Source organism: Eubalaena glacialis, chromosome 7 (genome assembly GCF_028564815.1).
Source record: "Eubalaena glacialis isolate mEubGla1 chromosome 7, mEubGla1.1.hap2.+ XY, whole genome shotgun sequence".
In the NCBI taxonomy this organism is placed as follows: domain Eukaryota; kingdom Metazoa; phylum Chordata; class Mammalia; order Artiodactyla; family Balaenidae; genus Eubalaena; species Eubalaena glacialis.
Window position 1 is genome coordinate 73,272,417 of NC_083722.1, and position 55,210 is coordinate 73,327,626.

Here is a 55,210-nt window from a genome sequence, read left to right on the forward strand (position 1 = left end):
AGGAGCCAGGACCTAGCCCATCCTATTAGGACTTCTGGAGCGCTTTGGCTCATGGCCATTGGGACAGCCTCTTGGGAGGCAAAATTTGTGACACAGAGATCACTCTGGAAGCCCCCAGAGCCTCCACAGGCTTGGGGGAGCCTCAATCAGAAGGTTCAGGTCATCCACACTGGCTGCTGTCAGAAAAGCTAAATCACAGCCACGCTCTTCCCACCTGCCACCCATCAAGAGTCTGTCATCATTCTCATATACCCGACTCTGCCTTCCAAATTCTCCCTCCCCAACTCCTTGGCTCGCTCCCTTCCCTCCACCCTCTCTTCCAACACCTGGGTCCAGGACTCAGCACCTTGTCCGCACCAGGATGGCACCCCTTCCCTGGTTCCCTCGTCCCTGGCCTCTGGACATCAGAGTGGCCCTCTGGGTCCTCCACTTCATTCTCTAACTATGCTCCACAACTCCCCAACACCCATCACCACCTCAGCCAAGCTGGTGTGCCTCAAGGCCCTCACCCACCTTGCCTCTCCTGGCTGTGCAGCTTGTGCGGGGCCCCCTCCATGTGCCTGGAATCCTCCCCTCCCCAGACCCATTCACTCAAGTGCACACCCTATAGGACCTACCTCACCCCAGAGGGGGACCTAGGACTTCCAAACCCCACAACACCCCTCACCTATACACAGACAAGTCACCTCCTACCCATCAGGAGGGTGAACATCCCAAGTGCAGAGGTCATTTCATCCCACACCCTCCTGGGGAATCCATTACAAAAAGAAAACAATGCCGTGGATAGAGTGACCAAATGATCAAGGGACCAAGGGCTCAGAGGTTCACATCACCCATGGGGCTACTTGGGCCATGCCCACTGCCCAGGCCTGAGCACAGGCTCCCAAGAGGGAGGGCATCTCATGGAAGCACTTCTGGCTCCACAGGCCTCTGCTGTGAGTCAGCTCTGCCCAGCCCACAGAAGCCCCTATCTGCAGACCCTGCACACAACCTCAGTGCACCCTGAAAGGAGGGTGGGTTCTCCAGACCCACAGTGCAAGCCGAGTGCCTCCCCACTGCTCCTGTTTAGTCAAGGACACACAAGGCCACCCATAGCCATTTATCCCAGGAGGTCAAAGGTTGCTGTTCTCCACTGAAAAGGAAGAGGTAAAGGGTTCTCAGGGCAGTCCGCCTCCATGCCCCCCCAACTGTACCTCCCACCTCTGGGAGGTCCCTCCCCATCACTGCCTCACCATTCACACTGCTGGTGGGCTGAGCTCTGCCCACGGCTGTAGAGGTCATCCCTAGGCTGTGTGTGGGACGACACCAGCCCGAGTGGTGCTGCCCAAAGCATTCTCTGCACCAGGGAACCAGACTGGCCGCCAATCCCTGTAACTATGTCCCCAGCAATATTTACCAACCATTCCCCCAATCTCTCTTCCCTGCTCTCCTCTGATCATTCCTCCAGTGTTAGAAACAGGAAGTTTTCCCCAACATGGCAGAGAAAGTGATCCAGAAGAGGGGCAGTAACCATGGTCACCAATGGGTGGGAAGCAGGCTAGGTTTTACTCACTGGAAATCATGGGCCACGTGACACAGGAGGGCTGGGCAAGTGGAGGACAGGCCAGGAAATCCAAAATGAAAATCCAGGCCTCAAGCGGTAAGTACATCCAAAATGGTCCTGAACTGGGGGCAAGACCAAGAGATGAGAGAGGAACTAAAAGGGGGCGATTACCCTACTTCCAGGCCCAACCCTCGAGTCCCAAATCTCAATTTTCAATGGACGAAACTCAGTCTAACAAATTACTTTAAATAAGACAAACTTAAAGACATTTTAATTGGACATTAGCACAAATTTTCGATAGTTAATGTAAATGAGTGTTGCCTAAAAAGCAAAGTATGTCTGCTGGTGAGCCACACAGACTCAGGCTGAGGTTGAGTGCACCCCTGAAGGCTCACTTCATTGCTTCATTCTCTAATTAAATCTACATCCATACCTCCTCCCTCTGGAGGTGGGTCCAGGGGCTAGCTGGCCCTGAACAGCATATACAGCACAGGCAGGATGGCCACAAATGTCACGCAGGTGACCAGTGTGCCATAGATGGTGTTCCTGTTGACCTGGGCTTCTAGCCTCTGCTCCATGTCCGACAGCCCCAAGATCATGCTCCCCTGTTCCAGCAAGGACCCAGACAAGGCCCCATCTGCTGACTCCACCAGGCCTGGGTGCGCTGCAGCCTTTGCAAGCTGAAGCACCCCAGCCACTTGGCTCAAAGTCTCTTCCAGGCCATCAAGCTGCTCTCGTAAACCCTCTAGACATGAATGGACCTGCCTGGAATGGCTGAGCTGCTCTTTCAAGGCAGCTGAATGGACATCTGTGTCTCTGTCTCGGGTGGGGGAAGTACCTGCCTGGGACAAAGAGCTCTGCCCAGGCCCAGCTTGCACTAGGCCCCTCAGGTCTGCCATGAGGTCATGGAGGTCCCTCTGCTGGAGGGAGTAGCTGGACGCCTGTTCTCGGATGGCTTCCTGGAGGCTCACAGGCCCCTTCTGAGCCTCCAGAAGCAAGACCTTCAGCTCCTGTAGCCGCACACGGTTCACATAGGTGGAGCCAGCCACCCCAATCAAGGCCCCCAGGACTGACCCAATGAGGGACCAGTTCTTGGTCCTCTCAGCCCGAGTGCGCTCCTTCTCATGACTTTCCCGCACAGCTGCAGAGAAGAGGGAGAACTTCTCTCGCTCGGAGTCTTCGGCACGCAGATAGGTCATACGAAGCCTCTTCTCCTCCTGCAGAAGCAAAGCTGTCATATAGCAGCAACCTGGCCCAGCAGCCGCCAGCAGATGTCCCACTACCATGTCCCTGGGGCTCAGCTTCACGCCTGGCACAGATTACATGTTCCATAAACACGCTGAATGAGTAAAGGTAGCATAAACCTGGTCAGGAGGGAGGAGCAAAGGAACTGGGGGTGGTCAAGGTGAGTGGCACTATCCTCCCCAAGCAGTCTTGGGTCTGGCCGGACATGCAGTGGTGTCTACAGAATGTGTCTAACAGAAGGGAAGTGTCCGGCGCTCTCTGGGCCAGACTCCTGCATGGTGCTCCCTCCTCAGTAATCTGGGGTCCAGATTATACTGTCCTGGACCACTGATCCCAGTACTCCAGGAGGAAGTGTGTGGAGAAGCTCTGGAAGCCTGGGGCCCAGTCCCTCCACAGGGGCTTCTGGTTTACCTCCTCACCAGGTGTCTGACCCCCTAACTAGTCAGGGCTCCCACCTCGCCCCTCCATGGCCTGCCAGGCTAGGGTCCCTCTCCAGATGAGGAAGGTGCCCACCTGCAACATCCTGTGCTCCAGAGTAGCCAGTTCCAGGTACTGGTTATCGTCTCTGGAGATGCGGTCCAAGCGGTCCCTCACCTCCTTCAGCTTGGCCTGCTGACCTTCCAAGTCCTCCCGAGCCTCCCGGACAAGCCCTCGAGCCACCATGAACACTTTCTCTGCCTGCAGAGAGAACAACAGAGGCCATTTGCCCCTTCTCTCCATGCCCGCACAGCCTCAGCTCCATTCCCAACCAGACTGGGCTGAGAAGAGGTCAGTGGGGTGTCAGTACAAAGGGTGGAAAGAGAGTCCCTCAGACACATAATCCTGGCTCACCCAGTGGTCCTCAAAGTGTAGCCCCGGGCCCCACCCATCAGAATCACCGGATTTGTCTGTTCAAGTGGAAATAACATGCCCCTGAGAAACCTGAAAATAGCTAAAGATGCATATAATCTGTGTCCACCAAACCCAGCTGACTCTAGTCTGACAAACCACAGCAAGGCCCTTATGTTCTTAATCGGCTTCATGTGTGTTACCTTAGCTACACCTCCCAACAATGCCAAACGCCATGACAGGCATTGCCCTGGCCTCCATTCAAGAGACGGAGAAACCCCAGCTCAGCCAAAGTGATGGCCTCCAAGGGGAGAGACAGCACTGTGCCTCAAAACCTCCGGCTAAGCCCCAGGTTCTTCCCACCCCACTACACTGGTCTGCGCCTAGGTGGGAGTGGGAACAGAGATGGCGGAACGCATTTCCACTGCCACAAGGGACTTGACAACCACAGGCAGCTCTTCCCACCTCACAGTCTGATGTTTCCCAGTGCTTCTACTTTCACGAGGGATGCTTCAATCACACATGGGGCTTTGAGGACACTGTAATGCAGCAACCCTCCAGGTAACTCTCACCACCAACCCCCAAGCAGTCAATGAAGGAAGTGTTTGCTGTCCTAACAGAAAGGATGTTAATGGCCCGGGACTCACTGGTACATAGCATACACAACAACTTGTTTTCATGGGAGAGAGGAGGGCCCTTCACCCCGGTAGTATCAAACCCAGGCTGTCATGTGAGAAACGAGTCAGATCCCTCTCCTAGTGGTATGTGTTCAAGAAAAGGCGAATCTGGACGTGGCCTCCCAGCATCTGTGGCTGGTAATTTACTTGTCAGGAGCCTCCAGGCCACACTGCCCAGGTCAGAGGGCAGGGCCAACCACCCCAGCTACCCTCCTCACCTCAGTCACGTTTCCCTGGGCCTCTCGAACCTCACTGAGTCCAACAAACTCTTCATATCTGTCCCACCAAGTCTTGGCCATGGAGGACGCTCGTTGCTGAATGCTGTGCCCCAGGGCTCCTCCCAGCGCTGTGAGGCGGTGGTACAGCCCGAGGGCCACCTCCTCAGGTCTTTTCTCTCTGGGCTGGCTGGGGCCTGGGCTGCAGAGAGTCCTGGTCATAAAGAGGTCCCTTCCAAGGAGGCCTCTCCGCACCAGTACGGGAGACACACCCACGACGTGCCGCATGGCCAACACAGGGCTGCACCCTGTCATCGGGAGATCTGTGGGGGGATGCCAGAGAGATCAGCTCACAGCCGAGAAAGGCTGGGCTTAAGTCAGATCTCAAGTCCTAGGGACAGTTCTGAACTGAACAGTTTCCATTAGAAAGTCCAAACTGCGCACCACTCTGTTGGGCCCAGAGATGGCAGCCACCAGGGTCAGGCTTCACCAGGTGCCCCCGGACAAGGGAGCATGTCAGGGAAGAGCATATTTAGGAGCTCAGGCCTTCCACCTCTCTCCGTGACGCCACATGAACCAGATCCTCCCATTCCACCCACCTTCCCACAACCCCAGGTCTCTGTTGTGATCTGCATGAGAATCCTGGTGTCCAGTTTTCTGATAATCTCAAAGAAAATTCTTAAACCTGCGTTGTGTCCATGCTAACAGAGCCCCCACAAAGATTCACAAAGACTCCTAGGGCAACTGGAACTGACTGAGGGGATTTGGGGGAAAGATTTCTATAAATGACTATCAAAACCCGCTTCCCAGACTCCCTGAGGGCTGCCTCAACCCTGGGGAAGCAATTTCGCTTCTGTTCTAGGACACAGGTCGTTCATGTCCCAAGGCAGAAAACTCTCTCCTCAGCTCTCCTCTGAAAAGACAATTCCGGGGGAAAACAAAGCAAAACAAAACAACCCAGATTTCTTCATAGAGGACAGCTTTTTTAGGTTCACACCAACTTTCCTTCTGCCCTTAAAGCCCAGACATTCCCCGTGACCAACTCCCAGTCTCACATTTCTCACTTTCCATAAGCTTTCTTCCTCCTTTCCAACCTCAGTAACTGCCCAACAGGTTAAGTTTCTTTCATCTTTCCCTTTTCAACCTTGCTTTGATGTTTGGGCCCCAACAGTCCTACTTCTCTGTTACCTGAACAGCACAGGGAGTCTCCCATTATCCAGTCAGGCCTGGCCTGAGCCCAGGAGCGGCAGTGAATTCTGAGGACCCCGAAGAGAGGGCCAGGTGACCCATGCTCCCGGGGCAAACCTGGGCCAGAGCACCCTGGTCTGGCCAAACCACCCCTGCCCCCACGTACTGACTCTGGCTGTCAGAGTGACACCTGGTAGCCAAAAGACCAGGCCAGAGAGAGAGGTAAGCAAAGGGAGCGGGGGACAGGAAGACAGGCTAGAAGAGCTCCAGTTACAAAGAAAGGACCGTCCCTGATGTAAGGCGATGCGCATCCCAGCCTCCTCCCCATGGTGCCATGCTTGGAGAAGCTCAGACCCTCTTGAAAACAAAGTTGCTTGGGTAGGGGCATACCTCCTGGCAAAAGCCTGAGCTGAGCGCCACAGAAGGGGACATCTCTGTGACAGTGGTTCCAAGCTGGTGCTGCACCCAAACCCCTGTGCCCCTTGCCTAAGGCCCAAGGGAGCACACGCCACCCATGGCCCAGCAGTCGGGCCAGCCTCCTAGGCCTCAAGGCCAGTGACCACTGCACACAAGCTGTGGCCTCACAACAATCCTGCAGGTGTACCCCTCATCAAAGCAGAGTACCCACCCTCCTCAGCAACGCTCAGCAGAAAGGTGTCCCCCTTGTCCATCACTACTTCTTCAGCCCTCTTCTCTCTTGATCCCGCTCGACCACCAAGGTTGCTCTCCTGAAGCCCCGCAAAACTTCCACCTTGTCAGATCCAGCAGGTGCTACTCAGATTTCTTCTCCAATACCTCTGCAGCTTTCAACACCCTCTCATTTTGAAATCACCACCCCCTCAGATTCCTCCGACCTTCTCAGCCTCCTCTCCTGGCTCCTCCTCTATCAGCAGCCCAATCTAGGACCCCAGGAAGGTCACTCATCCCTGGTAGAGAAGACAGCTACAGCCTCCTACGCAGTCATGGCTTCCTCCCCTGCCCCTCACAGCCGTTCTTCACGTGGCAAACAGAGGCTCTGTTATCTCGTAAGTCAGATCACATCCCTCGGTGCAAAACCCCCTGACAGCTCCCCGGTCACGTGGCATGCACACCAGTCCTGCCATTGGCCAACAAGCCCCGGTCCTCTCAGCCCTCATCCCCTTCCTTCTCTCCATCCCTGTACATACTCCACTCCAGCATCCTCACCACGCTAAGCACAATCCTGCCACAGGGTCTGTGCCCTGCCACGTCCTCTGCCTGGACCGCTCTTCCTCCACAAGTCCAGTCACCTCATACTTACGTCTTTGTTCATATATCACCTCTTGATAAGGCCTTTCCTGACCACTCCCTCCTTGGCCACCTTACCTGCTTTCTTTTTCTCCATCAGACACATATATTGCCTTCTTCATGTATTGCCTCGCCCCTCACTAGAACATAAGCTTGGAGACAGCAGGGACTTGGCTTCCTGAGGGGACACACCAATGAATCCCAAGTTGTTCCCCCACTCTAGTCCCTCCTCTCAGCCGCCCACCCCAGCCTGTCTCCTGGCTCCTCCCCACTTAGATATCTCACAGGCCCATCAACCAGCAAAGGGAAGATGTTCCTGGCACAGAGACAAAGTGGAACAGTGCTTGAAGTTGTCTAAAATTTGAAGGGTGACCTGTGCAGCAGAGAGGAGAGTGGGTGGAGAGGCTGGACAGGTGGACAGAGGCCCAAATGAGCAGGCCCTGCGCCAAATTCAGGACGCTGCCCCTCCACATCCATTCTCCTACTCCATCCAGATGACTATCTCCTACCAACTGCCCTTTCCTCAAACCTCCATCACCAGTACCTCATCCTCACTTGTATAGCTAATGGTTTGCTTCATTTTTCACCAAGAAAATATTTTAAAATTGGAAGAGAACTTCCATAAACTCCTACCACACCTTCCCACCTGCCAGTGTCTGTCTCATTCCCACCTTCTCTTGTTCCTCAGGATGAATAATTCCTGCTCTAGGAAAGGCCAAGCTGTGCCCCAGGTCCCATATCCTCTCCCCTCCTCAGACACTAATTGATTTGACACTCCCTCCAGCAACTGCCCCACTTCTCTGCTCCTCTTTACTCCTTGGCAAAGTGCCTGCACTAGCTGTCTCCAGTTCCTCTTCTCCCATTCTCATTCAGCCCCCCTCTGATCTGGCCTTCACACCCACCAGGCCACTTGAACTGCTCCTGTCCAGGTCATGTCCACGTGGCTAAACCCAATGATCAGTTCCGTCCTCATCTCGCTTGCCTTGTCAGCAGCCTGAGCCTCGTGATAGCTCCCTCCTTCTCGAACCACCTTCTCCTCTTGCCTTCCAGTCCCCTCTCCCTTCCACAACCTCTCCACACAGTGCCCCAGGGCCCTGTCCTCAGGCTCCTCTCTTATCCAGTCCTGTGGCTTGAAAAATCATCTACAAAAAAGTTCTAAACTTGATTGTAGGGATAGTTGCACAACACTGTAAATATACTAAAACCACTGAATGGTACACATTAAGTAGATGAATTGTGTGATATGTAAATCATATCTCAATAAAGCTATTACTAAAAAAGAGACAGACAGAATTCTCTGGCAGTCCAATGGTTAAGACTTGGTGCTTTCACTGCCAGGGCCGGGTTCAATCCCTGGTAAGGGAACTAAGATCCTGCAAGCCACGTGGCGTGGCCAAAAATAAATAAATAAATAAAAACCAAACAAACTATAATCGGACCTCTCCAGCCCACACCTATCCTCTGAATTTCAGGCTCATTTATCGAACTGCTCACTCCATGTCTCTGCTTGGAAGGCTGATGGGGATCTTATCTTCCTCTCCCAAACTTGCCTTTCCCACAGCCTTCTCCATCTTGGTTGATGGAAACCAATCAGGCCCAAACTCTCATATCATCCCTGACTCTGCTTTCTCTCCCTCCTCACATCCAATCCATTAACAAATGCCACCTCCACCTCTGAAACTAAATCCAGAATCCCTCTTCCTCTTGCCCCTGCCACTGCTATCACCTGGTCCCAACGACTGACATCTTTTGTCTGGATTATCCTAAGAGCCTCTGACAGGTCTCCCTGCTTCTACTCTAGCCCCTACTGTCAATAGAGCAGGCAGTGGTGCTTTCAAAACACGGTCAGACCATGTCTCTCTCTGCTCAAAGCCTGCAACCGTTCCCCATTTCTCTCAAGGTAAAAGCCAAAATCCTTTCCATGACCTACAGGGCATCCACCTCCTGGCTCTCATTCTTCTCTCCTCTCACCAGTCTCCTTTTCCTCACTCTGCTCCAGTCACATGGACCTTTTTCCCCTGGTTTTTTTGAGATAAAATTGACACACAACATTGTAAAAGTTTAAAGTGTACAATGTGATGATTTGACAAATGTATATACTAATAAATGTTTACCATAACAAGGTTAGCTAACATATCTTTCACTTCACATAATTTCCATATAATTCCCAGCTTCTTTCTTTTTTTTTTTTTAAATTAATTTATTTATTTTTGGCTGTGTTGGGTCCTCGTTTCTGTGCGAGGGCTTTCTCTAGTTGCGGCGAGCGGGGGCCACTCTTCATCGCAGTGCGCGGGCCCCTCACTGTCACAGCCTCTCTTGTTGCGGAGCACAGGCTCCAGACGCGCAGGCTCAGTAGTTGTGGCTCACGGGCCCAGTTGCTCCGCGGCATGTGGGATCCTCCCAGACCAGGGCCCAAACCCGTGTCCCCTGCACTGGCAGGCAGATTCTCAACCACTGCGCCACCAGGGAATCCCCCAGCTTCTTTATGTTGCTGGAACATGCTAGGCTATTCCCACCTCAGGGGCTTCACACCACCTGTTATCTGTACTGCTTGCTCCCTTCTCTTTTTCAAGTCCTACTCAAATGTCATAGCTGTCCACTCCCACCCCAGGACTCCTTAACCACTTTCTCTGCTTTATTTTTCCCCAGGCACATATCACATGACCCGTGGTATGCATTTCTCTTATTTACTTATAGTCTGTCTCACCCACCAGAACGGCAGCTCTGCCAGGGCCGGCACTGTTTTGTTCACTGCTGCATCCTCAGTGCCTAAAGTACATACATATAGTACACACTCAACAAAAATGTACTGGATGAATAAACAGAATTTGCAAAATATCGCACCCCGGGCTATATTATAAAACCCCAACTCCTTCCGGTGGCCTCCAAAGCTCTAGAACCAGGTGGTCTAGCCCCCGCCCATTTCTGCTGCCTCCCTCGCATCTCCCACCAGCCACACTGTAAGGAATGCGCCGAGCTTCAAGGCCTTTGCACAAACCCTTCCCTCTACCTGCAGTCCTTTTTCCGTGCACGGTCCCAGGCTTAGCGCTTGCGGTTAAAAACCGTTCGCGGCTTCTGGATCCTCCCCGGGCAGGACACCCCACCTCCCCAGTACCTGGTGGGCTTTGCGCCGGAGCCGCAACCCCAAAGGTGCGCCCGTCACTCAGTTGATCCCTGACCCTTTAGTGCCCGCCTCCGGACCGCTTCCGGCAGCGGGAGCGCAACTTCCGAACCAGGAGCCAATCTGCGGGCCCGCATGGAGGTATAGGCTCAGGGGGTGGGACGGGAAGCTCCGCATCCGGTGGCAGGGTCTGGGGAAGGGGCGGCAGGCGCCATGTCGGGCCGCGAAGGTAAGTGTGCGGGGACGATGGGGTGGGGTGGGGTGGGGTGGGGTGGGGTGGGGTGGGGCGGGGCGGGGCGGAGCGGAGAGGGACGGGACCCGGCGGGGGCCAGGCTGAGCGTGCTCGTGTCGCACGCAGGTGGCAAGAAGAAGCCCCTGAAGCAGCCCAAGAAGCAAGCCAAGGAGATGGACGAGGTGAGGGCTGGCGCAGAGGCGTGGGCGGGCGCGGAGGGTCTGAGAAATCCGCCGGGAGTGAACCCGCTCTCCCTCTCCGTAGGAAGATAAGGCATTCAAGCAGAAACAGAAGGAGGAGCAAAAGAAACTCGAGGAGCTAAAAGCGAAGGCCGCGGGGAAAGGCCCCCTGGGTGAGTGAGGGCGGGGTAGAGCTCAAGCCGGACAAACGCCTGAGCATCAGTCTGCATACGGGCCCGAGCCATGTCCGTGTCCTGCCTCGTTGGTGAGTTGCGAGGTCTCTGTTGCTGGTGTCCGCTGCAGTGGACGGCCCTAGCCAGGCTTGGTTTCGCAGCAGCGGGAGAGGGGGCGGGAGCCAGACCCAGTATGGGCTTCTCTTGCTTAGGGAAGTGGCAGAAATGGAAATAAAGAAATTTATATATCTCAGACACACGTTCGTACAGTTGAGTTTGCAGATATCCTCTACAGCTTCTTGCTCCAAATTCGTATTTCACTGCTTATTTGTTGCTTGTAACATTTCTTAATCTACTAATCGTATTGTTAAAACTAGCAAAATACTTTTGCATCCTGAGTCTTTTCACTGCTGGATGCGCCTAGTCTAATGGATAAAGTCCAAGCCTGTTGGCATATTATTGTGCTATATGTTTTTTAACTTAATTCTCTACCATTCTGCCTTTTTTTTGCCTTTGTGTAAGAGGAATTGATTACATATCAAAAGATTTTTTTTAAACCCGTCAGTCATTGTACTTTGTGCTTCTTAAATCCTGTTTACATTCATCAAAATAGGATTATTTTCTCAACAGTTATCTATACCCTATTGGATCACTGAGTCACCCTAGGGACAATGAAGGCTGGGATGGTGGGAGTGTCATTCAGGGTTTCCCAAGACCTCTGTTCTAGTGGGTTTGAGTCATTTTTGTGTACCCACACAGCGCTGATATTCTAGATATTGAGATTCCTTTTTGGAATGATGTGAGGTATCTTGCACCTTCCCTTAATCTGTGATTATGTATGGGGAGAAGGCCAACCCTTAGTGAAATCCTGTACTACTTGTTTCTTATTGAGCATCATCTACTTTTTTTTTAAGGTTTGTTTTGTCACAGCCCTTTAGGACTTTCATTTCTATATTAGGCATACTTAATTCTATAACTGTTTGTTAAATTACCTACCGTGTGCCAAATACAGTCATTTGTAAATTGGGTAAAATAAAGGTAGTGAGTAAATCAGATCCCGGGATCATAATGTAGAAGGTGATGTGGTGTGACATGGCAAGAATATGGACTTGGAAGTCAGGCTACCCAGGTTGGAATCCTGGCTTTGTCGCATACCAGTTTATAACTTTGAACAACACCTAACACTGAGACTTTGTTATCTGTAAAATGGGTTGATAGGGCATGAGGATTAAGTGAGCCAGTCTGAAATACACAACACACTTGAGATCCAGACCAGTGCACAGCCATTACTCGTGCCCTGCCTTATTCTCATTCTACTTTTGCCCAGAATAGATAATACTGGGGAAGCCCTGTGCATGCTTGTGTCCAAAAAAATGCCCAGTACATAGAGCTGGGCCTTATTAGGATCCTTATCAGGCCCCTGGGGCTTCAACCATGGAGCTGTCTTTTTCCCTGGATGAGACTTTTTTTTTTCCTTTTGCAGCCACAGGTGGAATTAAGAAATCTGGCAAAAAGTAAGCTGTTCCTTGTGCCTGAGGCAATGATGATCCTTAGTTCCATTCCTGTTTAAACATCTGGATTAAACATCTGGATTCCCTGCCATAACATCTGTTGCCACCTATAGCTAGAATGAAGTGTTGTCTTGGAACCTATTGTACATTTAAGAATAAACTTTTGTAAAAAAATAAATAAATCACACAGTGGCTCGTCTTTAGTTCTTCTCAGCCGTTTCTACCTTAGCTATGAGATCCGCATAAACGCAGCCCAGAATCCTGCCAAAGTGTGTTCTTAAGTTCTTGTTCTGTCCTGAATTCTGTACCACCTGGAATTAAACCAACTCATTTGAAATGGCCGTTGTTTTCTGTGTGGTTGTATACCCAACAGAATATATTACATGAGATTAGTGGAAGAATTTGTACTTTGGGAAGAAAATCTATCTTTCTGTTATGACATCCACATTAGTATTTGTTTTAATGGGGTTGTTCATTGTTCATGTAAGGAGTCTTGCTTGTGCAAGCCGGGCATGCACCAGTGAACAATTCCTCTTGTCAAGGAACTTCTCTATTGTTGGAAGGGAGCAGGACAAATACATATGATACGTGTTATGAAGGGATAAAAGACTGGAGAAAGGAGAGATTCCTAAAAGTCTGTAATAACTAAGCTTAACTCGGAAGCCCCCAGGTCTACATTTCCACTAGGGCTTCAGAAAGGTCCTTGCTAGGTTCCCATCTCTTATACTCTACATTCAACCCATCAGCAAAATTAAATCTGAACCCTTCATATTTACTCTTATACCACCAGACCTTCATTCTGACCCTAAAATCCCTCACCTAAATTATTGTAGTCACATCCAAATTTGTCTTCCTGCCCCTACCCTTGCTTCCCTACAGTCTAATCCTTATTCAGGACCCAGAGTGATCTCTAAACCATAAAGTTACATTTTGTCTCTCCCTGGCTGAGAATTCTTCAGTGGCTTCTTAGTGCAAAAAAAACACAAGTCCCTACAATGACCAGTGAGGCACTAAGGGATCTGGATGCCACTCCCTACCCTCTGGTATCTAGCATTCATCCTCCTGATCAATCGTGTGCCACAGTGGCCTACATTCCAATCAAGCTCCTGCCTCACTGTTATCACCAACTGGAAACTCCCTTCCTTTAGAGTACTGAAATGTCACAGTAGTGAGCTCTTTCCTGACTATAGTGGCCGTCCCAGTGTCTCTTAACCCTGTTTTCTTTTTCTCTCCTGACATTTGTTGATTATCTACCACTTTTGACTCCAGGAAGAGTAAATTCCTGGAGGACAGAGACCATAATGTGTGCTAAATGCATATGCATTGAAACAATTTAGAGGCACAAGTCTAGATTTCCTCTCTAGGCCCTTGATACAACTATGGGAATAATGCTAATAACACTTAGCTTTCTCTGAGAATGTGTTTTCAAAAAGGGCTCTAGAACTAGTCTGAGATTTTGCTGAGTCAAAACTGGAAAAGGTTTTGATAGAGTGAAGCCTGTATTATCATTCTAAAGTACTTGATATTAGTAGAAAAAGAAAAACAGCCCACTTTGCTTCTCTCCCGGAAAGTTGCACAGCCAGCAGCATCTTCTTTGGACTTCAGGGATTCCCTGTTGGACCTTGCCAGCTCGCACCCATCCCTGTGCTACTGAGAATAACCCTTCAGAGAGCCAGTGCCAGCACACCACCCTTGAGATTAAGCTACTGCTCTTTTATTTGGTGGAACCTAATCAGCATTAACAAATGGAAGTATAATCCTGTCTCTTTAGGGTACCAGAGTCTTGGAGCAATTAAGACAAGCATTCAACATTTGGGCAGCTGTCTGAGGGAACCTACCAATTACCTCAAAAAACTAAAGCCAGGTATTCAAGACCTTCTAGGCCCTGACAACCATCTCCCTTTCATTTACTGCCTTCACAAACATTCATAGGACACTCACAGGCCAAGTTTGGCAGTGAGCATTCAAGTATGAAAAGTCTTGCCCCAGTTACTCTCCAACACCCTGTTCCTGCTAACTGTCCTGCACATGACTGCTGCCCAGTAAAATCCTGTCAGCCACTCAAGTCCAGCTTGAATCCTTGCTCCTCTCTAAAGCCTTACCTTCTCTCTCTGCCATCGATAATTCCTACCTGGCACTTGTGTGGCGTCCATTTCAGTGTTGTGTTCTTGTCTGAGTAGTCTTGGTGCCATCCTCCTTGGTAACTCTTTTTTTTTAAAATTATTTATTTATTTTTGGCTGCATCGGGTCTGTTGCTGCGCGCGGGCTTTCTCTAGTTGCAGCAAGCGGGGGCTACTCGTCGTTGCAGTGCACGGGCTTCTCATTGCAGTGGCTTCTCTTGTTGTGGAGCACAGGCTCTAGGTGCATGAGCTTCAGTAGTTGTGGCATGCGGGCTCAGTAGTTGTGGCTTGTGGGCTCTATAGAGCGCAGGCTCAGTTGCAGCACACGGGCTTAGTTGCTCCGCGGCATGTGGGATCTTCCCGGACCAGGGCTCGAACCCATGTCCCCTGCATTGGCAGGCGGGTTCTTAACCACTGCGCCACCAGGGAAGCCCTCCTTGGTAACTCTTGATAACTTCCACTCAACCTGTAGGACAGCCCAGACGCTGCTTCCAGGGGGCCTTCCTTAACTTCCTGAGTTTCATTCATTTCTAACCTATGACCGTCGCTTGGGACAAAAACACTCAAGAGCTCTCAGAGAAATGAATGAATATTAACAGCCTGAGCAGTTAGTTCCCACCCCCTCCAACACAGGCACACCATTCTCAGGATCACCCCTTCTCAGACCTTTCTTTCTCCAGACCTACCTCAAAGGTACACATTCAAAACATTTACTGTTCTCAAAGATGTGTGCTCACAACAGCTCTATTCATAACTCCTCGCCCAGTCCCACTCTCCCAGACTCCTCCCCAAGAGAGCCTTGGGGTATATGAGAAGTGGGTCTGGCTGGAGAACAGCGAGCTCACAAAGACCAAACCCCTGAAAGCTCCCTGCCTCGATTCACATGTGCACGTGTGAAAATCAGGGCGAACTCCTCCAAGCACAGCTGTGTACCCTAAGTGATGCCAGAGAGCGGGCGCAGAGCCACCTGCGCAGTGGGGCTGGTGAGTTAGCCCAGGTAACTCGGTTCTCTCCTTTTAGACCACCGCCTACTGGGGTCCCAGCCGTCGGTAAGAAAGCGCCAGGCGGGGTGGTGCCCAGAAGGGCGGGGAGCGACCGAACTCGGCAGGCACCCAGTTGAGCACCGCGGCGCCGTCTGATTACGTCATCCCTCCGCGCCCACCGACTGGCAGGTGATTGGCCCGTTGGCGCGGGGGCGTGGCCCCAGCGGCTGAGGCGAGCTGCGGCGCGCGAGCGGTTGGTCCAGCCCTCCGGCCTCGAGGCTACAGGCCGGACTCGGTGCCTTCGGATACCGGCCGGCGGCAAGCATGGCTGGAATCCCCGCGCCAGGCAGCAGGAGGCGGAGCGGGCCCCCGGCACCCAGTCGTGGCCCGCCGCCCAGCACCCAGCACCCTCCGAGCAAGCGGGCCCGGGGCTTCCTCGCGGCCGGCCCCCCAGACCCAGAAGACCCATTCGGCGCACACGGGGATTTCACCGCCGACGACCTGGAGGAGCTCGACACCCTCGCGTCACAGGCCCTGAGCCAGTGCCCGAACGCGGCTCCGGACGTGTCCAGTGAGTGCGCCTTTTCCCCGAGGGTGGTGCAGACCTCGCTAGACCCACTAGATGACTGTGGCTTAGGAACCCCACGACCGCTGTTCCGCTGTCTTGCACTCACACTGCCACTTCACCTTTTAAAAATATACGAACGGTTTGATTTAAGCAGCGGCGTGTCCCAAAAGGTCCTTTGATTTGGGGGAGAAATGTATCAGGAGTGTCAAACAGCCGATTTGGAATACCGAAAGCTAGGTTAACATTTTACTTTAGTTTCTATACTTTGGACCACTAAAGTTCTTAGTTCTTAGCAGAGATCCTTGCAACACGACTACCACCACCATCAGAATCATCACTACCTACACATGGGGACCCATCCTTATGACAGGTTTGGGACGCTTTAGATCTAATGAAGACCACCTTTTCCCTTGGGCCGCATGAGCATAAGAGGGGCCTGGCAGAGGCAAGAGATAAGAGACTCATTCTTTTATACAACCAATAAATCATACTAGGTGCCCAAACTTTAGAAGCTGCAGACACTTAGCAATAAACAAAAGACAAAAGCCCCCTCCTTCATGGAGCTCACACTCATTCTAATGAAGTCTTGTGGGGCTCCCAGGAAGAGAAATCTCTACTTGGATGTCTTACATGCATCTTATATTCCACACAATCATTTCCTGGAAACCCAGTCATCCACCAGCATCTCCAGCATGGTGCCCGGCAAAGCATTCAGAAAACACTCAGAACATTTGATGACCAAATGTTCTGCATGGCAATGACTAGCACCACTCTCCATCATGTAGCACAAGGCAGGCAACAGCTCCCTTTCCTTGACCATGCATCTGATTCCTTTCCAAATCCTGTAACTTTACCTTCTTCATCCATCTCTGGAATCCAACCTCTCTGCATCATCTCTGCCATCTCCCTGATCTGTGTTACCATCACCCCTCCCCGGACAATAGTCTGCTAAATTGTTCCCACATTTCCAGTTATGACTCAAGTCAGACTTTACACCACAGCCAGAGTGATCTTTTCAAAACTAGAATCTCTGTGTCACACACAGATACACGTGAACATCCCTACTGAAAGCCTTTAATGACTTCACACTACTTCTAGTATAAAGATCAAAATGCTTAACAAGGCCAGCAAGGCCCAGCATGGCCTGTCCCTTTCCCTCTCCTTCTGTGGGTTCTAGCCACACTAACCTTCCTTCATTCCTTGAATTCTCCCTGCTTCCTTACAATACAGAAACTGCACATTGCTGTTTCTTACACACTGAGCGTTCTTTCCATCCATTACCCATCGCCACTCATCTGGTTAGTTCCTGCTTGTTCTTCAGCTCTCCATTCAGTCATCACTTACCTGGGGAAGCCTTCTATTCATCCCGTTGGATCAAATCCCCTATTATAGGCTTTCCTATATTTGCTCTTCTCTGCAGCTCTTATAACAGTTGAAATTTTACATTTATTCTTGTGTTTTTGAGTGCCATGTAAGCTCCATGAGTGAAAGGACTGTATCCATTTTGCTCACCATTGTACCTTTCTTTAGAGGCTAAATTGTGCCTGGCATATTGTAGGTGCTCAGTAAATATCGTTGAATAATAGATCACTGAGTTCTGACCAGTGAGATTCCCACAGCACCTTTCATCCTTTAGATGAGACTCTTAAAACTGGGTGCAGAATGGGGAGAGGGTGGCAGGATCTGTTATTTCCTGAGGATTGATTCATGTTCTTACGTTGGAAAATACTTATAGTGCTTACTAGATCTTTCTCTAATTTGCTCTCAAAAGTGATTGTTTTCAGCATTGTCTGGCGAAAGTGGGAAAATGTTGGGTCCTAAAAAGTATACGGGAACTGTTTTCTACAGATGTTCATAAGGTCCCCAGATCAGATGGGATGTCAAAAAATCCTGCAAGGAAAAAGAGAGAAAGTGTTCCAGTTAAAGATAATTTTGAATTAGAGTTACTTCAGGCACAGTACAAAGAGCTTAAAGAAAAGGTAAGTGAGTTAACTTGTGGCTTTTGTAGTTAATTCATTCACTTATGCATGTGTTATAAAGCATTATACAATAAAATATATAAAAGTTTTAAAACAAGAGTCCAGATTCATCCCCATGAATTGGGGGAAAGAAAGCCAGAAAATTTTGGTTGAAACTAAATCCTGAGATTCCTAACAACCAGGGCAAGAAAGGAAACACTGTAAACCATATACAAAAAGATACAAACTTTCTGTTATAGCACTGAGATAAATTTATAGCCTATGTCTTACATAAGAAACACAACATCATAATGGTTGCTATTTTCATTAGCAGTTTTGCAAAAAAGCAAACATTCTTCATATGACTATCTGTAGGTCCCTAGAAAAACCAAGAACATAATGTAGAATTTTAGTTCTGTGAAGTGTGTGACCCAGATTGTTTAATACCTCTTAGAGCCTATAGAATCTGCATGCAGAAGTGACAAGTGTGTCCTTAAGCTATCTTGCTGAATATCCACTGTCCCAGGAATGGGCCTAGCAGATCATGGTGATGTCTGGTTGGTACAGATATATTCTGAGCACTCATTGGTCTGTTGGACATGTTTTAAATGTGTTTCTTCATCTCCCCAGCTACATGTTGAAACAAGTACATATAAAATTTTCCCTTACAAACTTTTCACAACATCAATTTGGGATTTACAGATGAAGGCAATGGAAGAAGAAGCGCTCATTAAAAATGGAGAAATTAAAATTTTACGGGACTCACTGCATCAGACAGAATCCATTCTAGAGGAACAGAGAAGATCACATTTCCTTCTTGAGCAAGAGAAAACTCAAGCACTCAGTGACAAAGAAAAAGAATTCTCCAAAAAGGTGACCCAGAGCATTTGTTTTGCTTGTACGGACATCAGCTTTGCCTGCTCAATGAGTTCCTTTAGAAGCAATGACTAAAGTTGCTTATAAATCTTCCAGGAAGATTTCAACAGTTGTTTGTCTTAAATACTTTCGCTACCAACTAATTGCATGTACTTTTCTCCAGGCTCTGAGGTTTGGAAAAGGACTTAGATGAAACTCTGCTTTGCTGTGGTAGTCTAAGTTACTAGCTCACACTTTGCAGAAACAGCTAAAATTAGTGGGTTTTTTGTTGGTTTTTTTTTGTTTTTTGGCAGATCAGAAACTCAGTTGACCTAGCTTAGGCCAAAAGAAAATGTATTGGCTTCCATAACTAAGTCTGGGAAAACAGGTGTGCTGGGGCCTCAAAAGACTCAAGATTTGCCACGACTCATCTTTATTCTCTGTACTATTGATAGGCTCCATCCTTATGGTAGAGGATGTGTTCTCCAGGGGCTCCTGGGCTCATATTTCATAGCTCCAGAGCAGACTGAAGACTTAGGGTTCCTTATCTCCAAGTTTTAAAATTCTGGGGAAGGCTCTAATTGGTCTAACCTGAGTCAGGTGCCTGCCTCTGAACTAGTCACTGTAACCAAAGAGATAATAGCTCCCATTCAAATCACATATTCAAAGGTAGGAAAATGATGTTTCTTAAGGGAGGGAGATACTGTTCTGGAGAGAAAAGCAGTGGGTGTCCAGTATATACCACTTCCCTTCACTTCCCAAGGCTTCAAACTCAAGGACATGGGCCTTATTCTGCCATTACTTCATTCAGCAAACTTGGCAATCTTTAAAGAAGCACTGACCTGTGCCCAAGACTAACAGCAGTAGTTGCCTTTCCATATACATGATGAAGAGCAAGAGGTTTGCAATCAGACAAACCAGAGTTTGAATCTAGGCTTTATCACATTCAAGCAGTGACCTCAGGGTGATGACTTATGCTCTATGACTCATTTCCCTTATCTGTTCCAGAAAATAACCAGAAGGGCTGTCGTGAGACTTAAATGGTCCTGCCCTTGTGTCTGGTGCTGTGCCTGGGGAATGGCAGCAGTTACCATTGGCCAGAACAGCAGGTCTCCCCACACTGTACAAGGTTTTGGTAAAACTCTTCTAAATACTCAGCCCAGACCTTCAGGAAGACTTGGATTGTGCACCACTATATTCACTAAAAGGTCTACATGTTACCATGAGATATGGTACCTTGTCAAGCTCTGTGCTGGGCATTTTACATTCACCATTCTTACTTAATCCCCCCAACCAGAAGACAGGTATTTATGTTACAGATAAGCTGGAGTTCAGAGAGGCTGAGTAAATGGTGTTTGAACCCTCACAAACTACCCAGCTATAGTTCAGGTCAAAATATCTTTCTAGAATACCATGCCATCTTTCAGGAAGAAGGTTAAAGCTTGCTATTTTAGGACATTTCTGTCACAGCAGACTTTTATACTATCTCTCATTGCTCGTTTTTCCTTTACTAGCTTGAGATTTTGAAGCCTAGAGCTGTTTCTGTATATGTGATGAGGCCTCTATAAGTATGCTTCTTTTGCCTTCCAGCTCCAGTCATTGCAGTCTGAACTCCAGTTTAAAGATGCAGAGATGAATGAATTGAGGACAAAGCTTCAAAGCAGTGAACGAGCTAATAAACTAGCTGCTCCCTCCATTTCCCATGTCAGGTAATGATGGTGCTAGAGGGAGAATACAGTTTTGTATCGTTTAGTAAAAAGTCTGAATAACAATGTCAGGCTAGTCCTGAACAAAGGTCGTTTAGACTCTGCCACTGGGGCATAGATGCTCTTTCCTGAAGGCCTCAAAGATGGTTTGGATGAGACTAGAATGGTTTGGGGCATCATAGCATAAAGGCCCCGCACTCTAGAAGTGCTTCCTCCCTGTAGACTTTATAAACACAATACAACTCCTCGGGATGAAAAGAGGCTGGAAAGATGCTCTCCAAACTTTTGGAGTGGACCAGTCTTCATTTTTATGTAATTTGTTTCAAATAAATGATTTTGCCCCAACTGTATTTCAGTCCCAACTGCTTGGAATATTTTTTCTCATTTGCTGTCCAGCAGTCCCCACCTTTGCTGCAGATGTGATCAGCTTGTTAATGGTCCGTCCCGTCCCCTGCCTGCTAGAGAAGTCTGGCACACTGTCAGGATCAGCCTTGAAATTTGAACAGTGTGGGTCAGGTCGTCTTTTTCTGGCATTCAACATTCTGCTGCCTTTGCTTATTATGGGCAGGGTGTGAAATAGAACACTTCTTGCCTTGAGTAGCCCAGGTAAGACAGGAGAGCAGAGGGAGTCCATCCTCACCTCTCCATACCAACAGGAGGGCCTCAGCATTATCTGATCCAATCAGAGGGTTAAGACTGCTTCTCTAACATAAAGACCCTGGCACCAAGGCACTGGCTCAATTTCCAAGTTGCAAGACAAAATACACCTTTTACTAGACCCTCTTTCTCCTGAAAATCTTTTCATTCAGTCCCTGACTATTATAAAAGAGGTTGTTCCAAACTAGTGGTTACCAGGGGGGAGAGGAAATGGGAAAGAGGCAATATAGAGGGATAGGGGAGTAAGAGGTATTAAGTATAAAATAAACTACAAGGATATATTGTACAACAAAGGGAATATAGCCAATATTTTATAATAACTATAAATGGAGTATAACCTTTAAAAATTATGAATCACTACAGCATATGCTTATAACTTATATAACATTGTATAGCAACTATATTTCAATTTAAAAAAAAGAGGTTGCAAACTGAAAAGATGTTTTGGTGGAATTGGAAATAGTAATGGAATTATGGCCAATACTTTTGGGTGATTGGAAGAAGGTGGAAGCAAATGAAAGATTTTTTTTTTCAACAATTTGAATCAAAATGCCTTGAATTTTGCATTGCTGTCCTGACAAAGAATAACAAACGTGTAATAGATAAAACTTTTGGTCAAATCACCTAGACAGGAAAAGTTTAAAGTTTGTTAGAAGTTTTATAACCAGGTATTTTACATGGTGTTAGCAGAATCATTACTTTGCTTTCATAGTTAACTTTTTCCAGTCCTAGGAAAAGCCCTTCTGTGGTTATAAAGCCAGAAGCATGTTCTCCACAACTTGGAAAACCATCTTTCCCTACAAAGGAGTCTTTTAGTGCTAACATGTCCCTTCCCCACCCCTGCCAGACCGATCCAGGATATAAGTCCCTGATGGGCAAAGAGGGTAAGTCAGTCTATCCATCATCTATTGCTCTATATCAGACTACTCAGACTTGAGCCTTGAAACATTTGAGTATTTATTGTCTCCTCGTTTCTGTGGGTCAGCAGTTCTGACAGCACAGTGGGGATGGTTTGTCTCTGCGGGCACTGAAGGCTTGTAGGGGGCTGGAGGATCTATTTCAAGGTGGCTCACTCACATGTCTGGCAGTGGAATTCCTTTCCACATGTGGGTCTTTCCACAGGGCTACTTGGCTGATCTCATAACCTGGTAGATGGCTTCCTCTAGAGCTAGCAAACCCAGAGAGATAGGTGGAAGCTATCCTTTTTATGGCCTAGCCTCAAAAGTCACATAGCATCACTTCTGCCACATTCTGTTTGTTAGAAGTGAGTCATTGAGTCTGGGCCACGTTCAAGGGGAAGAAAACTAGGCTGCACCCCTTGAGGAGAAGTGTGTCAAAGAATTTGCAGGCATATTTTAAAACCTCCAGTCAGCATCCTTTGCCATGCCAGAAACACAGCTAGTATGCAGGAACATGTGCTCCTTTCATCGCCCAGCTGAGTCCAGACTGAGGGAATGCTACTGCTTTCTAGAGAGACAGTCTAGCATTAGTAGGTTTTCACTCTGAGACTGTGCTATGCCAGTTTATCTTACAATTCAGATACATTGCCTTTCTCCTACCATCAACCCTTTCAAGTCATTAGCATCACGCCACTCCTGAGAACTACAGCTACTCACATTTTTGACATTTAGCAACTTCAGGAGTGGTTATCGGGTAGTGTTATGAGCCCGCGGTGGAGCCCACCAGCCTGGCCGAGAGTCCCAGTCACATTGCTTACTGGCTTGTATGATTTGAGCAAGTCCCTTAACCTCTGTGCCTCAGTTTTCCCATTTGTAAAACAGAGCCAATGATAACACCTCCTGGTTGGGTTGCTGTGAGGAACAAGAGAGCTAGCATGTATAAAGCTCTTACAACAGTGTCTGGCACATAATAAGAATCATATAAAATGCTTTTATGTTATTGCCTGATTTTGAAGTGGGGCAAACAATTTAATTTTCTTTTCCTTTCCTTTCCTTATGCAAGTTCCTGTTTTATATGAGGAAGGCAAAGATGTGAAGGTTCTTGAGTTGCTTTGGCTCTTGTTTTGATCCAAAGTTGAAGAAGTAGAACAATGTATGTTTTAAACTCATTACATTTAAGAGTTTCTGATACACTTGTGCTTTTGTGTTCCAGTTTTGATTAACATATTATCTGTTATTCAGAGAATAAGACCCACAGTCTGGGAGATGACCCGATAAAGCAAGAACAGTCCCAGAAAAGTCCTGTTGACAGCTGGATGCAGAGATCAAACACTCAAGGTACCAGAATGCCTGCTCCTTCTGCAGGAGGCCTGCCTGGGTCCGATCATCCTCTGTGATGCTGCAGTGGAATTGCCTAGGGAACTGTCCTGGGCTCAATCAGCACCCCAGGCAGCGCTTTAGAGGGTCCAGGGGAGTAGTAGTCTGTGACTTAAGCAGAAGACTATAAAATAGAAGGGACCAAGAGCAAGTATGCCTCCGAGCCTTCAGTACCCACAGGCGTCTCAAGGGAACTTAGTGGCAGTTTAGAGGATAGTTGGCATCATAGAAAAGCACTCTCATGTCAGAACCTTCTACAGTCACCTTGTCTTCTGCAGGCTCCATTTTGATAAACCTTCTCCTGAAGCAACCTTTGATCCCAGGGTCATCCCTAGGTCTGTGTCACCTCCTGAGCAGTTGTTCTGAGGCTCCTACCGGCACCCTGTTCCAGCTACCTGGGCTTGGCAGGTAAGCATAAGACTCCTAAAAAGCTTGTTTGGAAGAAGTTTCCAGGAAGCAAGTCCCTATCTGGTCCTGACCGGCCTAGGAGGTCTGCTCTGGGCAGGAAAACTAGAGAATTTAGCAGGCAGGTTGTTTGGGTCCCTTGACCTTATCTCCCTCTCACACTTGTGTGTTTTCTTTTGTGTCTGTTGCTAGTACCTTGACTGGGATTTCAAGCCTGAGGACCACAGGTTCTTGTGATGGGTCATTTCCCCTCTTGGCCCTGAGAGAAGCACAGAACCTGGCACTTACTGGACTGAATCTGGTGGCCAGGAATGAAGGCTCCTGTGACAGAGACCCAGCAGAGGGAGGCGGAAGGGCCTTCCCACTCTGCCAGCTTCCTGGAGCTGTGCACCTCCTCCCCCTGGTACAGTTCTTTATCGGCTTACACTGCCAGGCTCTGCAGGATTTGGCAGCAACCAAGAGAAGCGGAGCGCCTGCGGACTCACCAACACATCCCTCCTGCGTGAGCTCTGGGGTAGAGGCCAGCCCTGAGGACTCACTTTGCAACCTGGAAGGCTTCTCTGTGGCTTCACTAAGCGTTCTTCAGCACCTGGTGTGCCACAGCGGAGCAGTCATTTGCCTGTTACTATCAGGAGCAGGCGCGGATTCTGCTCCTAGGGAAGGAGACCAGAGCCTGGTTGACGGACATGGTCCTGGGGATGTGACCTCAGCCCCAGCGGGGCTTGCCGGTGACCAAGGCCAGCATCCACTATTGAAGATGCTTCTTCAACTTTTGGCTTTCTCTTCTGCAGCAACAGGTCACCTTAAAGCCAGTGTCCTCAGCCAGTGCCTTAAGGTTTTGGTGAAATTAGCTGAAAATGCTTCCTCTGATTTCCTGCCCAGGTATAACGCAGCATGGGAGTCATGATTCCTTGTGGGTCTTACCCGGCCTCTTGAGGTCTGTCCCGTGGCCCCTCTACTTGTTCCCATCTTGACTCGTCCATACTGCTCAGCTCTAAGCCTTGGTTTAGGTTCTTAGCTAGAGTTCTGAAGTGATGGGAAGTGGGGCCAGCAGTTAGAAGAACCAAGGAAGTGGTTTATTTGGCTTAGTTCTGCCTCTGGATAGTAGGTAAGCAAAAGACACATGTGATAAAAGAAGGCTGCTAGTCACTATGGAAGAGTGTCCTGCCCCCGAAACAGACAAAGGCTGAGCCAAGAGGCCTTTGAACCTGGGACATGGATCAGGTGAAGACCAGATTTCACAGCCACATTGAAGTTTAGTTTGGTGGGGTTCCCTGAAGAAGCAGAGGGTGTGTGGAGGGTCTGCAGCTACAAGCTGACCTTGCTGGGCATCTGCCCATCATCATGGTGTCCACCACTGGCATGAGCCACAGGTTACTTGCTCTTCTTTTAAGGTTTGTTGCAGAACACTGTTGTCATAAATTCCTAGCTTGGGATTCCAGACCCTCAACACTGGGAAGGTAAACACCACCCAGCCAATCCCCTCGTCCTGTAATCCCATCTCCCCCTCAGCATTCCACCAAGAGGCCAATTCCTCTGTTGGATGTATCTTAAGCCTTTTTGTCTCTGAACTCAGAATACCTGTTTGCTAAAAACACTTCTGGATCCTGGTTTCCATATGAATATATTCTGGCTTGTCTGGTGCATCCTAAAGGTGGTGCTCAGAGCTAGACACAGTGTACTGCAGAGTAGTGTGAGCATCAAGGTAGGCACGTTACCATCACCCAGGTGACTGGCAGGGGGCCCAGCTCATGGTGGCTGATTGCTTCTTTTTTTTATTTATTTATTTTTTTTGAGTCTTCTCTTTCCTTTTATTTTTTTTAATTCCATAGTGCTTTACAATTTTCAAAAGTTTCACACACGATTTCGTATAATCCCATAACAATGCTTTTTTTTAATCCCCTACCCCTATATTGCCCTTCCTCCCTTCCCTCTCCCCACTGGTAACCACTAGTTTGTTTTCTGTATCTGTGAGCCTGTTTCTTTTTTGTTTTATTCACTAGTTTGCTGTATTTTTTAGATTCCACATATGATATCATACAGTATTTGCCTTTCTGTCTAACTTATTTCACTTAGCATAATGCCTTCCAAGGCCATCCATATTGCTGCAAATGGCAAAATTTTGTCTTTTTTATGGCTGAGTAGTATTCCATTGTGTGTGTGTGTGTGTGTGTACACGTGTACCACATCTTCTTTATCCATTCATCTGTTGATGGACACTTAGGTTGCTTCCATAACTCGGCAATTGTAGGTGATGCTGCTATGAACATTGGGGTGCATGTTTCTTTTCAAAGTAGTGTTTTCGGTTTTTTTCAGATATATACCCAGGAGTGGAATTGCTGGGTCACATGGTACTTCTACTTTTAATTTTTTGAGAAACCCCTATACTGTTTTCCACAGTGGCTGCACCAATTTACATTCCGCCAACAGTGTAGGATGGTTCCCTTTTCTTCACATTTGTTATTTGTGTTCTTTTTGATGATAGCCATTCTGACTGGTGTGAGGTGATATCTCATTGTGGTTTTGATTTGCATTTCCCTGATGATGAGTGATATTGAGCATCTTTTCATGTGCCTATTGGCCATCTGGATGTCCTCTTTGGAAAAATGTCTTTTCAGTTCTGCCCATTTTTTGATTGGGTTGTTTGTTTGATGTTGAGTTGTATGAGTGTTTGTATATGTTGGATATTAACCCCTTATCGGTCATATCATTTGCAGTTATCTTCTCCCATTCAACAGGTTGTGTTTTCATTTTGTTGACGGTTTCCTTTGTTGTGCAAAAGGTTTTAAATTTAATTAGGTCCCATTTGTTTATTTTTGCTTTTGTTTCCTTTGCTCTAGGAGATGGATCCAAAAAAAAAAAATTGCTGCTATTTATGTCAAAGAGTGTTCTGCCTATGTTTTCCTCTAGGAGTTTGATAGTATCTGGTCTTCCCTTTAGGTCTTTAATCCATTTTGAGTTTATTTCTGTATATGATGTTAGAGAATGTTCTAATTTCATTGTCTTACAAGTAGCTGCCCAGTTTTCCCAGCAGCACTTATTGAAGAGACTGTCTTTTCTCCACTGTATAGTCTTGCCTCCTTTGTTACAGATTAAATGACCTTAGGTATGTAGGTTTATTTCTGGACTCTCTATTCTGTTCCATTGATCTATGTGTCTGTTTTTGCACCAGTACCATACTGTTTTTTTTTAGCTTGAGATTTTAATTTTATTTATTTATTTATGGCTGTGTTGGGTCTTCGTCTCTGTGCGAGGGCTTTCTCTAGTTGCAGCAAGTGGGGGCCACTCTTCATCACGGTGCGTGGGCCTCTCACTATCGCAGCCTCTCTTGTTGCGGAGCACAGGCTCCAGGTGCGCAGGCTCAGTAATTGTGGCTCACGGGCCTAGCTGCTCAGTGGCATGTGGGATCTTCCCAGACCAGGGCTCGAACCCGTGTCCCCTGCATTAGCAGGCAGATTCTCAACCACTGCGCCACCAGGGAAGCCCTACCATACTGTTTTGACTACTGTAGCTTTGTAGTATAGTCTGAAGTCAGAGAGTATGATTCCTCCAGCTCTTTTCTTCTTTTTCAAGATTATTTTGGCTGTTTCAGGGTCTTTAATATTTCCATATAAATTTAAAATTTTATTCTAGGTTCTGTGAAAAATGCCATTGATAACTTGATAACAATTGCACTGAATCTGTAGATTGCCTTGGGTAGTATAGCCATTTTGACAGTATTGATTCTTCCAATCCAAGAACAGTGTATATCTTCCCATTTATGTCGTCTTCAATTTCTTTCATCAGTGTCTTATAGTTTTTGGAGTACAGGCCTTTTGCCTCCTTCGGTAGGTTTATTCTTAGGTGTTTTATTCTTTTTGATGCGATGGTAAATGGGATCGTTTCCTTAATTTCTCTTTCTGATAGCTCATTGCTAGTGTATAGAAACGCAACAGATTTCCGTACATTAATTTTGTATCCTGCAACTTTACCGAATTCATTGATGAGCTCTAGTAGTTTTCTGGTGGCATCTGTAGGATTTATGTATAGTAGTATAATGTCATCTGCAGACAGTGACGTTTTTATTTCTTCCTTGCCAATTTGGATTCCTTTTTATTTCTTTTTCTTCTGATTGCTGTGGTTAGAACTTCCAAAACTATGTTGAATAAAAGTGGTGAGAGTGGTCATCCTTGTCTTCTTCCTGATCTTCGAGGAAATGCTTTCAGCTTTTCACCAATGAGTATGATTTTTTTAAATTTTATTTATTTATTTATTTGGGCTGCGTTGGGTCTTAGTTGTGGTATGTGGGATCTTCGTTGAGGCATGCGAGATCTTTAGTTGCAACGCATGGTCTCTTCATTGTGGCACGCAGGCTTCTCTCTAGTTGTGGCATGTGGGTTTTCTCTTCTCTAGTTGTGCGTGCAGGGTCCAGAGCTTGTGGACTCTGTAGTGTGGCGCGCAGGCTCCAGAGTGTGTGGGCTCTGTAGTTTGCAGCATGTGGGCTCTCTAGCTGAGGCGCACGAGCTTAGTTGCCCTGAGGCACGTGGGATCTTAGTTCCCCGACCAGGGATCGAACCTGCATCCCCTGCTTTGGAAGGCGGATTCTTTACCACTGGACCACAAGGAAAGTCCCTACCAATGAGTATGATGTTAGCTGTGGGTTTTTCATATATGGCCTTCATTATGTTGAGGTATGTTCCCTCTATGCCTACTTTCTGGAGTTTTTCTCATAAATGGATGTTGAACTTTGTCAAAAGCTTTTTCTGCATCTATTGAGAAGATCACATGGTTTTTATTCTTCAGTTTGTTAATGTGGTGTATCACATTGACTGATCTGTGGATATTGAAAAATCTTTGCATCCCTGTTTCTTATTTTTTAAATGAATGAATTCCAGGAACCACATTTTTAGCAGTTCTCTTGGTAGATATATCATCATTCTATTCCTGTTGAGCTTGTCCACAATAACATCAAAAAACAGCCATTTAATGGGTGCTTACTGCAGGCCAGACACAGATGCCTTCTGTTCACTAGCTTGGGTGGCACCCTCAGAGCCCTGTGTCTTCACGCCCAGCACAGAGCCTGGCTCACTGTGAGCACTCAGTGTTTGTTGAATGAATAAACCCCATGTTGGGGTAGGGAAACTTGTCTGAAACCCCAGAGGGAGTGTGCTAGATCAGCCAGTTAGGCTCCTGAATCATTGTTCTTGATCACTGTCTGATGCCACCTCCCACGCAGTGCTTCTCCTCTGAATTCCTTCATGCTTGCAGGCTGAACCCCATTACCACACAGCTTCTTGTTCCCCTTGAAGTAAAAGCCAGGGACAGGTGCTACCAAGGCTCCATAGCAGTATGCGATACAACACGAGCAGCCAGGCAGGCTGTGATCTCCTATGAAAGGCACCACTGCCCACCCAGGCTTGAGGGCACATCATCCCCTCAGACTCTTGTCTTCCCACTGCATCTGTTTTAGGGGTAGGTCCAGCGTAGCTTCCCAGGTACTGGCATGGCAGGCGCTTTTGAACAAAAATTTCTCATCCCCAGCTCAGCCAGGGCAGCATGACTTATTTGTTGTGCATTTAGGGGCTGTGCCAAAAAAAAAAAAATTCATTTAAAAAGAAGGCTCCGATGCTATCAAAAATAATTTGGAAACCACTGTGTTGTATATAAAGATGGATTTTTTTAGTTTCAGGGGGCCACTTCTGGCCTAATAATGAAATTAGGTATTAACCGGTTAAATTCCAGTTTCCCACAAAGTTCCACACTCCCTGGTGACTAGAAACATTCAGCTTGTCTGTCATACAGAATTTGCTCTAAAATGAGTTCGCCCCAAATAGACCTTGCTTCCTAATGGTGTACAAGGAATATTCTTAACCCTCGGTGCCGTGTGCATGAAAAGGGACATACCCGCAGAACTGCCCCTCCCCCCACCCACGAGGCTGTGTGGGTTGAGCAAAAAGCAGTGCTTGTCTTGGGACTCGGTTCCTTGGTAATGAATGCGCCATCCCTTTGCCCACAAGACCAGGGGGAGAGTGCCCAAGCCCCTCACCATGCACACCCTGAGTGCGTACCTTCTCATACGTGGCGGCAGAGGAGCTGGTGTTTCCCGACAAGTGGGGAAAATGAAGTCTTCCTTGCCCAGCGAGTGGTCTCGTAAGATCCAACCATAGCCAAGTCCACATTGTCACTGCTGACACCTGGCCAGTCCTCTGGCGGTGGGCACAGGACATTTCTCTCACACTCAAGGTGAACCTGCCTCCCTGTTTGGGAGCAGAGGCAGGAAGGAGCCCAAGAGCAGTATGGAGGCCGGCACCCGAGGTCCAGGGGGGCACCTCGTATTTGCTGGGTGGCACTGTGCCAGGTAAGGGCCTGTCATCTCTAAGCCACAGCAGTCCCACAGTGAAGGGTAGTACCCACTCGTTCACCTGAAACAAGTATCAGCAAGTAGGGTGGCATTTGAACCCAGGTCTGTCTGAATCGAGTCTCCTTTTTACTGGCCTCTTCAATTTCCTGTTGCCTACCGTGAAAGGTGAGGGTGAGTTATGGGATTGGCTTGGAGGTGTCACGTCTCTCTGGGGCCCTGTGTTTCAGGTTCCAGTGCGTGTTCCGGGTGCTGCCACAGTGCCTGCGCCCAGAGACACCCCTGCCTAGTGTGCTGCTGACTACTGAGCTCCTGTCCCTCCTGGTGGACCATGAGAAGCTTGCACCTCAGCTCTGCTCCCACCCGGGTAAAGCAGGCCAGGGGCGCGCGTCTGGACTACTCCTGCAGCTTGGAGGGAAGGGTGGTGGCAGGGGCAGGTCCGGGGCCTCCTGAGGGCTTCTGCAGCTTGTACCTCAGGCACTGGGTGAGAAGGCGGATCCTGAGTGAGAGGTGGGGTGTCCTTTCCAGAAGGCTGCCTCCTGCTGTTGCTGTACATGTACATCACATCGAGGCCTGACAAAGCTGCCTCAGAGACACAGTGGCTTCAGCTGGAACAAGAGGTAAAGACACCAGAGCCCCTTTTGTGCTGCTCACCACCCCACCCCACTCCACCCCACTCCATCCCACTCCATCCCACTCCATCCCACTCCACCCCACTCCACCCCACTCCATCCCACTCCATCCCACTCCACCCCACTCCATCCCACTCCATCCCACTCCACCCCACTCCACCCCACTCCACCCCACGTAAGAGCCACTCTTCTCCTTCCTCTGGGAATTAAAGGAAGCTTTAATTCATTTTGGTAATGCGTTGAGCCACTAGCAAGGTAAACTCATTTGGGGGGGCTCCATACTCCACAGATACAGTACAGTCGGAGCCCAGGGTATCCTGGGACTTGGCAAGGTTGCCTGGTGGCTGGAGGTGGGCATGGAGGCAGGTGGGTCAGTGGTGAGACACAGGTGTTGGTCCTGAGCGTCTCCTGGGAAGGTCCCAAAACACTACCACCTCTTGGATCCCATTAGTGCAGACAAGCAGTTGCTGAGGCAGCTGGAGCTCTTGTAGAAGCCTGAGAAAGCCCTCGCTGTGACCAGGGCCTCATTGTGCCATGGATGGGACAGTCTGTTCTTGTTCTAGGCTGTGTGGCTCCTGGCTAAGCTTGCTGTGCAGAGCCCCTCCTCCCCAGTCACTGGTTCCAGCTGCCAGTGCAACGTGGAGGTGAGTGCCGGGGGCAGGCAGAGGCCGACAGCGGGCAGCTCTGTTGGCGGATGACAGGGCCCTGTGAAAGCATCCCACGCTCCTTCACCAGGGCTAGACCCTGGTGCCACTGCTCAGAACCTTCCTCACCCGGGTGGCTAGGAAAGATGCTGCCCAGCTAAGCAGGTTGTCAGGGTGCAGGGACCACCTGACCTGACCTCAGCCTGCGCCCTCCCCCAGGTGGTCAGAGCACTCACGGTGATGCTGCACAGACAGTGGCTGACAGTGCGGAGGGCAGGGGGGCCCCCGAGGACTGACCAGCAGAAGCGGACGGTGCGGTGTCTGCGGGATACAGTGCTGCTGCTGCACAGTCTGTCCCAAAAGGACAAGCTTTTCACTGTGCACTGCGTGGAGGTCCTGCATCAGTACGACCAGGTGATGCCAGGGGTCAGCATGCTGATTCGAGGGCTTCCTGACGTGACAGGCTGTGAAGGTGAGCCTGCAGGAGGGCCCCTCCCTGCCCCAGCCCACATGTGGAGTTTGCCCTGAAGTTCGTGGACAAATCAGACTACCTGGCCTTAGGTCAGCAGCGCTCCATCCACACAGCCTTTGCCGGCACTGGAGCCATTCTTTTCTTCCCGCTCCGGTTCGTCTCTCAGCATATCAGCCTGCCTTTTGCTCATATCTACTGAGTCGGCCTAGCAGAGCCACGGTTTTTCCAGAAACATCCCTGTCTGAATTGCCTTTGTATTATTTTGCTTGCAGTAGCTGAGGGAGCAAGGCCTGGGCGTGGAATGGACTGCTTAGTTCCTGTGGGCCTGGTGGGGAGGAGAGGTGGGACCTCCCCCAGTCCCAGCACCTTCAGGCAGGCCTTCACCACAGAACCCTCTTGTTTTTGGCTCAGAGGCAGCCCTGGATGATCTCTGTGCCGCGGAGGCCGATGTGGACGACCCCGAGATGGACTGTGGCTGAGGCCTGTGAGCATCGAGCCACATGGTGGCACCAGCACCACTACTTTCCTTACCTCATCCCCTGATTAAAAGCAGTGACTGGCTGTTAGAGAACAGGCCAGCCTTATGTTTCCTGAGTCTGATCTGTGTCGGCTAAGTGGGAGGGACAGAGCAGGAGGGGGACCCAGGGAAGGCTGAGATCCTTCTTCCTGTTCCTGGCCGGCAGCCCCATGGTAATGAATCTGCTTTGAGGAAGGAGCCCTGCCTTGCCCTGCCCTGCCTGTGGAATTGTCCTGAGTCATCACTTTGCCAGAGGCCATGGGAAGAAACCATTGTGTGGCAGGGAAGAAGGTGGCCCTAAGCCCAGGCCTAAACCAGGGAGGCCTGGGAAAATGGGGCCAAGGGGTGGGTGCAAAATGGCCATGGCAGGGGTTCCCAGCAGGCTCGAGTCCTGGAGCTAGCCTGCCCCATAGCCCTGTCCTCCCGGTGTGAGGGCGTGAGGGCCCTGGTGCGTTGTGCCAGCCAGCAGGCCCACAGCAAGAGGTCTGAGAAGGCCTTTGGGGATAGCACTGTGGGTGCCTGGGGAGGGACGGGTGTTGGCAGGAGGGACAGCCCAGGCAGGCTGACAAGCGGGGCGGGCCTTACTCACACCAGCCGCTGGGCGGGCTCAGGCTGAGTTTCACTTCCCGCCACTGCTGCCAGCAGCAAGAACCAGCTGGAGAGCGTGCACCCTGAGTCACTGCTGCCTGTCTGCTACTCGGTAAGTGAGGACCCCCGAGGGGAGGGGGTAGGGTGGGAGGGCCATGGGTACCTGCCCCACCAACCCCCACCGGACTAAGTGGGCACTAGGGGGAGGAGCCAGGCCTTCCCTTGAACAGAAAACAGTGTGCTGGTCCCACTAAGAAAGCCACCCCACCCTCTCTGGCTTCCTGCCCTGAAAATGGGTCCTGGAGCTCAGCAACAGTGCCTGCCCATGCAGGGAAGGCCAGAGGGGTGCTCCTGCCCACCCCACTTGCCTTACCCCTTATCACTGGGCACCCACACCCACCCCCCACCCCATGCTCCTCCCCAGGCTCAGCGGCAGATACCCACCATGGGCTCGCAGGCCTTGCCCCCGGGTCCTGTGCAGACCCTCATCTTCTTGGACCTGGAGGCCACTGGCCTGCCCTTCTCCCAGCCCAAGGTCACAGAGCTATGCCTGCTGGCCATCCACAGATGGGCCCTGGAGAGACTTCCCACCCCTCAGGGGCCTCCTTCAACAGTGCCCCCACCACCCCGGGTGCTGGACAAGCTCTCCCTGTGCGTGGCTCCGGGGAAGGCCTGTAGCCCTGCAGCCAGTGAGATCACAGGCCTGAGCACAGCTGTGCTGGCTGCACACGGGCGTCAATGCTTCGATGCCAACCTGGCCAACATGCTCCAAGCCTTCCTGCAGCGCCAGCCACAGCCCTGGTGCCTCGTGGCACACAACGGTGACCGCTACGACTTCCCCCTGCTCCAGGCAGAGCTGGCTGTGCTGGGCCTTGCCAGCGCTCTGGACGGCGCCTTCTGTGTGGATAGCATTGCTGCCCTGAAGGCCCTGGAGCAAGGTGGCAGCCCCTCAGAGCACGGCCCAAGGAAGAGCTACAGCCTGGGCAGCATCTACATGCGCCTGTACGGGCAGGCCCCACCAGACTCACACACAGCCGAGGGTGACGTCCTAGCCCTGCTCAGCATCTGTCAGTGGAGGCCACAGGCCCTGCTGCGGTGGGTAGATGCTCACGCCAGGCCCTTCAGCACCGTCAAGCCGATGTATGTGGTCACAGCCTCAACTGGAACCAGCCCAAGGCCATCTGCTGCTACGGCCACTGTACCCCTGGCCAGAACCAGGGACACCAGCCCCAACCGTGGTGGAAACAGGAACCCTAAGCCCCTTTCCCCAGTGAAGAGCCCTGGAGCCCCACCCAGGGAGGGACTGCTGGCCCCACTGGGCCTGCTGGCCTTCCTGACCTTGGCAGTAGCCACGTTGTATAGGCTGTCCTTGGCCATACCCGGGCAGTAGGCCAAGAAAGAAATTCTGACTAATAAAGACCCTCCACAGCACCGAGTGATCACTCACCTCTACCCTCCGTGGCAGCCTGAGAGCCTCCCGCACTTCTGCCCACACTGAGACACCTGGGGCCGGGGGCACAGGAAGTGGCAGTCTTTGTCCATCACCCTCCCTAGCAGGATGGTCAGACGTCTGAGCCCAGTAAAAGTAGGGAAAACAAGGAACTTCAAATACTGGATGGAAATGATACCTAGCCTAAAACCCAATCCCAGCAGCCAAGAAAGGAGACAGCAGCTCCAAATAGTTGGATTTATTATAAACAAGGGTGCAGACCCTAGACTCTCCAAAACACATCAAGAGGTACAAAGCTACTATGTGGTGAGACATTAACGGAGGGATAGGGAACACCGAGGTATGTGTCTGGGCCAGAGCAGCCACCAAGGGTCCCCTCCACCTTTGGTCCAGACGACACCTTGGCCCAGGCGTCCCCACTGCCAAGACAAACTGTGGCCTGGGGTACAGGAGCTGGAAAGCCTGTGAGGCTGGCGCTGGGGAAGCAAGGACTATCAGACATCAGAGTTCTCTGCTCTCTGGGGCAATTTTCCTCCAGGACCCAGGGGTTTCAGCCTCACAGCAACTATTACACACATTCTGAAACAGAAAACAGGCAAAATACTTAGCTAAAAGTAAAACAAAAACACTGCAGGGAGGACACCTGAGTGTGTAGGTGGACAGAGGCCACCCTGTCCACTTAAGGTGGCGGCCAGAGCCAACCAGGGCAGCCAGAACCGAGGGTAAACGTGGCCCTCCAGGTGGTCCCAGGAAGGATGCAAGAACACAGCCCAGGCAGACAGCTCTCAGGGAGGGTGGGACTCTGCCTGAGGTGTTTTGATATCAGGAGGCTGCCCACCCTCCACTGGGCATGGCACAGGCTCAGGGAGCTATGGAAAGGGTCGAGACCCACCTGTAGCCAGTTCCCAAGCCTCACCCACCTGCCTGCATCATGGCTCGGGTTCTTCAAAGACAAGCCTGGGGACAAGCCACGGCCTTGAGCAATGGCTAGCCATTCTGCGGAAACTGGAACACGTGTGCATCCTGCCCGCAAAAGTCTGTACTATCCTAGTGTTACAAGCCCCACTTGCTCTCCCTGGGGTGGTCTGGAAAAGAACTGTTCTTTGAATTTTGCTTGAGATTTCAGGAAGCATAATTTCGAGTGAGGAAGGCAACAAAGTGTGGTCCCAGCAACTCTGGCAAGGATTGTTCCCAACCCCTCATTGGCATCACAAGAAGCCTCATGTACAAACAGGACACACACACCACACACGGGGAGAAAAGGACCGTGCCTGCATACCCATTCACACACATGACAGATCAAGTGGCAGCCAGAGATGCAAGGTTGTGCTCAGGGGGCTGCCTTTGGGGGGTCCATGTAGGCTGGATTGTAAGGAGGCTGGCTGGCAGGATAGGGCATGGCTGCACCTCCTGAAAACAGAGAGGACACTGGTTGGCCGTGGGCACGGCTGCAGGGGGTCAGGCACAGTTGGAGTCGGTAGGGGTACTCACCAGCCACTGTCTCATGGTAGGCCGGGGGGCCCATGGGCTGGGCCGGGTAGGGTGGTGGGTACTGCATGGGGTAGGGCGCTGCTGGCATCCCTGGCTGGGGGGGCATGGAGTGGTAGCCCTGGTACATTGGTCCGGGGTAGCTGGGCGGCACACTTGGAGCTTGCGAGTAAGGGGTGTGCACTACTGTGGTGGCCGTGGTGGTAGTCACAACCGCTGAAAAGAGAGTCCCAGTTAGGACCCCCAGGCCTGCCACCCCTCCCTCCAGCTCAGCTCCGTCAGGCCCCTGGTAAACCACGCCCACCACCCGCGGTCGGCACCCTCACACAAGGGGTCACAGTGGGGCAGGTGGGGTGGGGATGCTTACGACGCGGTCGGCGGCACATCTTGTACAAATAGCAGCAGGAGCAGGTGAAGCAGATGATGATGGTGACGACGGAGAGCACAAAGATGGTCAGTCCGACGGCCACAGTCGTTCCAAACCTGCCAAAAAGCCAGTCAAGGCCCAGGGCCTCTCTCCCCTACCCAGGACCAGCAGTCCCCACCACACCCATTCCCAAGGTGCACCCCTCTTGCCGGAGGAGACTCTGGGCAACACAGATAGAGCAACTTCTGGGGTATGTAGCTTGAAACTGTTTCAGCCTCAGGTGTTTCCTCAAGTGTAAAATGGGGTTGACGGAGAGTCCATGTGAGGCCCCTCGCCCAGGGGGGGCCCCCTGGCCACACCCTCAGGAGCATGGGAGAGAGTTCTTCAGGTGCCTCCCCCATACACACATCTTATCTACCCCCACCGAGCCAGCGGCAGATGCCCATTGAGTACACGCCACAAGCCAGGCACTGTGTGGCTTGAACCAAAAACTCAGAGGTGGGCGAGACAGACCAACTCATGGCCTCTGGGAGCCCACAGATCATTAGAGGAGGCAGGTGTTGAAGGGAAAATGACTCAGGAAGCACAGGTAACGAAAACGGGGAGAAGTTCCAGGAAAGGGGAGGCTGGTGTGGCCAGGACAGTGAAGAGAGGCACGCAGCGAGCCCAGGGTAGGGCTGCTGGCCCCTGGAGTGACGGTGAGCTTGCTGGGTGCCAAGCACTGTGCCAGGTGTCCACATACACCCTCGCTCTGACCAGAAGGGCAGGTGGGTAAACTAAGAGCCGGGCGGGGCTGGAGGGGCCCTGCCTTCTGGAAGAGGCCACCTCCCTGCCCACGCAGGCCCCTCAGCAAGGACCAGGACCAAGTGGAGAGCCCGCCCCCTGAGAACGCAGGCCATGGGTGGGAAGTTCACCAAAGCCGACCTTCAAGGGCACAGCCACAGCCCCAAGCTGTCCTCCCCTGTTCCCCGAGGCCAAGCAGTGCTCCAGTAAAAGGCAACTGCACCAAGCACATCAAAACATGGAAGGGGCTTGGTGAGCTTTAGGCATTCGCCTCCCCTGAGGCCTGGGGGAAGGCTGGGCACCCCCCTTTGCCCCGCCTGGGGTGGAGGGTCTTCCATCTCACAGCCCAGATGGGCAGCACAAGCTCAGCAAGGCCCGGCGCACAGCTTTGGGACAGACTAAGGACAGACCCTTCACACTCCAGACTCAAAATACCTGACTGTGTTCGTAAAATAGGAGCCGTTGGCCACTGTGAGGCCCAGAACAAGGCCCCAAGACAGGACCGTCAGGTACCCTTCCTGCCTAACCAGAGGAGCCTGTCACTGCTCCTCACCCACAAACTCCTCCCAGACCCTCCACTGACCCAGGGATGTAGACACGCACACCACGTTCACACGCAATCAATAGCACTCAACTGTAGGGCCACCACCACCGATCTCTAATCTCTCTTTCTCTCTCTTCTGTCTCTGTCTCTGACACACAGTATGGCGCCCAAGCTCACCCCATGTTAGCCTCCACCTTCACTCAGGGGCCTCCTGCACCCCCGGACTTCCCCCTTCCATCATGAGGCCACTCGGTTTCAATCTCCTCCCCTTTCCAGGAAAAGTAAAGCAAATCTCCTCGGCCCTCCCCTACCCCTGACGTCAGAGGCAGGAAGGAGAGATGCGGGGCCTCTTAAAGACACAGTGCGGCTGGCTGGCGGGCGCCCCAGCTGCTCCCAGCAGCTCCCAGCTGCTCTCCAAATTGGGGCCAGGAGTGGGGAGGGAAGTGCTCGGCTGTCTTCCCGGAGCTGCCTCCCCAGCCCTGCCTGCCCAGGCCCAGCTTCTCCACCCCACTGTCCAGGATAGCACTACCACGGGGTCCGAGACATGCCCCACCTAGGGTCCCCAAACCACGCTCCTGCTCCGCCCAGCTCAGCGGGCCAGCCCTGTTCCAGCGGTCCCCTCGATGGGCTCCTTCAGCCATCTAAGCCTACCAGCAGACCCGGGGGCCCGCCGGCCCGTCTCCTCAGCTCCTCCTCTCCCGCCAGCACATGCTTCAAGCCACAAACCTGCCTGAACCTGAACCTACCTCACCAGGAAGATGCAGATGCCTCCCCAAGTCCCCTTGGCCACCCTGTCAGGTCTTATCTTGTCACTCCTGCTCGAAAACCTAGTATGGCTCCTGTAGCTCCTGGGGTCACACAGGAATTTGCTTTATAATTTACTTGTTAAACTTTGTGTGATGTGTGTGTGTATCTGTACTTTTCTCTCTCTCTCTGTGTATATATATATATAAATACATATATAATAGTTGATAATAAAAGGAAAAAAATCTAGGATTTGTCTCATCAGATAGTAACACTTACAATAAGGCAAATGTTAATCTTAATTAAAAGTCTAAGTAAGATAAAACCTGTGTGGCCTGGGACTCCCACCCTCCCTCCTGTGTGCTCCAGCCACATCACCCTCCTTTTCAGCTTTTGAAAGCACCATGCTGTGTCCTACCTCAGGGCCCTTGCACACGCATTTCCTCCCGCCCAACTGCCCAGTCTGCTCTTCTCTTCCTCCCACCCTTCCACAATTAATTCTTGGTCACTTTTCAGACCTCAACTCAAAACATCACTTCCTCAGGGACACCTTCCCTGACCATGCAGATGAGGTCAGGCTCCTCGATAAGTGCTCTTACAAATCAAATTCTTGTCTACCTCAGTTTATAAACACACACTCCTTTGTGTGAGCGTTTGATTAATGTGCATCTTATCTCCAGCCTGTGGATTCATGGATGCACAGACTGCACCAGCTCTGGACCATCACTGTATCTCCAGTGCCTGGCCATACAGGGGGTGCTCAATAAGTATTTAACAAATGAATAAATTCACTCAGGGACCCCATGGGCAGCACCTAGTAGGACAGCAAGGCACATTGCCCTGAGGAACAGCAATATTTGAGGGGTGGTTGCAGAGTGGGGCAGGGGCCTGTGGCCACAACAGGCCACGACACTAATGGAACCACACCTCTGTGAGGAAGGAATGGGGCTTCCCAAGGCTGAGGCTACCTCCCAGATCAAGGAGCCCAAAGGCCAAGTTCAGAAGGCAGAGTTGGCCTAGGCAGGAAGGGACAGAAGGCCAGGGGAACAAGAGCCCAGGCAAGGAGCTTGCAGCGGGGCTGAATGGGACGGTCCCTAGGAGGCCAAAGACTTCCAATGTCCAGACACCGAGAGGGCCGTCTCTGGAACTGGGACACCAGCACTCTCACTGCGACGCTGGCCAGGCAGCACGCAGCCGTGACACAGTGGGTGAGAGAGCTGCAGAAAGAGCGCAGTGAGGGCTGAGAACTGACACAGGTTGGCGATGTCCACACCTCACCTAGTGGACCTCCCTGCCCTCCCCCTGCACCATCACAGCAGAGTCAGCGCAGAGGGTCAGCAGTGACGAGCCTGGAGCCAGTGGTTCCACCACTTGGGTGCTTCAAAACACACCATTCCTGCCTGATCATCCTGTGAGTGAAAGGAGCTAGGAAGGGACAATGAAATCAGGACGCAAAAGAACTATGACAGGGAACCAAGGAAGCTCTGGGGAGGGAACCAGCCACTGACCATCAACAGGGCAGGACAGGAGTCACCTGCCAAAGTGGGGAGTGGGTGGAAGACCCACAGGTAACATGGCCACACCATGGGGAGCATGGAGCCCAGGCCATGACAGGCAGATGTGGTCTCGCATCGCTGTGCTCTGACCTGGTGGCTCGTTCTTGGAGGACCCAAGGAGCCACCCAGAGGAAGAGCGGGGGTAGGGGGGTGAAGTCCAAGAATGAAGGGGGAGGGGTCGGAGGTGGGGAGGGGGGCAGAGCTGGCACAGGCCCCCTCAGCACATAGGGTCCTTCCCCTGTCGAGCGTCCCCCGAGCTTCCAACCAGGGCTGGACCCCACCAAGGAACCAATGCTCCAATGGACAAACAACAGTGCCCTTGGCCAAGGGGGCATCACACGAATGCTCACCCGAGAGGATGTCTCCTTGGGGCCCAGAGGGGCGGCCACCTGGGGGCATCCACAGGAGACGTGTCACTGATGACCCCATCCCTCCACCCTCCCAGCACCTGCTCCTGGAGCCCTAAACCTTTGTAAGGCAGGTGCTGTGCGCCACGCTGGGGCTCTGCTCAGAAGCAGAGGAGAGATGGGGCAGGATGGGGTGGGGGCCCAAGGGGGCTGAGCAGCATCTGCACTCCCAGCAGATGGGCAAGATGGCCTGGTGGGGAGGCAGCAGGGCACTCGCACCTCCACACCTGCAGGAGAGGAGGGGAGATGCTCCTGAGCTGGCCCCAGGAAGCCACTTCTCCTCTGCCTCCTGGGGGACCTTGTTCTGCGGTGTGGAACCCACATTTCTCACACAGTGCTCAATACTCACTCACAAGCCAGGCCACCTTCCACTTTCCTTCCCCCTCTCTGAACCCTCTCCAGCCCCTCCTGCAGCTGATCCCCAAATGTCGCTGACCCCCAACACACTCAATCCCACCCAAATCCGAGCCCTTCACCCGAAACCCACTCCTCCTCTGTCCTGTATCCCCCCATGCAGGGCAGATAGCAGGACACCACACCGCGGCCCCTTCCCTGGCCACCTTCCTAGCAGGCAGCCTCACCTCACCTCACCCCGCCAGCCCAGCCTCTCTCTGGCCTACAACACCTGGACCAGGAAGCCATGGTCCAGGCTCCCCGCCCGCTGCTGACATCCTCCAGGGAGCAGCCAGAGTGGTCTTCATCCTAAAACACCATTCAGACCCCAGCACTGCCCAGAGCCCTCCATGGTGCCTGCCCAGGACGAGGCCCACACTGGCTGGACATCAGACCCCCTGTGGGGCCAACTGAAAGCCCACAGCCTCGGGCCTCAGCAACGGGGGTGCTCCCTGCATGTAGAGGGAGTGGCGCTTCCAGGTCTCAGTCTCTGACCAACACAGGGAACAGGATCAGCGGGCAGAACAGAGGGAGGAGGCCCAGCCACAGGCGCCTAGGAGCAAAGCAGCGCCTCTTCCCCTCCCCCACTCACAGGAGCCCTGCCCCAATTCCTCTGCAGCCAGAGAGACCCACACTCACCCAGGCCCACAGGGCAAGATGGGACAGGACAAGAACCTGGACCCCACTACACAGGCCCAGAGCCCAAAGTCTCTTCCTCCAAAGGGGCAACCAGGCCTAGGTGGACCTTCTCAGAGGGGCTTCTAGACCCACCGAGGTAGGGGGCAGACGGCACGTGGAACAGACTCCGCCAGGAAAACACACAAGCAGCTGCACGCCCGTTCCATCCACACGAAATGTGCATCACAACACCCGTCACGGTGGCCACAAGACAGGGCAGAAACCTGGCCAAGGGGACTGAGTTTGGGCGATTGGGGTATTCCCCGGCCCCCTGAAGGGAAGGCCCTGACAATAACCATGACCCACAAACCCTCACACAGACTGTGCATCATCAGTTATTCTAGCATCTTTACCACACAATAATCACCCCATCACTATGCACCCTGTACCACCATTGCCCCCATCACTTTCACCACTGCCACCATTACCCCAACACCAATACCCACCACCAGCATCCCTATCACATCTCCCTGCCACTGTCCCCCATCACCACCATCACCTCCTACCATCATACACCTGCCTGTCACTCCATTACATAGCCCCACCATAGCCCCCATTACCATCAGCCTCTACACCATCAACACGCACTACTCCCCCATTACCACACACCCACCATCATCTACCATCACCCTATCCCGGACCAGGAAGCCAGATATGATAGGGATGCTGGTGGTGGGTATTGGTGTTGGGGTAATGGTGGCAGTGGTGACAGTGATACGGGCAATGGTGGTGCGGGGTGCAGAGTGATAGGGTGATTATTATGGGGTAAAGATGCCGGGATAACTGATGATGCACCGTCTCTGTGTCAGGGTTTGTGGGTCGTGGTTATTGTCAGGGCCTCTCCCCACCACCACTGCACCCAGCACCACCACTGTACCATCACCACACACTCAGCATTGTAGCCCCCATCATCTCATCCCTGCCACCACTGCCGCATCACTATCGCCTTTTGCCACTATCATCCCCATCACTGTCACCCCCTCCCCATCACCTACACCCATAGGACACCTGTGCCCACACCATCACCTAGGTCAATATGAACGCCCACACCTGGCCTTTCCATCGTGAACCCCCAACCACAGTCTCCCCAATCCCTGGCACAATGATGAAGACACCCAACACAAGGATCAAAGGTCCTAGAAGTCAGATATGGTGACAGCTTCTCTGGGGCCCTAGCCCAAGGACTCTGTGCCATCCCAGTCCCCACAGCCCTCCTGAGCCCCCTTGTCACATCTTCCAGGAAGATGTACCCAGCCTGCAGGTTTTATTTACCTGGACATGGGGTCGCTGTCCAGGCTAGAGCGGAACTTCAGTGTCGAGCCCAGCTGTTCCGGTGGCTCCACATTGGCGGGGACGCTGCAAAGAGGAAACCTCACAGTTAACACGCCTGCGCCCCACCCAGCACACCAAGAACGAACAAACACTACCTTAGCACACACACAGAACATGCACGAAAGCCAACCCCATACTGGGCCAGAGAGGTAGCCCTGGGGGCCTCTGGAGGACAGATATCACACACACCAAGATCTCAGGCTACAAAGCCACACATCCTTCTAAAGTGCACATGGGACGTTCTCTAGGACAGACCACATGTGAGGCCACAAAACCAGTCTCAAGAGATTTGAAAAGACAGCTATCATACAAAGTATCTTCAACCACAATGGGATGAAGTTATAAATCAGTAACAAAAGACACACGCCACAAAGTTAAAGAAAAAATCCTAAAAAAAAAACCCCTCATACCTTGGGAAACTAACATATTACAGCAACAACAACAAAAGAACTGTGGCTTAAATAAGAAATCATAGAGGAAATTAAGAAATCTGTAAAACTGAATGATAAAAATACCATTGGTCAAAATTTGTGGAACACAGCTAAAGAGTTCTTAGAGGGAAATTACAGCTTTAACACTGAGATGGTAGTAAACTGAAGAAGATGGGGAAAACGTAATAGAACAAACCCCCCAAATAAGGAAGGAATTAATAAAGATAAGTGCAAAAATAAAAGAGAATAGCAGCCGTGGAAAATAATAGAGAAGATTAACAGAACCAAAGCTGGTGGACCTCTGGCAAGACTAATCAAGAAAAGGAGAAAAGACGCAAAAAGATAAAAATACAGAATGAAAACGGGTAAACTATAGACACAACAGAGATTTTAAAAATAATAACTGTCTGGGAATTCCCTGGTGGTCCAGTGATTAGGACTTGGCGCTCTCACTGCTGAGGCCTGGGTCCAATCCCTGGTCAGGGAACTAAGATCCCACAAGCCTCATGGTGCGGCCCCGCTCCCCAAAATAACAATAACTGTTTGAATTGAACGAACCACCTGTGAAAAGGCATTTTTGAAACAAGTGGAGGCAACTGAAGATAGACTAGTACAGAAAGCTATTAATGAGCTGCTGTTAATTGTGCCAAGTGTGTTCCTGATATATGATTATATTTCTTTTTAAAGGACTCACTTGTGCAGATAACAACTAACATTTAAGGAGAAATTTTTATGCCTAAGATGGGTTTTAAAATAATCCAGAAAACAAAAGTAGTGGGAGGTATATGGAACGCTAATGTCAGAGTATTGATAACTATGGGAGCAGGTGATGGGTATATGGATTTATTATTCTCTCTGCTTTTGTATGTATTTGAAAATTCTCAAAATAAATTCTCAAAATATTAACAAAATAAAATTCAAGAAACAAACAAACAAAACAAAACAAAAAAAATGCAAGAGCATTAGGAACAACTATACCATACTAAATTTGAAGGACAAATAAAGCTGAGAAGAAAATATTTTTTAAAAATTCAGTGTGCGTGCTTTGGCGAGCAATAACAAGAGTAAAGCACACCAAGCTGGGATGCAGGGAGGGCGGGGGGAGTGTGTGGCTGGGAAGAGACTTCCATGGAGGTGGGCCTGGCATCTGAAGCCCCTTTTCTCCTGGGGGCATTAGCCTATTTCAGAGGGGCAGCTGAGAGCAGCATTTCTGAAAGCCTCAGGTGGTAGAAATTATATCCAGAGGCCAGCAGGTGGGCAAGCCCTGATGATTCCCACTTACTTGGGCTGGGTCCTGAAAAGCAAGGAGAAACTCAGCAAGAGTTTCTCAGCTCAGCTCTGCAATTAGGCCAAGGTGACCTTAGAGTGCTCAAGTCCCTGGCAAAAGCAATATCAATCCTCCCTGGAGAAAGTCCTAAGGTCCAAATGTCTACAATCAATTTTGCAAATGCAATGTTTGGCACACAACTGAAGATTTTCAGGAACACTAGGACACTAGACAACATGACTAGAAAACAATAGAAACAACTGACAATAGAAATATCCACAGGGGTTTCAAATATTGAAGTTATCACACCCTGACATTAAAACAAAACATACTTTAAGATAACTAATAAGAACCTGCTTTATAAAAATAAAATTAAGGGGCTTCCCTGGTGGCGCAGTGGTTGAGAGTCTGCCTGCCAATGCAGGGGACACGGGTTCGAGCCCTGGTCTGGGAGGATCCCACATGCCGCAGAGCAACTGGGCCCGTGAGCCACAACTACTGAGCCTGCGCATCTAGAGCCTGTGCTCCGCAACAAGAGAGGCCGCGATAGTGAGAGGCCCGCGCACCGCGATGAAGAGTGGCCCCCGCTCGCCGCAACTAGAGAAAGCCCTCGCACAGAAACGAAGACCCAACACAGCCAAAAATAAATAAATTTATTTTTTTTAAAAAATTAAATTAAATTAAATTAAATTAAAAAAGAAATACTTTGGGACTTCCCTGGTGGCACAGTGGATAAGACTCCGCGCTCCCAATGCAGGGGGCCCAGGTTCAATCCCTCATCAGGGAACTAGATCCCACATGCATACTACAACTAAGAGTTCACATGCCACAACTAAGGAGCCCACGTGCCGCAACTAAGAAGCCCACCTGCCACAACTAAGGAGCCCACCTGCTGCAACTAAGGAGCCGGCGAGCTGCAACTAAGTAGCTCACCTGCCACAACTAAGACCCGGTGCAACCAAATAAGTAAATGAATATTAAAAAACAAAACAGGGCTTCCCTGGTGGCTCAGTGGTTAAGAATCCGCCTGCCAAAGCAGGGGACAAGGGTTCGAGCCCTGGTCCGGGAAGATCCCACATGCCACGGAGCAACTACGCCCGTGTGCCACAACTACTGAGCCTGTGCTCTAGAGCCCGCGAGCCACAACTACTGAAGCCCATGTGCCACAACTACGGAAGCCCGCGCTCCTAGAGTCTGTGCTCCGCAACAAGAGAAGCCACCGCAATGAGAAGCCCACACACCGCAACAAAGAGTAGCCCCTGCTCGCCGCAACTAGAGAAAGCCCGCACGCAGCAACGAAGACCCAACATAGCCAAAAATAAAAATAAAATTTAAAACAAAAAAAAAAAACACAAAACACAAAACAAAACAAAACATACTTTGTTCAAGGAGATGAAAGGAAAAAAATCAAGCAGTTTAGGAGAACTTGAAATATAAAAAAGAAACAAATAAAAATTCTAGAACTAAAAAATTACACAAAAAGATAATAATTTATTAGACACAGCACAAGATATAATTAATCAACTGGAGGCTGGCCCAAACAAATATACGTACACTAAAGCCTGGAGACACAAAAAGATGGTAAATGTAAATACAAAAGAGGAGTAGGTGAAATATAGAATACAGTTTACAGATGTCTTACATATGTGTAATTAGAGTCCCAGAGGGAGAAGTGTGAGAATGGGGCAGAAGCAATATTTAAAAAGATGATGGCTGGAGTTACTCAGTTTTCCTGGATATCTCCCATAAATGCAGGAGCTATGCATGCTATTAAATTGTCTGTTTTTCTCCTAGCAAAAACAAAAACAAAAAAAACAAGCCAACAATTCCAGAAGTACTGTGAACCCCAAGCAGCAAAAATTCAAAGAAAACCACACTTAGGCACATCATAGTAAAACTGCTGAAAACCAAATGCAAAGAGGAAAAACTTAAAAATTAGTCAGAGAAAAGATATGTTGCTTGCAAAGGAGCAATAATAAAGCCATCAGCTGATTTCTCAACAGAAACAACAGACATCAGGAGTTAATGGAATGAGGGAACTTCCCTTGTGGTCCAGTGGCTAAGACTCCGCCTTCCCAATGCAGGGTGCCCAGGTTTGATCCCTGGTCAGGGAACTACATCCCATATGCCACAACTAAAAGATCCCACACACCACAACGAAGACGCGACGCAGCCAAATAAATAAATAAATATTAAAAAAAAAAAGAAGACAATGGAATGAAAGCTTCAAAGTGCTGAACTTTGGTACTTCCCTGGTGGTGCAGTGGTTAAGAATCCGCCTGCCAACACAGGGGACACGGGTTTGAGCCCTGGTCCGGGAAGATCCCACATGCCGCAGAGCAACTAAGCCTGTGTGCCACAACTACTGAGCCTGCGCTCTAGAGCTCACGAGCCACAACTACTGAGCCTGCACGCCTAGAGCCCATGCTCCACAACAAGAGAAGCCACCGTAATGAGAAGCCCACGGACCGCAATGAAGAGTAGCCCCCGCTCACCACAACTAGAGAAAGCCTGCGCACAGCAACGAAGACCCAACGCCGCCAAAAATAAATAAATAAATTTATAAAAAACAAATAAATAAATTGATCTTTAAAAAAAAAAGTGCTGAACTTTGATAACTTCAAAGGGCTGAAAGTTAATAACTGCCAACCTAGAAATCTATAACGAGGAAAAATATCCTTTAAGAAAGAATGTAGGACTTCTCTGGTGACGCAGTGATTAAGAATCTGCCCGCCAGGGTTTCCTTGGTGGCGCAGTGGTTAAGAATCCGCCTGCCAATGCAGGGGACACGGGTTCGAGCCCTGGTCCGGGAAGATCCCACATGCTGCGGAGCAACTAAGCCTGGGCACCATAACTACTGAGCCTGAGCTTTAGAGCCCGCGAGCCACAACTACTGAAGCTTGTATGCCTAGAGCCTGTGCTCCGCAGCAAGAGAAGCCACCGCAATGAGAAGCCTGCGCACCGCAATGAAGAGTAGCCCTGGCTCGCCGCAACTAGAGAAAGCCCGAGCGCAGCAACGAAGACCCAACACAGCCAAAAATAAATAAATTAATTAATTTTTAAAAAATCACTTAGACAATATTGAAGAATATCAAAGCTTATTATAAAGACACAGTAATTGAGTCTGCTTTAGCCCCGGGATAGACAAATAGACCAATGTAACATAATACAGAGCCTAGAGACAGCCACGCATATGTGGACACTCAATCTGTAACAAACTTGACACTGTACAGTGATAGAAAAAAAGGATAGTTTTCTCAATAAGTGGTGCTGGGTCAATTGAATACCCACATTAAAAAATGAAATTTGATCTCTACTTACATGCACTACTACTACTATGCATACTTAAAAGAAATCCATATACATGTGCACCAAAAGATATGTACAAGGATGCTCAAAGCAGCATTATTTGTTATAGCGAAAGAAAGGAAGGAAGGAAGGAAGGAAGGAAGGGAGGGAGGAAGGGAGGGAGGGAGGGAAGGAAGAAACAATCCAGATGTCCAACAACACTAAAATGGATCAACTGTGGTATAAAACTTAACATACACCAATGGAAATGAACAGACAACACAACATGGATGAAACTCACATGTTGAGAGAAAGAAACCAGATAGGAAATAGATGTATGATGTCATGTGTATGTCTCTGTGTGTGTGTGTGTTTAACAGGTATAGCAGTTTAATGGTTACCTTTTGGGATAACAGAGGGAATAATGATTGGTAAGTAACATGAGGGGGCTTCTGGGATGCCATGATGTGCTAATTCTTGCCCTGGATAGGTGGTGGTTATGTGGGTGTGGATGTGTTTACTCTGCAGTAATTCACTGAACTGTACACTTTATATTTGTGTATTTTTATGTATGTATGATATATACTGCCCCCAACCCCAATAAAAAAGCTAAACTATAGAACTTAGGGATGCATGTTTGGGTATTACAGCTCTAAAGAAAAGCAAGGCTATATAAAAGTTAGAATTATCACTATCTTAGTGGGATGAGAGGAGAGACAGTGATTGGGAGTAAGCTCAACAGGACTTCTGATGTCTTGACCTGTATAGTGGTTATGCAGATATTTGCTTTGTGATAAATCACTGAGTTGTACATTTATTTTAATGCAGTTTTCTGTATGTAAATTATATGTTACAACATAACAGAATAAAAAACAATCTCAAGGAATGAGTTTAACAGCAGATTAGACACTTGAAGAATTGAATGAACTGAAAGGTTAGAAGACATTATCCAGAATGCAGCACAGAGATGAAAATATGGAAGAGAGACTAGGAGATGTGGACACTGGAGGAGAAGATGCAGCATGTATAAATGGAGTCCCAGAAGGAAAGGAGAAGGAGGAAGGGCAATACTTAAAGAATAGCAGAGTATTTTCTAGAACTGATGAAAGACACTAAACCACAGATTTAAGAAGCTCAAACATAACATCATAAATTTAAAAAAATCTATACCTAGATACATCATAGTGTAACTGAGGAATACCAAAGACAAGAAAAGAAAAATCTTAAAAAGCTGTCATAAGGAAAAAAAAAAGATTTCTTTTAAATGATGGACAACTGACTATTGAGCTGATGTCTCAACAGAGATAATGGAAGTCAGAGAAAATAACCATCAACTTAAGTCCTGCTCAGATAAAATATTCTTTAAGAATGAAATCAATATAATCTACCATATTAACAGAATAAAAATAGAAAAATCATCTAATTATCTCTAAAGATGCAGGAAAAATATTTGACAAAATTCAAGATCCCTTCATGATTAAAACTCCAAGCAAACTAGGAACAGAAGGAAACTTCCTCAACCCAATAAAGGGCACCTATGAAAAAGCTACAGCTAACATCATACCTAATAGTGAATGCTTTCTCCCTAAAATTGAGAACAAGACAGGGATGTCTGTTCTCACCATTTCTATTCATTATTGTACTAGAGGTTCTGGCCAGTGTGATGAGACAAGAAAAAATAAAAGTATACAGATTGAAAAAGAAGTAAACATGGGACTTCCCTGGTGGTGCAGTGGTTAAGAATCTGCCTGCCAATGCAGGGGACACGGGTTCAAGCCCTGGTCCAGGAAGATCCTACATGCCGCAGAGGAACTAAGCCCGTGGGCCACAACTACTGAGCCTGCGGTCTAGAGCCCACAAGCCACAACTACTGAGCCCACATGCCACAACTACTGAAGCCCACGCGCCTAGAGCCCATGCTCCACAACAAGAGAAGCCACCACAATGAGAAGCCCGCGCACCTCAATGAAGAGCAGCCCCCACTCGCCGCAACTAAAGAAAGCTCGCACGCAGCAACAAAGACCCAATGCAGCCAATAAATAAATAAATAAAAGAAAAAGAGTAAACAGTAGAAAAAAAAAATGGAATGAAAACAAACCAAAACAATACAGTAAGTGAAAAAGAAATATAGAACGAGACAAATATAAAGCACAAAACAAGATAGCAAATATTGAATATAATCCCAGAAATACCAATAATTACATTAAACTTAAATGGAATAAATCCTCCTGTTTTTTAAAGCTACCAGAATAAATTTTTTTTAAAAAAGAAAGAAAGAAGACACTTATAAAACGTAAAGACAGCAAAAGGGTAGCAGTAAAACGGTAGAATATGATCCATCAGGTATGCAGCCTGGTGTTGCCATTCCCCAGAGAACTTTGCAACTCCTTAGTCAGTAACTACATGCATCTCTCTGACCTGGCAATTCACTCCACCGTACTTGGCAAGAAATTCTCACATGGCTCTGTAAAGGAGGAAATATATGAGGATGCCCACCGCAGTTATCTATGATAGCAAGTTTTGGACTCACACCACAAAGAATGACATGGCAGTGATGGGCACAGGCCAGATGTACACACAGCAATGTGGATGGGTCTTACAAACACTGCACTGACTGCAAAAAGTAAGAGGGTTCACTGTGCCCACAGAATATAAACTTTGCAACACAAATAATCGAAAGAATACAACAGACTGACTGGTTGCCTACAGAATAAGAGGGGAATGGAATGGTCATGGGAGATTAAAATAAGACAGTGTAAGATGGTGGAGGGCTGGTCTCGCCCAGACCAGTGATGGTCACCTGCCATGAGCTGAGCAGTATGACTACCTCAACCCTCTATACCTGTGGCCAAACACAAACGAAACACACAATGTGGCAAAGGGAGACACACACAGGGTCCTAGAACCTTGGTTCCAGCCTATGAAACAGTTTAAACCCAAGATGCAGTGTAAATCCACGGGCCATGGCAAGAGGACACAGGCATGGCCCACAGTGGGCTACATGCCCATGCACTATGCCCTCCAGGGTCAACAAGATGATACCTGCACAAATCACATACAACCCCCCACCAGGTGCACACACACACTGCGGGGTACACTCACGCCAAGGCGTCCACCCCGAGGACACGTTGGTACAAGTACACACCCAGGAGTGAGCCACAGGGCCCGCTGAGGCCACCAACCCCTGAGAAACCTGCTCAGCCCTCGAGAGTGGGGGAGAGAGGAACAAGGGACTACCTGAGCAGGGTCTGGGGAGTCCAGCCCAGGACAAGGACTCCCCAGTCCCCCACCCTCAGTGATCTGCCACCATCTCGAGAGGGCTGAGAGGAAAGAGGGGCAGGCTCAGGCCGCCTACCTTGTGACCTCCGATGCACCCACCTGGCCTCCGGAACACCACACTCTTCCCCATTCCACACAAATTTCTTCAGCACATCAGAGCAGCAGTACTGGTCATGACAGGTGCCACAGCAGAAATCAGGACAGAACTTGGGGAAGAGGTTGCGTCCAGGGGAAACCATACACACCTCACTGTGGGCTGGAACAGAGAAACACACCGTTCATCTGTGGCCACGGGGCCAGGCCTCAGCCCTGTCCCAGCCAATACAGCCCCTTCCCCAGCAAGGCCAGCAGGCCCCAGCATGCCAGGCCATGTCTGAGCCATCCCACTCATTGGACACCTCTGGCCACTGCCCCAACCAGCCTTGCCCTCTCCCCTGGGCCACAGCAGAGGTGCCAACCTGGGCTCCCTCCCTCTCCAACCAGCCCACTTGCCCTCCAGATGGGACAGTGAACTTTCTACGTATGAGTCTGACTGGGCCACTCCCCACTCTCAGGCCATGGGATCAAGCCCAGAGTCCACAAAGCAGGGTCCAGACTACAAAGGACCTTGAAGATCACCCCCATACTCTGCCCGTATTCTACCTGTTTCCCATCCTCCACCTTCAAATCTACCTACCCATCAAGGCCTTACTCCAGGCCCCCTCCTAAAGAAGCCACCCAAGCCCAGCAGTCCCAGCTGCTGGGGACCAGGCACTGGACTGACCCGTTCTTTTTTTTTTTTGGCCACACTGCGCGGCATGTGGCATCCTAGCTCCCCCCTGCATTGGAAGCGCGAAGTGGACTGACCCGTTCTTTTTTTTTTTTTAATATTTTTTCATTAATTTATTTTATTTACTATTTTTTATTTTTGGTTGCATTGGGTCTTTGTTGCTGTGCACGGGTTTTCTCTAGTTTCAGTGAGTGGGGGCTACTCTTCGTTGTGATGTGTGGGCTTACTGTGGTGCCTTCTCTTGTTGTGGAGCACAGGCTCCAGGAGCACGGGCTTCAGTAGTTGTGGCGCACGGGCTTAGCTGCTCCGCGGCATGTGGGATCTTCCCGGACCAGGGCTCAAGCCCGTGTCCCCTGCATTGGCAGGTGGGCTCTTAACCACTGCGCCACCAGGGGAGCCCAGACTGACCTATTCTTAATCCTCACTCCCCGTCCCTACAGCTCAGCTGCAGCAGCCTCAGCCCCTGCTGGACACTATGACTTCAGGGGCTGCCCCTCACAGATTATAGCTTTACAGCAGGCTGCCTCCTGACCAATTCACCATTGGCCACAGTCACTCCCACCACAGAAGTGTCCATGCGGTACTTAGCCCTGGGCTGGGCCTGCAGTAGGCACCTAGGAAATGTTTGTGCCCTCAGAGGCCAGGGCTCTGAGGCAATGGCACCATGTGGAGCCCCAGAACCATCACAAGGCTCTTAGCCAGAGGTGGGATCTAAGTATACCTGGCTGACAAGTGTGGAAAATGACCACAAAGTTTGCAGACTTCCAGGAAGATGTTACAGCCAAATGTTCCCACGCATCTTTTGGCTACATTAGCACAGATCTAGTGCCCACCAGCAGGACAGAATGGTCCTGGATTCTGCCTGGACAGACACCAGATGGAACACCCAGTCCAGCAAGGCCCAGATGACTATGGTAGGCTGGGGATAGTCCTGATAAACCCTGAGGTAGAAAGTCCTGGCACAGCACTGGGACTCTAAAGACCCAGCCTGGTCACGCCACCAGGGCAGTGGGCAGTGTCTAGAGACCCAGCCTGGTTGGTATACTGAAAGGGAAAATTTGTCACCCCTAAATATTCCTCTTTGGGGACTTCCCTGGCAGTCCACTGTTAAGACTTCGCCTTCCAATGCAGGGGGTGTGGGTTCGATCCCTGATCGGGGAGCTAAGATCCTACAGGCCTCGTGGCCAAAAAAACAAAACATAAAACAGAAGCAATATTGTAACAAATTCAATAAAGACTTTAAAATTGGTCCACATCCAAATAAATAAATAAATAAATATTCCTCTTTGGCCTAAGGATTATTTTAAGCAGATTATTTTTAAGAAACTGCAGACATAGGAGAAGCTCTGAAAACTAAGAAGTTACCCTTTCGTAATAGACATTTGTAAGTATAAAGGAAATCTCCATTTGTAAGGGTATCTCCCTCGCTGTACTAGGAAGAGGGGGGATGACCTTATCTCTAGAATCAATGCTGAAGGCATAGATTTAAATCTGCATAACAACCTTATCCTTGTTTACTGGGCTTTTCCTGGTAACTTCCCATAACTGACCCCCAGTATCCTCTTTTGCCTTTAGTTCAAGATGGTATTTAAGGTGAGGGCTTCCACCGTTTGGGGGAGTTACTCAGTTTTCCTGTGTCTCTCTCATGTATACAGGAGGTATGCATGTTGTTAAACTTTTGTTTTTCTCCTGTTAATCTGTCTTACATCAATTTAATTATTAGACCAGTCAAAGAACCTAGATGGCAAGAAGGGAAAATTTTTCCTCCCCCACAGTATCATGCACCCTGGGGCCATTGGCAGAGCAAGGTCCAAAGACAGAGGCACTGACTGACCTCCTTGAGAAGGGACAACTAGGAACGGGGTGGTTAGTGGGGGAGATGCTTTATTCCTGGCAGCTCCAGGCAGAACCCTGCTCTGGGCAAAGCTGCAGGGCAGAGGATGGGACCACCAACAGGCCCAACGTAGCCAGCTGTCCACCTGCCAGCAGGTACGCTCAGCATAGCCCATGCTACTGGGAGGCTCAGGCAACCTACCTCCAGCAGGGCCATTACAGCCTTTACAGCCACAGCCCAGCCCAAGCGTCTAAGCTGGGCCTGAAGACACACACAGGTGAGTCTGTTTGAGCCAAAAGCCCATGACACAAATGTTCTTCTGATGCCCAGACGCTCTGAACCAGGCTGTCCAGACCTCACTGGACCAGAGAACAGGGCTCTACCTTCTCACTTTCCCAGGTCATCCAGATTCGTCCCAGTCCCAAGGAAATAAAGTCCTTCCCTTGGAGGAAACCACCCACCCCAGAAGCATTTTTGGCTTCCTATGGAGGCGGGTGGGGGCAGTACACTCTTCCAATCCCTACCCCTGAAAGGCCCCCAGCCTGGCTTCCGCCGTCTGTGATTCATCCGTCTACAATCAACACACACAGTTACTGTGTCTCCTCCAACCCTGGGGGCCAGCTTCAGCAGTCTCCAGGAATACCAGGGCCATGGAGGCAGAGTGTGGAGGCTCCCAGCCAATAAACAGAGGCTGAGGGAAGGCCTCTGATGGAGGGGCCAGGCCTCCCTGCTGCCACCATGCCCCGCTAAGGCCAGGCAGGGAATCCTACCCACCCCCTCGGAACAGTAGAGGACAGACACCTCCCCCCCCCATTCTACGACAGAACAATGATGGCAGCTGCCTGGGGTCTGGGCAGTGTCAGTGCAGACGGGAGGGAGGCTGGAGTGGAGGAGAGACCAGTCGTGGGGTCCGCTAACTGTCTCGGAGTTATTAGGGCTCGTTTGGGGTCACTGCGGGGACGGCGCTGCCCGGGCTCCTACCAGGGACGGCGCGGACGTGGCCACCCCCCATGCCTGCCCGGGATAAACTCCCCCACCCGCCAAGACTCACCACCCGGAGGCGCTGGTAGCAGCAACAGCAACAGCAGCAGGATCCGAGGCGCTGGGGCCGGCGCGGCCATGGCTGGGCGGGTGGGCGGACGGGCGGACGGACTGACGGTCGTAGCGCGGCCGCAGCCTCAGCGACCCGCGCGGCCACCCTCTTCCTCGCCTCGCCCCGCCCCGGCCCGCCCCGGCACGGCCCGGCCCGGCCCGGCCGTTCCGGGAACCCCGCCCGGGAGGGAGAGGAGGGGAGGAGGAGGGCGAGGGAGGGAGGGGAAGTGGACGCCCCTCCCAGCCTCGGGGCTAGGCACGGTCCGGTGTGGGCCCCTCGGGACCGGCTCTCAGACCCAGGTGACCACCGAAGCTGCCTTCGGTTCTTGGGGCCCTGTCCGCCCCCAACCCCAGTCCCCACCCTGGGGCCCGGAGGGGGTCTCCGAGGGGATCTGCTTCCTAGCACTTGAGTGCCTGTTGGGTCCTGCTGGCAGGCCGGACACAGCCCCTCCCCGCTCCTGGGGTTCCTCACTTGCCCCGGGCATCCTCACTCCCCGGGAGGTACCTGAGGACCAAGTGGGGTGGCTCGGGGACAGCGCCCAGAGCAGACCTCCACACACAGTAGGACCCTAACAGACGCTGGTTCCCTTCTGAATGCCTAGTTCGGAGGCT

At 50.3% G+C, this 55,210-nt stretch overlaps 4 protein-coding genes and 1 long non-coding RNA gene across 19 annotated transcripts; 3 read left to right on the forward strand and 2 right to left on the reverse strand.

Moving 5' to 3' along the window:
* Window positions 1-1,690: 1,690 nt before the first annotated feature.
* CCDC51 (coiled-coil domain containing 51) lies at window positions 1,691-10,307 on the reverse strand. 8 transcript variants are annotated; one of them, XM_061196708.1, is made up of 5 exons: window positions 10,078-10,307; window positions 9,674-9,731; window positions 4,512-4,831; window positions 3,302-3,466; window positions 1,691-2,760 (listed from the first exon to the last, which is right to left on the reverse strand). In XM_061196708.1, exons 3-5 carry the CDS (start codon window positions 4,821-4,823, stop codon window positions 2,005-2,007), a joined length of 1,233 nt encoding a protein of 410 aa, XP_061052691.1. In that variant the 5' UTR covers window positions 4,824-4,831; window positions 9,674-9,731; window positions 10,078-10,307; the 3' UTR covers window positions 1,691-2,004. The 8 variants fall into 8 exon arrangements, with proteins under 8 accessions (XP_061052691.1, XP_061052689.1, XP_061052696.1 ...); XM_061196706.1 differs by having other exon boundaries at window positions 9,973-10,307; XM_061196713.1 differs by having other exon boundaries at window positions 4,512-4,710; window positions 9,973-10,142.
* Window positions 10,210-12,363, forward strand: LOC133095401 (uncharacterized). The gene is made up of 4 exons (XR_009701601.1): window positions 10,210-10,312; window positions 10,442-10,497; window positions 10,580-10,667; window positions 12,151-12,363. It is a non-coding gene; the product is annotated as an uncharacterized LOC133095401 (long non-coding RNA).
* Window positions 12,364-15,570: 3,207 nt separating this feature from the next.
* Window positions 15,571-32,362, forward strand: ATRIP (ATR interacting protein). 4 transcript variants are annotated; one of them, XM_061196702.1, is made up of 13 exons: window positions 15,571-15,852; window positions 17,698-17,828; window positions 18,510-18,680; window positions 20,253-20,371; window positions 21,752-21,909; window positions 23,167-23,262; window positions 23,580-23,709; window positions 23,899-24,588; window positions 30,274-30,410; window positions 30,572-30,663; window positions 31,239-31,319; window positions 31,539-31,791; window positions 32,203-32,362. In XM_061196702.1, exons 1-13 carry the CDS (start codon window positions 15,606-15,608, stop codon window positions 32,268-32,270), a joined length of 2,373 nt encoding a protein of 790 aa, XP_061052685.1. In that variant the 5' UTR covers window positions 15,571-15,605; the 3' UTR covers window positions 32,271-32,362. The 4 variants fall into 4 exon arrangements, with proteins under 4 accessions (XP_061052685.1, XP_061052686.1, XP_061052687.1 ...); XM_061196703.1 differs by having other exon boundaries at window positions 23,637-23,709; XM_061196704.1 differs by lacking the exon at window positions 31,239-31,319.
* Window positions 32,363-32,524: 162 nt separating this feature from the next.
* On the forward strand, window positions 32,525-34,327 carry TREX1 (three prime repair exonuclease 1). Its single transcript, XM_061196714.1, has 2 exons — window positions 32,525-33,008; window positions 33,321-34,327. The coding sequence occupies exon 2, from the start codon at window positions 33,342-33,344 to the stop codon at window positions 34,284-34,286; it is 945 nt and encodes a 314-aa protein (XP_061052697.1). The 5' UTR covers window positions 32,525-33,008; window positions 33,321-33,341; the 3' UTR covers window positions 34,287-34,327.
* A 242-nt stretch (window positions 34,328-34,569) lies between these two features.
* On the reverse strand, window positions 34,570-54,732 carry SHISA5 (shisa family member 5). Of its 5 annotated transcripts, none has more exons than XR_009701489.1 (7): window positions 54,558-54,732; window positions 51,003-51,159; window positions 42,579-42,662; window positions 36,202-36,317; window positions 35,838-36,050; window positions 35,626-35,756; window positions 34,570-34,925 (listed from the first exon to the last, which is right to left on the reverse strand). XR_009701489.1 is itself a non-coding variant. In XM_061195347.1 (6 exons), exons 1-6 carry the CDS (start codon window positions 54,625-54,627, stop codon window positions 34,915-34,917), a joined length of 651 nt encoding a protein of 216 aa, XP_061051330.1. In that variant the 5' UTR covers window positions 54,628-54,732; the 3' UTR covers window positions 34,570-34,914. The 5 variants fall into 5 exon arrangements, 3 of the variants coding, with proteins under 3 accessions (XP_061051330.1, XP_061051329.1, XP_061051331.1); XR_009701490.1 differs by having other exon boundaries at window positions 35,267-35,756; XM_061195347.1 differs by lacking the exon at window positions 35,626-35,756.
* Window positions 54,733-55,210: the final 478 nt, after the last annotated feature.

Bases quoted from the DNA above. Each gene is read 5' to 3' on its own strand.
- TREX1 (XM_061196714.1), top strand. From the start codon at position 33,342: ATGGGCTCGCAGGCCTTGCCCCCGGGTCCTGTGCAGACCCTCATCTTC.
- SHISA5 (XM_061195346.1), bottom strand. From the start codon at position 54,627: ATGGCCGCGCCGGCCCCAGCGCCTCGGATCCTGCTGCTGTTGCTGTTG. The intron at 51,160-54,557 runs GTGAGTCTTGGC...TCTCTGTTCCAG, and splicing joins GCTACCAGCGCCTCCGGGTG to CCCACAGTGAGGTGTGTATG. The intron at 35,757-35,837 runs GTGAGTACCCCT...CTCTGTTTTCAG, and splicing joins CTACCATGAGACAGTGGCTG to GAGGTGCAGCCATGCCCTAT.
- CCDC51 (XM_061196709.1), bottom strand. From the start codon at position 4,823: ATGACAGGGTGCAGCCCTGTGTTGGCCATGCGGCACGTCGTGGGTGTG. The intron at 3,467-4,511 runs GTGAGGAGGGTA...TTCTCTCTGCAG, and splicing joins CCCAGGGAAACGTGACTGAG to GCAGAGAAAGTGTTCATGGT. The intron at 2,761-3,301 runs GTGGGCACCTTC...TTGCTTCTGCAG, and splicing joins TGGAGCACAGGATGTTGCAG to GAGGAGAAGAGGCTTCGTAT.
- ATRIP (XM_061196702.1), top strand. From the start codon at position 15,606: ATGGCTGGAATCCCCGCGCCAGGCAGCAGGAGGCGGAGCGGGCCCCCG. The intron at 15,853-17,697 runs GTGAGTGCGCCT...TGTTTTCTACAG, and splicing joins CGCGGCTCCGGACGTGTCCA to ATGTTCATAAGGTCCCCAGA. The intron at 31,792-32,202 runs GTGAGCCTGCAG...TTTTTGGCTCAG, and splicing joins TGACGTGACAGGCTGTGAAG to AGGCAGCCCTGGATGATCTC.